The 72,089-nt window shown below is 36.8% G+C and overlaps 1 pseudogene; it reads right to left on the minus strand.

The window, feature by feature from the left end:
- Positions 1-7,620: 7,620 nt before the first annotated feature.
- On the minus strand, positions 7,621-31,297 carry LOC118836954 (annotated as a pseudogene).
- Between the last annotated feature and the right edge of the window lie 40,792 nt (positions 31,298-72,089).

Below are 72,089 nucleotides of genomic sequence, written 5' to 3' on the forward strand. Positions count from 1 at the left end.
CCCCCAAGAAAATTGGTATATATATGTATATATATATATATATATATATGTATATGTATATATATACACACACATATATGGAAAGAAAGAAAAAAGAAAGAGAAAGGAAAGAAAGAAGGAAAGAAAGAAGAAAAAAAATTATAATTTGATCTGCATCCATACTCCATGAGTTCATTCCCTGGAGATGGATGGTATTTTTCACGATGAGTCCTTTGGAATTGTCATGGATCATTTTATTGCTGAGTTGCTGAGAATAGCTAAGTCATTCATAGTTCTTCATCATAAAATATTGCTATTACTATATACAATATTCTTCTTGTTTTACTCACTTCACCATGCATCAATTCATGTAGATCTCTCCAGGTTTTTCTGAGATAATCTTGTTTTTCATTTCTTATAGCACAATAATTATATTCCATCACAATCATATACCACGACTTGCTCAGCTACTCCCCAGTTGATGGGCAACTCCTCAAATCCCAGTTCTTTGTCACCACAAAAAGAACAGCTGTAAATATTCTTGTACATGTAGGATCTTTCCTTTTTGAAAAAAAATTCTTTAAAATACAGCTGTAGTAGTGTTATTGCTGGGTGAAAAAGTATGCATGGTTTTATAGCTGACATACATCCAAATTGCCCTCCAGAATGGTTGAATTAGTTCGCAATTCTAACAAGTGTATTAGTGTCTGTATTTTCCCACACCCCCTCTAACATACGTCATTTTCCTTTTCAGTCATATCAGCTAATCTGATAGGTATGAGATAGTACCTCAGAGTTCTTTAAGTTTGCATTTCTCTAATCAATAGTAATTTATAACATTTTTTATATGACTATAGATAGCTTTGATTCAGGGGTGGGTAACCTGTGACCTTGAGACCACATGTGGCCCTTTAGGTCCTCAAGTTTGGCCCCTTGAATCCAAACTTCACAGGGCCACACTTGAGTACCTAAAGGGCCACATGTGGCCTCAAGGCCACAGGTTCCCCATCCCTGGACTTCATTTGAAAACTGCCTTTTTTATATCTATTGACCATTTATCAATTGAGGAATGGCTCTTTTTTATTATAAATTTAACTCAGTTCTCCATACGTTTAATGGAGTAACTTGCTGTGAATTTTTTTACAGTTATGATTACTGTGTGCTTCCCTCCATTCTATTTTCCCTGTTTATCCTGCTCTGTCTCTCCTTTCACTCTCCATTATTGAAAGTGTTTTGTTTCTGACTTTTACCTCCCCTAATCCTCTGTCTTTTATATAGGTCTCCCCTCTTCTTTTAGTCCCTTTCCCTCTTACTTTACTGTAGGGTAAGATTGATTTCTGTACCCAACTGACTGTGTCTGTTATTCCTTCTTTGAGCCAATTCCAATGAGACTAAGATTAAAGCATTGCTTGCTACCCTTCCCTCATCTTCCCCTCTTCAATGAAAGTTCATTTCTGTCTCTTTACTTCTCTCTTTCCCCGTTTCCCAGTGCATTTCTCTTTCTCACTCCTTAATTTGTTTTTTTTTTTTGGTAATCATTCCATCGTATTACCTATGTCCTCTGTCTATGTATACTCCTTCTAACTGTCCTTATAGTGTTAAAGGTCTTAGTAGTTACAATTGCCATCTTCCTACGTAGGAATGTAAATAGTTTAACTTTGTGGAGTCAATTATAATTTCTCTTTCCTGTTTATCTTTTTATGCTTCTCTTGAGTATTGTACTTGAAAGTAAAATTTTCTATTCTGCTCTGGTCTTTTCTTCAAGAATGTTTGAAAGCCCCCTATTCCATTGAAAACCGATTTTTTTCCCTTGAAGGATGATACTCAGTTTTTCTGGATAAGTGACTGCTTTTTTAAGTTGAGAAAGAGAAATCCTTTATTATTGGGATGGATACCACTGGTATAATGGTTAAAGACTCATTTGATCATGTAACTCCTTTCTTAAAATATTTTTATTATTTAATATTTTTAGTTTTCAACATTGATTTTCACAAGATTTTGAGTTACAGATTTTCTCCCCATTTCTACCCACCCCCCCACTGCAAGATGGCATATATTCTGACTGCCCCTTTCTCCAGTCTGCCCTCCCTTCTGTCACCCAACTCCCCCCCCATGCCTTTTCCCCTTACTTTCTTGTAGGGCAAGATAGATTTCCATACCCCACTGCCTGTATATCTTATTTCCCAGTTGGATGTAAAAATAACTTTTTCATGAGCATTTGTTTCTAGAATGTTGAGTTTCAAATTCTCTCCCTTCTTCCCTCCCCACCCACCCTCCTTGAGAAGGCAAGCAATTTAACATAGGCCACACATATATCATTATGCAAAATACTTCCTTAATAGTCATGTTGTGAAAGACTAACTATATTTCCCTCCATCCTATCCTGTCTCCCTTTATTTGAATTTCTCCCTTGACCCTGTCCCTTTTCAAAAGTGTTTGCTTTTGATTACTTCTTCTCCCTATCTACCTTCCCTTCTATCTTCCCCTGCCCCCATTCCCTGCCACACTACTTTCCTGGAGGGTAAGATACCCAATTGAGTGTGTATGTTATTCCCTCTTTAAGTCAAATCTGATGAGGGCAAGATTCACTCCTTCCATTTCACCTGGCCCCTCTTGCCTTCCAATAGAACTGATTTTTCTTGCCACTTTTATGTGAGATAATTTACCCCATTCTGTCTTTCCCTTTCTCCTTCTCCCAAAATATTCCTCTCTCAACCCTTAATTTAATGATTTTTTTAGATATCATCCCTTCATATTCAACTCACCCTGTGCCCTCTGTCTACACACACACATACACACACACACACACACACACACACACACACACACACACACACACATATATATATCATGTAGGAATGTAAACTTTAGTAAGTCCCTTATGATTCCTCTTTCCTGTTTCCCTTTTCATGCTTCTCTTGATTCTTGTATTTGAAAGTCAAATTTTCTATTCAGCTCTGGTCTTTTCACTGAGAAAGCTTGGAAGTCCTCTATTTTATTGAAAATCCGTATTTTGCCCTGGAGTATTATACTCAGTTTTGCTGGTAGGTGATTCTTGGTTTTAATCCTAGTTCCTTTGACCCCCAGAATGTCATATTCCAAGCCCTTTGATCCCTGAATATAGAAGCTTCTAGATCTTGTATTATTCTGATTGTGTTTCCACAATACTCAAATTGTTTCTTTCTGGCTTCTTGTAATATTTTCTCCTTGAACTGGGAACTCTGGAATTTGGCCACAATATTCCTAGGAGTTTTCTTTTTGGGATCTTTTTCAAGAGGCATTTGGTATATTCTTTCCATTTCTGTTTTACCGTATGGTTCTAGAACATCCAGGAAGTTTTCCTTGATAATTTCTTGAAAGATGATGTCTAGGCTCTTTTTTTGATCATGACTTTCAGGAAGTCCAATGATTTTTAATTTATTTTTCCTGGATCTATTCTCCAGGTCAGTGGTTTTTCCAATGAGATCTTTCACATTGTCTTCCACTGTTTCATTCCTTTGGTTCTGTTTTATAATTTCTTGATTTCTCATCAAGTCACTAGCTTCTACTTGCTCCAATCTAATTTTTAAAGTAGTATTTTCTTCAGTGGTCTTTTGGACCTCTTTTTCCATTTGGCTAATTCTGCCTTTTAAGGCATTCTTCTCCATATTGGCTTTTTGGATCTCTTTTGCCATTTATGTTAGTCTATTTTTTAAGGTTTTATTTTCTTCAGTACTTTTTTGGGTCTCCTTTAGCAAGTCATTGACTTGTTTTTCATAGTTTTCTTGCATCTCTCTCATTTGTCTTCCCAATTTTTCCTCTACTTCTCTTCCTTGGTTTTCCAAATCCTTTTTGAGCTCTTCCATGGCCTGAGACCAATTCATATATTTCTTGGAGGCTTTTGATATAGGCTCTTTGACTTTGTTGAATTCTTCTAGCTGCATGTTTTGATCTTCTTTGTCATGAAAAAAGGATTCTGTAGTCTGATTCTGAGTCCTTTTGCACTGCCTGGTCATGTTCTCAGCCAACCACTTGACCCTTGAGCTTTTTGTCAGATTGTGACTGCCTTTAGCATGGAGAGTATTGCGTCCCAAGCTTTAGGCGCCTTGTGCTGTTGTTTTCAGAGCTATTTTGCCACAAGCTCTGCCACACCAGCACTCCTCCTCCCCTAAGAATTGCCAGCCAGGACCTCAACACAGATCCAAGCAGGGCAAAGCAATAGAACCCTGCCTCTGTGGCAGTAAAGCAATCCCTGTACTCCCCCTCTGATCAGTTGCTGGATTCCTGCCATTGGGTGGGCCTGGGACCAGAAGCAGCCACAGTTGGAGCTCTGGAAGTAGCCACAGGAGCTTCCTGCTGCTGCTCCTACCATCTCTGCAACTCCCAGGGCTAGGACCACACCACACACTTCTCTCACTCAGATCCAGCCATTTTCCCACTGACCTGCTCAGCTCCCTTTGGCATCTGTGGGTTAAGAAGTCTGGTAACTGCCACAGCTCAGTGACTCATGGCCCTAAGGCCTGCTCTGCCTGACTGCCATTCTGTTTGTTCCTGGCACAGCCCGCATTGGGCTGTGCTCTGCTCCCAGCATGGTGCAATAGACCCTTCCCAGTGAACATCCAGGCCATCTTGGCCTTGAGACTTGTTTCCCTTTGTTATTTCATGGGTTCTGTAGCTCTAGAATTTGTTCAGAGACATTTTTACAGGTGTTTGGAGGGATTTGAGGAAGAGCTTGAGTGAGTCCCTGTTTTCCAGCTGCCATCTTGCCTCTGCCCCCTGGATAGCTGATTCTTGGTTGTAATTCCAGCTCTTTTGCCCTTTGGAATATTATATTCCAAGCCTCCTGAACTATTAATGTAGAAGCTATTAAATCTTGTGTTATCCTGACTGTGGCTCCATGATACTTGAATTTTTTTCTGGCCTTTTTGAATATTTTCATCTTGACCTGGGAGTGCTTGAATTTAGCCATGATAATCCTGGAAGTTTTCATTTGGGGATCTCTTTCAGGAGCTATTGAGTGGATTCTTTCCAATTCTATTTTACTTTCTGGTTCTAGAATATCAGGGAAGTTTTCCTTGATAATTTCCTGAAATAGGATGTCTGTGCACCTTTCTTGATTATGAATTTAATATAGTCTAACAATTCTTTTACTACCTCTCTTTAATCTATTTTCCAAGTCAGCTGCTTTTCCAATGAGATATTTCACACTGTCTTCTATATTTTTTCATTCTTTTGATTTTATTGTTTCTTGAGATTTTATGGTGTCATTAGTTTCCACTTGCACAATTTTCATTCTTAAAGAATTATTTTCTTCAGTGAGCTTTTGTGCCTTTTCCCTCCATTTGGCCAATTCTACCTTTTAAGAAGTTGTTCAGTGATTTTTCTGTACATCTTTTTCCATGGGGTCAATTCTGGTTTTTGGAACTACTTGTGTTATTTTTTATTGATATAAGCACATCCAGTCACACACAGAATATACTTCTTTTATGGTAAAGTTTTATACTCTGTAGTTCATTTTAGAATAGAAAAATACCTATGTTTTTGGAATGAATGGATCAAACTAGGCAAAGAAAGTAACAAATGGAGACACCAAGTCTATTTGATTTCTACACTAGACCTGAATGACCCAGGGAAGTACACATTCATATGAAAGCTTTTTAATACTTCTACAGAAAGTGGTCTATAATTGCATTTCAAACACTCACACACATATATACATACACTATCTATTTGCATATATATGTGGGGGAAAGGCAAGGCAATTGGGGTAAAGTGACTTACCCAAGCTCACATAGCTAGTAAGTGTGTCAAGGATCTGAGGCTGCATTTAAACTCAGGTCCTCTTGACTTCAGGGCCTTTGTTTTACTCACTGTGCTACCTAGCTGCCCCTTATACATATATTTTTTCTTTAATTTTAAGCATCCCTTTATTTATCTCAGATACAGTAACAAAGCTTATATGCAATTCCTTTTATAGTGTTTGACAATATGGATGTTCTAGAATGTTTCTGAAAAGTGCAAAACACTGTAATAATACAGTGTAAATATTCTTATTCTACAACAGGGCTGGGAATTCTATTCTTGGCACAGGAATACAGCAGCAGATCACAAAATAGTCACCTTCTTTCTGCCCTCTCCAGGCTAGTCTTGCTAAACTACCCCCTCCCAATACCTCTTTCCATCTGAGGATCTGATTTCCAGCCATCTATTCAACATTTGTTCTCTTTCTTTTGGTTTTGCAGGAATTTGAAACAAACAAAATATGTCCTCCTAGGCTTTCCAGTTTTATTCTCTGGGAAAAATGAATGTCTAGAAACATAATCTATGAGGAAAGATGTACTTGAAGCATGGGTTTTTCAGAGGTCATCTAGCTATATAATGGCGTGAAGTTGATACGTCCTCATGATTGATAAGAACCATGGTGTACTCCTTTGAAGTGGATATTGGGGGAAATAATTTACTGCTCTAAATATAGAAAACATTTTATGTTGATGGGCAGTTTTTCATGTAAATGGCTACATTTGTTAGTGGTTTTGCTAATATTTGGTTCAGTTTTTTGTGTCCCAATTAAAAATCTATCTGAGAACAGTTGGAAGGTAATCATTTAGTATCATTGGCTGACAGAATAGCCTAATTTTCACTTTGTACAAGGGTTCAAATGATGGCTTGAAATGCCACAGTATTCTGGTACTATTTTTTTTTGGTACTACCTTAAAAACTGACATCTGTTTCGTATCTACCTCCCTTACCTTACTTTACATTTACTCTTTTTTCCTCCTTTTCTCTGAAAGGCTCCTAGGAACAATTTTCCAGACATACCATTAGGGAAAATTCTGTATCTAAGTGTGCAGTTTGTAGATTATATACAAGTTTGTTTTCCCCCTCCCACTAAATCCCTGATAATGGAAAATGAAAATGTAAACTACTGACAGCCCAAACTCAAATAATCACCTCCAGAAGCACTCAGACATAAAACTCCTCATAGCTTTAGGAGTTATCCCATTCTTTCAACAAGATCAGAAAAAATGGAATGCAGTCCCTTTGCTATTATATGTATGTATGCTCTAGTTTATGTGTCATAACATCTCCCCATATATTTATAAAGATGTAGCTGCTTACAGGTGTCCATCTCACCTGGTTTGAATTTGCTTACTTCTGACTTGAAAGGAATAGGTACACTAGACAATTTCAATACCTTATAAGGCACTAGTCCCTGATTTTAGGGAGACATTGTTATAAAAACTGTCTGACAGGGAATTGAAACTGTACAGTGTTCAGGTTGCGTTTGGTTGGATTTTTTAAATTTATTTTTTACTTAAGGTGGAAATAATCAAACATGGAAAACAAAAAAACTACATTTTATTAGATTAAGACGTTACCATGGATATTCTCGCCAATGATAATCATCCTCTCTGCCCCCCTCATTCCCAAACAGGGCCTTCTCCTGATATTTAAAATAAATAAACAAGAAAAACTTCATCTTTTTAGGTGCCTTAAGGTTGATGCATGAAATATTTACCTTATTTTTTTTTTTACAAAAGGAATATACAAAACCTACCCCAACCAGTGAGGCCTTCTCATCTGAACCCTTATAATTCGTGATAAAAACTTGATCCATTCATGTATTTTTTTCTCCACTTCTATATGTTGAACCTTGAAATTTCAGATTCTGTTAAGGAGAGTTGTACTGTGTGTCTTCCTGCTGTGTTTTTCCATGTGATTTTCTGGACCTTCACTTTCAAAGGATACTACAAAGAGAACTTCTTCACTGTAAATAGGTGCTGTGAGTAAGGAACTCTGGATCTTCTTATTGTTCTCAAAAGGTTACTTTACCTGTTTCCATGTCATAAAGTCATTAATTGGTCTGGAAATCTCCCAAAATTTCTTGATTTTGGCCATTTGGCCAGTGGTTAGTGTGTATTTAGTGCAGGAAGTAGATGTCCTTGATGAAGAGGTTGAAAACTGAGATGACTATCCCTGCTACTTCTGGTAGTCTGAGACCCCTGGGAAGTCCCTTGCACGGCAGTTCAATAGTTACAGAAGTTTGTGAACGGGTTCCTGTAGTGCTCTAGAACATCAATTTAGCAGTCTTGACTTTGGACCACCATGTTTTGTTTAGTCGTGCTACTGGACTTGGATTTATACCAGAGATAATGGCAATCATGGAGTTAAAATTCTCAATGTTGAAACATTCCCTTGCCACATCAATGAAGAATTCAACCAATCTTGTCCTTTGCTTCTTCTTTACCATCCAGGAAATCTCTGTGGCCACCAGCATGCTCATGTAGTTCAACCAATTATCATAGGCCTCTAAGGTACAGGTCTTGTTGCCATCCCCATGACACTTATGATCATCCAGAAAGTTCATGTGGCTGACTATCTGCATCAGATCCAAAGGGTAAATCTTGCTGACCCTTTCTAGCTCTATGTGGGTGAGCTGCTGGGCCAGAATGAGTGGGGCACAACATACGCTTAAGATATCCTTCTGGGCCACCTGAGGCTTTGACCTCAGAATAGTCCCTTTGTCTATGACAGGCTGGAAGAAATTCTCCATTATCTCCTGGAACTGGTTCCTGGTGGTAAGGAACAGGATGAGGTTCTGGATGAGGTTCTGAGTCATCTGGGTGATGGATGCCTTCACTATTCCTTTCTTGTGTGATTCTATGAATGATCTCTTTTAGTTTTTCATGATCTTTACATCCTGGAAATAATAAGGGAATGCTTTAGTCCATTCCTTCAGGAGCTGGATAATCTTGGCAGTGAAAGACTTTAGCTTGGCTTTTTCTGTCTTAGCCTGCAACTGCTGCTTCTGCTTGGTTTAGATCTGGTCCACTTTGACCAGAAGGTCATGTGGAGGCATGAATATCCAGGAGCTCAGGAAGAAGATGAAGATGTAAGACTTATCAGGATAATAATCCATGGTGGGGACCAGTTTCAAAATCCAGAAATCCAGAGATAAGGTTCCCATCTTGGAAAATGAGCTCTCCACCACTCTGCTTTCCAATGTCTGCCTGCATCTGTCCACTACAACTAGATTCAAACATACTGGAGAAGATTGGTGTCTAGAGCACAGTTTTCCTCATTGTCTTCTGCAGTACATACATAGAAGCCTGTGATCAGGCAGCCAAAAGAAAAAAAACTGAGTGTTGACCAAGGGATAGAGAGGGAATGTTAGGCTATCAGCATTAGGTCTCCCAGCTCCAGCTGGACAGAATCATCCCTTCATTCCATCCCAACACCAGATTCCTTCTTTTTGTTTGTTGTGGTGGTTCTACTGCCTCTCTGCCTGTCTGTCTTCTCTGCTTCCCACTACCTTGGTTCTCCCTATTCTGGTTTTTAAAGAGTTCTTCTCTTCAGGAATTTCATTTAGTCAATTCTGCCTTTTAAGAGTTCCTTCAGTTTCTTTTTGTGCCTCTTTTACCATTTTATGTATTCTCTTTAATAAGGTACTATTTTCTTCAATTTTTTTTGGTGGCTCCTTTACCAACTTGGTGACTCTTTTTTTCCCATTATTTTCTTGTATCTCTCTTATTTCTTTCCCCAATTTTTCCTCTACCTCTCTTATTTGAGTTTTAAAATCCTTTTCAAGATATTTCAGGAACATATATATATATATATACACACATATATGTATATATACATATATGTATATATATACATATATATCTGAGACAAATTCACATTTTTTGAGGCTTTACATATAGCTGTTTTAATATTATCATTTTCTTCTAAGTTTGCATTTGATCTTTATTTCAGGAATATATATATAATATACATAAATATATATATAATATACATAATATTTATGTATATTATATAACATATATATTATATATATGTTATATATATAACATATATATATAATATATATATATATGTTATATATATATATAAATATATATGCATATATATGACTGAGACCAACTCACATTTTTGAGGCTTTACATGTAGCTCTTTTAGTATTATTGTTTTCTTCTAAGTTTGTGTTTGATCTTCTCTATCACTATAGTAACTTTCTGTGGTCACATCCTTTATTTGTTGTTTGCTCATTTTCCCAGTCCAATTTCTTGACTTTTAACTTTATGTTAAATTTGGGCTTTGCTCCTGGCATAGAAGGGGGTGCCATCTCAAGATTCAGGGTTTTATTTGTTCAGCTGTTTTCAGAGCTAGTTCTGGGGTTCTGTAAGTTTTCAGTTCTTCCAAGGTGGTATGACCTAAGGAGAGGTATGTTTATTACTCTCCTAGCCTGTGTTCTAGTCTGTGATTTACTGTAATATCAATTAAGTTGGGACTTTTTTACTGTTGTAGAATGATAAATTAATTAAGTGTCTTTGATTGAGCCTTACTAGGTGCAAAGCCTCAGGCCCACACCCTTATCTACTAGGTGCTAAGCTTTTGTGGGCATGAAGCCCTCAGGGTCCCAAGGGGAGTTGCTAAGACCAGAGCCAATAGTAGGAGCCTAAGTTCTGGTCCCTCAGATGACATTTGATGATGGTTAAAGAGTGTATAAAAAGAGAGAACAGAGCTATTTGTGGGAGCCCTTACTCTTGGAGGAGTGTTGATGTGGAAAATCTAGGAAGCTATAGTTAAGAGCCCTCCAGCTTGTGAACCCAGATATTGATGCCTTCTTGGTAACTATCAATTATATTTGGTCTGTTTATAATGTGTGTTTGTAATTTGTTTGTATTTGCTCTGAAGTTCAGGGTGCTGGCTTTTTCCCCTAAACTAAGTGAATGATATTTATCTGTTGGATTGAAATGAGACTGTTAACCCCTTAACTCTACTTTCCTTAGTAAAGCAGATCAAAAGAACCTGTGCTTGCAGCATTCTTGTTGTTGAGCTTGTGTTGGTCTTTCACCCCCACAACAGCTGCTAGTTGAATTGTTGCAACAGTTACCACAAGTACTCTTTTCCACCATGGAACTGTGAGGAGGGTCACCCCTCCCCTGTGTCCACATGCTCTGGTGTGGTAGTGCTCCTCCTCACCCTGAAACTTTGATCCAGGACTTCAATAGAGATCTGCATATAGACAAGGCAATGGAGTCCTGCATCCAGTGCTAGCAAAGGGACACCTGTAATCTCCTTCTGTCTGAGCTCCTTACTGCCTATGAGCTGAGGGTTCCAGAAGTAGCTGCTTTTCTGCTGGCTTTTCAAGGTGAGGCTTACTGCTATTTTGCTACAGAGTTGCTTGTGCTAGACTGTGCTCCACTCTAACTAAGGTACAGCAGACCTTTTCTCCTGGCCTTCTAAGTTATTATGGGATGGTAATTATTTTACCCTGTTCTTTTGTGGGTTCTATTACTACTAAATTTGTTTTGAGATGTTATTTAAGTTGTTTGGAGGGAAATTTGGAAGAGATCGGGTGAGTCCCTGACTTTTTCTACCATCTTTGCTTCATGCCTAGTCATATTTTTATTTTATGGAATGAAAAATGGCTGTTTTACTCATCTCTTATCTGTCATTGTATCCCCAACACTCATCACAGTGCTTGACACATGCCGTGTATTTAGTGAATGCTTATTCATTTTACTTGACTAATATCCTTTGAAAGGTACAAAATTTGATTTAAGTTGCTTGTGAGACACCTCATGTTGTAAGCTTTTAAATATCTCTTTCTTGGCTTAAGCACATTTAGTTTTAATTATCACTTCCTCAGAGAATATTTCTTTTATATTTTTAGAACTTTGTATAAAATTTACCTTTTATATATGCTGACTGATTCTGATGATCTAAATTAGAGATATATTTGAATTATTTACCTGAAAAATATTACCCCCAATTCTATTCATCATTTTCTTGTCCCAACACTACTAAAACATATGGTGGAAAAGGAGGGACAAGGAAATAAAATTTAGTATCTAGCTACTTTTGATGGACAAAAAAAGATTAAGGATATAAACAACTGAGAGAATTTCTGAGGTAATGCTGTGGCAGCAAATTCTGTCTGACACTTCCATAGTGTATCTCTTCCAATTAAGAAGGCAGCTGTCATATTGCTTGCATTGATGATATTTTCACAAAACAACTGTGGAATGAAATATTTGGTGAGTATAAAGTCAAATTTCCCTGAGATTTTATCAATAGAAAGTGGGGAAAAAGTCCACCTTGATTAACTTGGTTCTTTAAGTTAGCATTGTTCCTATTTAGTTAAGACATGCACTATAGTAAAGAAGAGGAATCAGGAGGAAAAAAAATAAAGAAAAATGAAAATGTTTTATTGGTAGTATTCTGTTCTTAATGTACCGGTAGAGACTAGGGTATTATGGGATAACAAAGAATCATGTTTATGATTTCCTATATTTAGATGAAAAATTGTGAATTTGGTAGAGTGTAACAAAATTTGGAATAATTTACTTATTTATTTGTAGCACTGAAATAAGGGTCTTGTTTACTTTCTTGGAAAAGGCTATATGTATCAAATATACCAGATAAAATATTTATTATTCTAAAGTAATTGATTTAAAACATTACTTTGAGGAAAATGAGAAGAAAATGTGAAAGTTTTATCATGAGGTAAAGTAAGTAGGAGGAAGAGAATAAATAAAGGAGAGGATGAGGAAAGGAGGAAGAAGTGTAAAGGAGGATGTAGTGCTAATGCAATATTCATAGCACTGATGGTGGCTATGAATATGCTGGTGTAGTTCTGAATTGCAAAATATAACAGACTCTTTCTATGGAAGACAGAACCAAAACATTTATTCAAACACCAGAAAGCTGAATCCCAACACATGAAAGCCAAATGCATCATAGCAACAAAGAAGTCAATACACAATAACAATTCAGGGGACACTGCCATTCCCAAACCTTCTCCCAGCAAGGACCTTCCCACAAATAAACACTCACAGCTAGCTGCTTGCTTCCTCCCTCTTTCTCTCTCTCTCTTTCTCCTCTAACTGCTCTGACCAACTTCCTTCCTCTCTGCTCCACCCTTCCTGCTCTCCCCTTCCTGCTCCACCTCTTCCTGTTCCACCTGTTCAGCAAGCTCCCCCCATCATATGTGACTCAGGCTTCCATGTGACTTATGCAGGTCACATGGACCTATTAATGGATGGGAAAGCTCTTCCCATTAAGCAAAAATACATTAACAATACAGGGGGCAGGGAAAAGGAAGTAGTGTAGAAATAGAGGCAAGGAGGAAGGAGGAAAAGGAAAAGTGAAAGTGAGAAGGAAGAAGAGAGTAATGGAGTTAAAGGAAGGAAAAGAGAAAGCCTAAGAAGGAAAGGGGAAAAGAAAGGGGAAATATAAGTGGTAAAAGGGTAAGAAGAGAGAAAATAGATGAAGATATATTAGTTCTGAGACCATAAATTTTGTTGTTATTCAGAATAGTATTGCTCTTAAGGTCATTTTTTTCCCTTTAAAATTTTAATGTTAATCTGTAGAAATGTTCATGAATTTTGTCAGTTTATGTTTTAATATATTTGGATGAAGTTAGATATTATCTCAAATATTGTTGTTGATCTTCTCAAGGTTTCTAAATTTTGGCATTGTTTATAAAGATATATCACCCTTTTTGTAGGTGTGATGGGGATACTAATTTCTTTAATTTCTCTCATATATATTTATGACACAATATGTACAATATGAATATGTTTTTAAAGGACCTAAATATGTCTATGAACAATCTGATGACTAATTTAGAAAACCCAATGGAATCAATGAAAACTGTGGGCACTCTTGTTTATCTCTGTTCTTGGTGGGAACATTTTTAAGATTTCCTAATTACATATAATAATTCTTCTTGTATCCAAATAAATGGATTATGTTGAGGTCATATGCTGAGGGGTTCATATGTTAAGGAAAAATGCTTAGTATTTTTAAAATATTAGTGTGATAATTTATTATTTTTTTCTACATATGTTGATATAATCATATTTCATTATTTATATTAATTAAATGGTTTATTACTTATCTTGTTAACTTCTGAATTTTTAAATTTTCAATAGCTCATTTAAATAATTCAAGATTAAATAAGCTTAACTTATAACATATCAGTTTTTCATCATTATATTTTTCTCACAAATTCTGGTCTTAGATCTGGCAACCACAATTCAGATAACTGATTCAGGGATAGCTCACATCAACAAAAAATAGTCTAATTTTGTCCATTAACATTTATTCAGTTTTATTCTCTATGATGTTATCTGTTGCCTACTATGTCCAGTACCTACCAATTCAATCAATCAATCAATATTTATCAAATGCCAGTATATACCAGGCACTGTGCTGTGTATTGCAGATCCAAAAAGAGGAAAAAGACAGCCCCTTTCCTCAATAAGTTCACAGGCTAATGGGGTCGACAACTAACAAGCAAATATATGCAAACTGTATACAGGATAAGTAGGAAATAATTAACATAAAGAGAGCGCTAAAGTAAACAAGGATTTGGAAAGGCTTCTGTAGAAGATGAAATTGTAGTTTGGAGGAAGTAAATGAAGTCAGGGAAGTCAGTACACAAAGAGGAGGGGGATCGTTCCAGACCAGAGAGTAGAGAGACAGAATATCTTCTTCTTGGAACAGCAAGGAGCCCTGTGTCACTTGATTGAGTAGGACACATTTGGGAGTAAGTTGAAGACTGGAATGGTAGGATAGTTTAGGTTATGAAGGACTTTATACACCAAGCAGAGGACTTTGTTTTTGATTATGATAAATCTGTCTTTTATGAAAATCATGTTTGTGGCTAAGTGAAAAATGGACTGGAGTGGAGAGAAACTTGTGGCAGTCAGACTCACTGGGAAGTGATTGCAATTATCCAGGCATAAGCTGATGAGGGCCTATGCTGCTAATGCAATAGGAAGATCTTTCCCATTCGTTAATAGGCGTATGTGACTTGCTTTGACCCTTGGTCACATGGAGCCTGAGTCACTTGGAAGCCTGAGTCCCATGAGCCTGAGTCACATGGAGCCTGCTGGGAAGAGCTTGCTGAATGGGTGGAGCAGGGGTGGATGGAGCAAGAAGTGAGACAGTGAGGCAGAGCTGGGAGAGTGAAGAGGCAGAGAGAGGCAGAGCAGCTAGCATGAGTGAGAGAGGGAAGCATTTGCCTAAGAGAACTTGTTCGTGGGGAGTCCTGACAGAGGGAAGACTTGGTGATGGCAGGGCTCCCTGCATTGGTAATGTGTACAGACTTTCTTGTTACAATGGTGGATTTGGCTTTCTGGCATCTAAATAAATATCTTGGTTTCACTTTCGAGGAAGACAGTCTATTATATTTTGCAATTCAAACATGGAAATACGCTTGCATATTCATAGCAGCTGCTGTAGGTATTGCATTGGTGATATAGGTCCTGTAATAGAATGGTGGCAGTGTCAGAGGAAAACGGAGGGAGCAAAACTGAGAGAAGTTGCAAAGGTGAAATTAGCAAGCCTTGGCAAAGGATTGGATGTAGGGTACAATGAGAGAAAGCAAAGAGTTAAAGATTTTTTCAAAGCGTGAGCTTAAGGTACTGAGAGCATGGTGGTGATTTCTGTCATAGGGAAGGCAGACTAGGGGGAAAAAGTTTAACAGAGAAAGATAATGAGTTCAATGTTGGACATATAGAGTTTAAGATGTATACTGGACATTTAGTTTGATGTCTGAAAGTAGTTGGGGGATACAAGACTGGAGGTCAGCAGAAAGGTTGGGGCAAGATAGGTAGATTTAAGAATCATCAGCATAGAGATGGTAATTAAATCCTTTGGAGCTAATGTGGTCACCAAGTGAGGTAGCATATAGAGGGAAAAGAAAAGAGGGTCCAGGACAAGAACATTGTTTTTCTTTTTAAAACAGTATTCATGATATAAAATATATGAAAAATAAATGAATGAAAAAAAAACATTTATCAAGTTCATATGAGCAAAGTATCGTGCTAAATGCTGGGGATACAAATATGGCAGTCCAAACTGTCAAAGAACTGTCATTTTTTTATCATTTTATTATTTATTTAATATTTTAGTTTTCAACATTGATTTCCACAAGATTTTGAGTTACAAGTTTTCTTCCCATTTCTACCCTCCTCCCACTCCAATATGGCATATATTCTGATTGCCCCATTCCCCAGTCAGCCCTCCCTTCTGTCACCCCACTCCTCCCCATCCCCTTTCCCCTTACTCTCTTGTAGGCTAGGATAGATTTCTATGCCCCATTCCCTATATATCTGATTTCTCAGTTGCATGCAAAAACAACTTTTTCTTTTGAGCATCTGATTTTAAAACTTTGAGTTCCAAATTCTCTCCCCTCTTCCCTTCCCACCCACCCTCCCTAAGAAAGCAAGCAATTCAACATAGGCTGCACATGTATCATTATGTAAAACACTTCCACAATACTCATGTTGTGAAAGACTAACTCTATTTTCCTTCATCCTATCCTGTCCCCCTTTATTCAATTTTCTCCCTTGACCTTTTCCCTTTTCAAAAGTGTTTGCTTTTGATTACCACCTCCCCCTATCTGCCCTCCCTTCTATCATCCCCATCTTTTTTTATCTCCTTCCTCCTTCTTTTCTGTGGGGTAAGATACCCAATTGAGTGTGTATGTTATTCCCTCCTCAAGTCAAATCCGATGAGAGCGAGATTCACTCATTCCGTTTCACCTGCCCCCTCTTCCCTTCCAATAGAACTGCTTTTTCTTGCCACTTTTTTGTGAGATAATTTACCCCTTTCTGTCTCTCTTTTTCTCCCTCTCTCAATATATTCCTCTCTCATGCCTTAAGTTCATTTTATTCTTTTTTTAGATATCATCCCTTCATATTCAACTCACCTGGTGCCCTCTGTCTATATATATGTATATTCCCTTCACCCTAATACTGAGAAAGTCTCATGAATTACACACATTATCTTTCCATGTAGGAATGTAAACAACTTTAGTTAGTCCCTTAAGATTTCTCTTTCTTATTTACCTTTCATGTTTCTCTTGATTCTTGTGTTTGAAAGTCAAATTATCTATTCAGCTCTGATCTTTTCCCTGAGAAAGCTTGAAAGTCCTCTATTTTATTGAAAATCCATATTTTGCCTTGGAGCATGATACTCAGTTTTGCTGGGTAGGTGATTCTTGGTTTCAATTCAAGCTTCTTTGACCCCCAGAATGTCATATTCCAAGCCCTTTGATCCCTTAATGTAGAAGCTGCTAGATCTGGTATTATCCTGATTGTGTTTCCACAGTACTCAAAATGTTTCTTTCTACCTGCTGGCTATATTTTCTCCTTGATCTGGGAGCTCTGGAATTTGGCCACAATATTCCTAGGAGTTTTCTTTTTGGGATCTTTTTCAAGAGGCATTTGGTGAATTCTTTCCATTTCTGTTTTACCATATGGTTCTAGAATATCCAGGAAGTTTTCCTTGATAATTTCTTGAAAGATGATGTGTAGGCTCTTTTTTTGATCATGGCTTTCAGGTAGTCCAATAATTTTTAAACTATCTCTCCTGGATCTATTCTCCAGGTCAGTGGTTTTTCCAATGAGATCTTTCACATTTTCTTCCACTGTTTCATTTCTTTGGTTCTGTTTTATAATTTCTTGATTTCTCATAAAGTCACTAGCTCCCACTTGCTCCAATCTAATTTTTAAGGTGGTATTTTCTTCAGTGGTATTTTGGACCTTGTTTTCCATTTTGCTAATTCTGCCCTGCAAGGCATTCTTCTCATTGGCTTTTTGGAGCTCTTTTGCCATTTGGCTTATTTTTTGGTTTTATTTTCTTCAGTATTTTTTTGGGTCTCCTTTAGGAAGTCATTGACTTGTTTTTCATGGTTTTCTTGCATCTCTCTCATTTCTGTTCCCAGTTTTTCCACTGCTTCTCTTCCTTGGTTTGCAAAATCCTTTTTGAGTTCTTCCATGGCCTGAAACCAATTCATATATGTCTTGGAGGCTTTTGATGTATGCACTTTGACTTTGTTGACTTCTTCTAGCTGTATGTTTTGGTCTTTGTCATGAAAAAAAAGATTCTGGAGTCTGAGTCTGAGTCCTTTTGCACTGCCTGGCCACGTCCCCAGCCAACTACTAGACCTTTGAGCTTTTTGTCAGGGTATGATTGCTTGTAGAGTAGAGAGTGTTTGTCTCAAGCTTTAGGGGCTGTGCTGCTGTTTTCAGCACTACTTCTACTCCACTGTCACTGCAGGTTCTGCCACAGCAGCCATCCTCCTGCCACAAGAACTACCAACCAGGATTGTGACCTAGATACAAGCAGGGCAAAGTAAGCCCTGCACTCCTGCTCTGGTCTGCATCTTGATTCCTCCCACTATGTGAGCCAGGGACTCAGGAAGCAGCTGACACTGGAGCTCTGGAAGCAGCCGCAGGAGCTTGCTACTGCTGCTGTCACCACCACTGCACCACCTCTGCCACCCCCAGGGCTGGGGCCTGATGACTCTGTAACCCAATCTAGCAGTTTTTCCACTAACCTGCTCATTGGTCTTTGGCATTTGTTGGTTGAGAAGTCTAGTTACCACCACAGCTCAATGATTCTTGGCCCTAAGACCTGATTCAGGTAGACTCCCAGTGTGGTCTGTCCTGGTGTGGTCTGTCTCAGTGTGGCCCATGCTGAGCTGTGCTCTCCTCCCAGCACCATGCAATAGACCCTTCCCAGCAACCATCCAGGCTATCCTGGGCTGGAGACCTGCTTCCCTCTGCTATTTCGTAGGTTCCACAGCTCTAGAATTTGTTCAGAGCCATTTTTTACAGGTGTTTGGAAGGATTTGGGGAGAGCTTATGCAAGTGGCTACTTTCCAGCTGCCATCTTGGCTCCGCCCCTCAAAGAGCTCACATTCCAACAAAATAGATAACACATATGGAACGTTTCAGCTGCAAGTCAGATGAAAAATCCCTATCACTCTTAGGTTGTAGTTGGTAAAGTGTATGTTAATGCCTCTTTAATGTTTAATCTATAAGTCTGAACTGTTTTTGTTTCTTCTGAACCATATTTTTCCATATAATTCTTCCCATCTTTTACTTATTCCCACTTTTTTCAATTAGGACTTCAAGTATTAGTGCTTACTGATTTAGTTTTGAGGGGCCTTTTCACATTCTTAATAAAAATTCTCTCTCACTTTTCTCATTAACTTGTTTTGATTTGTAAGATAGAATATTTTAATGATGGACTTTTTGCCAGTATGTATAATTAGTACTTCAATACTAGACGAACAGGGGGGGCAGAGCCAAGATGGCAGCGGGTAAGCAGGGACTAGAGTGAGCTCCGTACCGAGTCCCTCCAAAAACCTATAAAAAATGGCTCTGGACCAATTCTAGAATGGCAGAACCCACAGAACAGCAGAAAGAAGCAGGGCTCCAGCCCAGGACAGCCTGGATGATCTCTGGGTGAGGTCTATTCCACACAGAGCTGGGAGCTGGGAACGGAGTGGAGCAGAGCCCAGCCTGAGCAGCGTGGAACAACCAAACTTGGAGTCAGGCGGATGGGGCCCCTAGTGCCCTGAATATGTGACCTGCAGCAGTTACCAGACCCCTCGACCCACAAACACCAAAGACTGCTGAGAAGGTTAGTGGGAAAAGCTGCGGGAGTGGAAGGAGTTTTCAGTTCGGCTTCCAGCCCCGGGGGCAGCAGAGGTGGGGCAGCTACAGCTGTTGTTACTTGTGGCTCCAGGCCCACCTGGTAGGAGGAATTAAGTGGCGGATCAGAACAGGAGTGCACGGCCTGCTGAAGATCTAAGCCCATTTCGGGTTGGGGGTTGGGGAAGGAGCAGTGCTGGTGGGGCAGAGCTGGCACCTCCCCCCCAAACGTGGCACATAGAACTCGTTAGTCTAAAAGCAGTCATACCCCACTGAAGAACTCAAGGGTCAAGTTAGTTGGTTGGGAATATGGCCAAGCAGCGAAAGCACACCCAGATTCAGTCTCAGACTTTGGATTGTTTCTTTGGTGACAAAGAAGATCAAAACATACAGCCTAAAGAAGACAACAAAGTCATAGAGCCTACAAGAAAAGCCTCCAAGAAAAACATGAACTGGCCCCAGGCCATAGAAGAACTCAAAAAGGAGTTGGAAAAGCAAGTTAGAGAAGTAGAGGAAAAATTGGGAAGAGAAATGAGAAGGATGCGAGAAAACCATGAAAAACAAGTCAATGACTTGCTAAAGGAGACCCAAAAAAATATGGAAAAATACACTGAAGAAAACAACACCTTAAAAAACAGACTAACTCAAATGGCAAAAGAGCTCCAAAAAGCCAATAAGGAGAAGAATGCCTTGAAAGGCAGAATTACCCAAATGGAAAAGGAGGTCCAAAAGACCACTGAAGAAAATACTACTTTAAAAATTAGATTGAAACAAGTGGAAGCTAGTGACTTTATGAGAAATCAGGTTATTATAAAACAGAACCAAAGGAATGAAAAAATGGAAGACAATGTGAAATATCTCCTTGGAAAAACCACTGACCTGGAAAACAGATCCAGGAGAGAGAATTTAAAATTTATTGGACTACCTGAAAGCCATGATCAAAAAAAGAGCCTAGATATCATCTTTCAAGCAATTATCAAGGAGAACTGCCCTGATATTCTAGAGCCACAGGGCAAAATAGAAATTGAAAGAATCCATCGATCCCCTCCTCAAATAAATCCCAAAAAGAAATCTCCTAGGAATATTGTCGCCAAATTCCAGAGCTCCCAGATCAAGGAGAAAATCCTGCAAGCAGCCAGAAAGAAACAATTTGAGTATTGTGGAAACCCAATCAGAATAACCCAAGATCTGGCAGCTTCTACATTAAGAGATCGAAGGGCTTAGAATGCGATATTCCGGAGGTCAATGGAGCTAGGATTAAAACCTAGAATCACCTACCCAGCAAAACTGAGTATCATGTTCCAAGGCAAAATATGGATTTTCAATAAAATAGAGGACTTTCAAGCTTTTCAGTGAAAAGACCAGAACTGAATAGAAAATTTGACTTTCAAACACAAGAATCAAGAGAAGCATGAAAAGGTAATCAAGAAAAAGAACAAGGAAAAGAAATTTCAAGGGACTTACTAAAGTTGAACTGTTTTGTTTACATTCCTACATGGAAAGATGATGTGTATGATTCATGAGACCTCAGTATTAGGGTAGCTGAAGGGAATATGCATATATATATGTTAATGTATATATATAAGTGAATGTGTATGTATACATATATCTATGTATATATGTATGTATGTGTATGTATGTATACATATGTGTGTGTTTATATATATATATATATATATATATATATATATATATGTAAAAGAGAGAGAGCAGACACAGGGTGAGTTGAAGATGAAGGGAAGATATCTGAAAGAAATAAAATGAAATTAAGGGATGAGAGAGCAACATACTGAGAGAGGGAGATAGGGAGAGATAGAATGGGGTGGATTATCTCGCATAAAGGTGGCAAGAGGAAGCAGTTCTGTGGGAGGAGGGGAGAGGGCAGGTGAGGGGGGAATGAGTGAACCTTGCTCTCATCGGATTTGGCCTGAGGAGGGAATACCATACATACTCAGTTGGGTGTCTTACCCCACAGGAAAGAAGAGGGAGGAAGATAAAAAAAATAAAAGCGGGGGGGGGATGATGGAGGGGAGGGCAGATGGGGGTGGAGGTAATCAAAACAAACACTTTGAAAGTGGGACAGGGTCAAGGGAGAAAATTCAATAAAGGGGAATGGGTTGGGAGGGAGCAAAATGTAGTTAGCCTTTCACAGCATGAGTATTGTGGAAGGGTTATACATAATGATACATGTGTGGCCTAGGTTGAATTGCTCAACTTCTTAGGGAGGGTGGGTGGGAAGGGAAGAGGGGAGAGAATTTGGAACTCAAAGTTTTAAAAACAGATGTTCAAAAACAAAAAAAAAAGTTTTTACATGCAACTAGAAAATAAGATACACAGGCAATGGGGCGTAGAAATTTATCTTGCCCTACAAGAAAGGAAGGGAAAAGGAGATGGGAGGGGAGTGGGGTGACAGAAGGGAGGGCTGACTGGGGAACAGGGCAACCAGAATATACAGCCATCTTGGAGTAGGGGAGAGGGTAGAAATGGGGAGAAAATTTGTAATTCAAACTGTTGTGAAAATCAATGCTGAAAACCAAATATGTTAAATAAATAAATTTAAATACTAGACAAACAAATGCCCCATGGGATAGCATTTCATATAGCTTTTGGGCATTTGTTAAAATCAATTCTGCCAAAACTTTCTTTGGTTCTCTAAAGAGTATCCTTGAAATGCCTTGTCACTTAGAGTGAATTACTTTCTTTCATTTTGATGGGGAACCTGTGTCCTTGAGGCCACATGTGGTCCTCTAGGTCCTTGGGTGTGGCCTTTTGACTGAGTCCAAGTTTTATAGAATAAATCCTTTTATTAATGCGATTTGTTCTGTGAAGTTTGTATTCAGTCAAAGGGCTGCACTTGAGGACCTTTAGGGCCACAGGTGGCCTTGAGGTTGCAGGTTTCCCATCCCTGATGTAGACCAAGAATGTCAGGATTAATATTAGTCTGTTCTCTAAGAACATGTTCACTTATTTTTCATTCCATAACAATTTCACATTTAGAGTACCTACATTCAAATTAAAATTTGTTGACAGTAAAAAACATATTGTGATTTGCAGCACTCTAAAGCCCGCTTTTTGCCATTCTGCCACCATCACTGCAGAAGTTGACAGGAACTACATAGGGGTAATAACTGACATGGGCACATGCAGGCACATGTGCGCACATGCACACACACACACACACACACACACACACACACACGCACACACAAATTATCAGTTAGTTATTACTTTGCTCTAGATTTTTCCCCTGGCTCCTGATCTGGTGCTTAGTATTACTTGACAGTTAACCTTACTTACAGCACCAATACTCCCTTGTAAGTGATTCATTCTGGCCTTGCTCAATTGTTAGCTGCTAACTCTTTGGCATAGGGAAACCCTCTCTCTTCTGAATCCTCAACTTTTTAGTTGAATATATCATGCTTTTAGAACTATGGGCACTCTACCCGTCTGTCACCCTAAGGTCATAAACAGTCACAAACAATACACATATACTTCTTTCATTAATTCACCCTACTACCTAACCCACATCCCACAATGGAGAGATGACAATCTAGTTCAGAACTGTACAACTTGGCAGTAGGTAAGGGCCAAAATTGAAATCGGCTAAATTGTTTGGGCTGTGGATAGGTTTTTAGTGCCCCACTTTCCAAGGAAAGGTATAATTAATGATTAAAGTATTTTGCAAATAAATCACATTTAACAAAAAGGAAATTTCAATTAATATCAATTAATTACACTTATTACTTAAAATTTTTATTTATCATGAAATCACACTAATGTTGAAAAATTACTTTTCTAAACAGTACAGGTTTTAATATATTTTCCAGGTTTTCTTACTGTTTACATTTAGTTAAGGGGATGTATTACAATTCTTGTCAGCAATCAGTTTATCATACTGCAGAATCTTTTTTGAAATTGATTTGTCTAGAAATCTGAAAACTAACCTTAGTAGCTGCCTCATTTTCTGATTTTATTTCTTGAAAAACCATTGTTTCCCACTGTGATTTTTCCAATATTTGGGACTATTTAATTTTTCCGTTGGTGTCCAGTTTGCTTAATTCACCATGTTTTGATTCAAAATGACGATGAATATTGTGTTCCTTTGGAATGGCTATTACTTCTCAGCAAACAAGCCACGATATTTTGTTTCTCATGTAGGTAAACAAGTATCTATTTGACCACTACAGATTAGACACTCTATGTTCTGGTTCAATCTTCCATTTTATTTTAATTACCCATTTTACAAAGTCACCCCAAAAGTTATAATGTGAGCAACTGCTCACATACAAAGAAATACTGAACTGAATGCCTGACCTTGGAGAGAGTGCCAGATACTCATGTAACTTGGAGGGTGGCCATGCAGCGGGAGATGGGAAGAAGCCCTCCAGTTGTTACCACTCATCACATAGTGAGCATCAGCTGTGTTGGGGTTTGGCTGCACTTACTTTGTCCCTGCTCAATGCCAGTAATGATCGAAAACACAGTGAAAAGATATGACTGTATCTCCTCTCAGATTAGAGACAGGCTGATGGGTACGATGGGTAATATGACAAACAGGAGAGAATACACAGGGGCAACCCACACGTGAAGTTACGTGACAGGTACAGTGGCTAGTGGAAGGCAGGTTGAGTGGAAGGCAGATTAAGTGGGGCAAGGAAAAAGCACTTGCTACATCTTTACTTTCTTTGACATCCTCTACATTTTCTATGGGCTGCCCAAAGTCCTTTGGTTGGTCTTAAGCAGCCCATGGTCTGTATGTTGTGCAGGCCTGATCTAGTTTATTCTAGATTCTAAAGAGAAACATTTCATATTTATATCATGCTTTAAGATTTATAAATTAATTTTCTAACTTCAGTGCTTCTAGGGAGCTAGCATTAGCAATTACATATATATATATATATATATATATATATATATATATATATACACACACACAGGTGTGTATATATACATATACATATATGTACACATATACCTATACATGCATAAAGCTGCTATTTATTTCTTTGAAGTATAAGAAAAAAGTCATTTTCAATGTAAATAAAATGGGCAGTTATTTTAAAATTCAACAGTTATTAGAAAATGTTTAGAGCAAAAGTAAGCATTTCCATGTTCTCCCCATTCAGGTTGAAGTTGTGTTAAAAGTATAAACTTTTGTTTGAAAAATGTATTTTCACAAAGATTTATAATTCCTCCCAGAAGATTTTTGATCTTCTTATCCCTTATACTCCATTGTCCCAGTAGATCCTCAGGGTATTAACTAAGCAGTGAACACTGAAATTGTGTATATCTTAGTTTCAAAGTTTTCTCCTTGCTATATACATAATATCTCTAACAGGAAATATAGGATGCTTTTGAAATTACAAGTGAAAGAATTCTTGCCAGGGCATGTATACATTTGCATATCTGCTCATTTTGAATCATCATTTCATATTTTATATTCCTGTTTTTCAAAATACTCAACATGTATTTATCCATAATACATTAATAGAATACTACTCAATTTACTTATGAAGAAAGGGATTTACTTTCTCATAGAAAAGCATGCTGTGATTCAAGACACCTAAATAAATTCAAAGACTTTTGTAAATCTGCTTTAAATATGCTAAGCCTTTCTTAACATTACATTAATCATGAAAAGATATATAAATTAATTCTCCATGGATATTTTGGATAGAAACTGGAATAAGCAGATCTATAGATAAAATAATTTATGACCAAATGAGATATAGAGAGGATTACATGATGTAAAATGAATAATTTTGATTACATTAAATTAAAAAAGTTTTGCAGAAACAAAATCAATGCAGCCAAGTTTAGAAGGAAATCAGAAAAGAGGAAAAATATTTACAGCAAGTGTCTCTGACAAAGGCCTCATTTCTCAAACATATAGAGAATTGTATAAGTTCGATGGTCTAAGCACATACGTTGTTCCCCAATTGAGAAATTGTCAAATGATACAAACAGGCAGTTATCAGAAGAAGAAATCAAAAGCTACCTATAGCTATAGGAAAAAGTGCTCTAAATCACTGCTGATTAGATAAATGCAAATTAAAAAATGTTGAAGTACCACCTCACACTAGATTGACTGATATGACAGGAAAGGCAAATGACAAATGCTGGAGGGGATGGAGTGAAATTGGGATGTTAATGCACTGTTGGTGGGGTTATGAACTGATCCAGCCATTGTGGAACTGTTTAATGGATTAAGAAATTGTGCATACCCTTTGACCCAGCAATATCACTACCTTATCTTTATCCCAAAGACAAAGAAAGAAAAATGACCTATATGTACAAAAATATTTGCAGGAACTCTTTGTGATGGAAAAGATGGAAATTTAGGTGATTGTCATCAATTGGGGAATGGCTGAACAAGATGTAAAATATGCTTGTGATGGAATACTGTTGTGCTATAAGAAATGATGATCAAGATACTTTCAGAAAATCCTGGAAAGATTTAGATGAAACAATTTAAAATGAAGCGAGTAAAAATAGGAGAACACTGTACAAAGTAACAGCAGTATTAGAAGTATGATCAACTGAGAATGACAGCTATTTTCAGCAAACAGTAATCCAAGACACTTCCGAAGGACTTGTGATAAAAAATGTTATCAACCCCCAGAGAAAGAACCGATACTGTCTGAATGCATATTGAAGCATACTTTCCTCTTTTTTTGCTTATTTTTTGTCTGTGTTTTCTTTCACAGCTTGGTTATATGGAAATATATTTTGCATTATCTGATAGTATAATCAAAGGCAAATTGCTTGCCATTTCAAGGAGGGTGGAGGTGAGAGAAGGAGGAAAAGAATTTGGAACTCAAAATTTATGTTAAAATTGCTTTTACATGTAATCGAGAAAAATAACACATGAAAATAAAAATATACAAGAAACTGAAACAGGACTTTTAACAGAATTACTTCTGAACTAGTAAGAACTGTTAGGAACAATATTGATGTTAAACTGAGAATAAAATTATCAGAGCTTACATTCTTTTTCAACAACAAAGCCTAAGCACCTATTTGCTCATCAATAAGTACTCAATCTTTATAAGGAGGCACATTTTTAAACCTATGGTGAAATTCAAAAAAAGTTTGTAGGTGACTTTCTAGATGATATAACTCTATTAACTCAATTCAAATGAAATTACTTTCCTATTTTGCATGAAGCAAATCTTATTTATGGCAAAGTAGAAGAAGAAAAAAAGAGAAAGATGAATAGATTATCCTCAGCCTACATGTTTACAGTAAATCTTCATTTTGTAGCTAAATTCAAGCCAAGCAATTGCTAATGTGGTCTTTATTAGGAAAATTATATAAGAAAGTGAGGATGATAAAGTTAGTCCTAAATTCTTGTTTCAAATGGCTGGCATCTATAACTAAGGAAGAATGGCACAGTTTAGGTAAAATATAGACTGATCGATACTTAAAAATTGAGTATGAAGAGGGAGAGGAAACATAAGAACAAGGGGGGAAGAAGCTGATGGAGGAAGAAAGAAACACAAACACACAGAAACAGAGACAGAGTTAAGATAAGACTTAGAGAGACAGAGATACAGACAGAGACAGAGGGGAATGAGAAGGATAAGAATAAGAAGGAGGAGGAAGATGGAGGAGATATAGGAAAAGGTGGACAGGGGTTGGAAAAGGAGTAGTAGGAGTAGAGCAAGAAGAACAAGAAGAGAGGAGGGAGGAAGGAGGAAAAAGGAAGGAAGAAAGAGGAAAAACAAAGGAAGGGGGAGAGAAAAGGAGAGAAGAAGCATAGACAATCATTGAAACTCAAGATAGTGTCCTATAATCCTTGACCTTGCGGGTTCTAGAAACCTGATTTTAATGTTCACCCTTTGATGAGCTATGCAAAATTGATACAGAACCCAGACTCATAAGTGTTTGATTTCCTAAGCCAGAATGACTTTACCAGTTTATTATAATTATCAAATTATTAATGTATTATTATTTTTTAAGGACAGTTAGGTGGAGCAGTGGATAGAACAGTGGGCCTGGAGCCAGGAAGGCTTATCTTCCTAAGTTAAAACTGGCCTTGAACACTTAATAGCTGTATGACCCTTGACAAGTCACTTAACACTGTTTGCCTCAATTTCCTTATGTTTAAAATGAGCTGGAAAAGGAAATGGGAAATCACTCCAATATCTTTGCCAAGAAAACTCCGAATGGGCTCAAAAGAGTCAGATATGAATGAAGAACAAAATTATTATTTCAAATTTAGCATTGCATAGGGAATAGAGAGTTGGCCACAAAATCTTAATGACCTGGGTTTAGGTTTTGCCTCTGGGTATGTGATTCTGGTCAAATCTACTTCCAGCATTCTAAGAAACTCTTAAATCTATAAATGGCAGAGAATGTACTAATCTGTATTGGGAGAATTTCCTCACTTGTAATTCCTAGGACCTCGTAAATCACAAGTCTAATCCCTATTTCTTATCATGTAAAACAAGAAATTTTTCTCTTGAGATAACTAATACTGATCATTTGCTCAGAGAACTCATTCTTAATAAGTTTGTCCGCTTAAGAGAACAAGTTAAAACCCAGAACGTAGTTTGCTGATCAGTAAATTAAATTAAAGACACTTGTATGTTTTAAGAGGTATTTCAATGAAGCTGCGATATTTTGATTGTCTTCTTGCAGTCAAGAAATTTTGAGGAACTTATTCTATTGATTATCATTTCTGTCTGTGCCTCTATTTCATACCCAATGTCTCCATATCTACTGAACCTTTGCCTGCTATATAAACCTGCTAGTCTCGCTAATCCTTAAAATCCTTCACTTCACCCTGCCCTCACCTTAAACTATAATCCTATATCACCCCTTTTCATTGCCAAACTCCTAGAAAAAAAAATCATTTGTGCTTATTTTGTCATCTGCTTCCTCTATTCAATCTCTTGCAGTCTGGCTTCTGATTCCATCACTCAACTGAAGCTATTCTAGCCAAGGTTATCAAGGATCTCAACTACTAAATGTTAGTCCTCCTTCTCAATCCAAATTTTCTATAGCTTTCTATACATTTGATCACCTTGCTCCTTTTGGAATCTCTTCTCCCTCAACTTTCATGACACTGGATCTCCCTATCTATCTGACTACTTCTTCTCAGCTTCCTTTGCTGAATCATCATATGTCTCCTGACTTTTAGCATAGATATTACCTAAACTTCTATTCTATTACAATTTCTCTTAAAAATCTTATCAGTTTATGTGGGTTAAATTGTAATCTCTTTACAGATCATTCCTAAACTATATGATGAAACATCCCATCATTCATGCAGCTAGCCACCTAGTTTAGATCCTCTTTATTTCTCACATAATTGAAATCTCTGCTTCTGATCACTCCCTCTTCCAACTCACCCTCCAGACAGTTTCCAAATCCATCTTTCTAAGGATATCACTCCCCTTTCTAAAATCTCCGTTAGCTCTTTGTTGTCTGTAACATAAAATATAAACTTTCAAACTTGGTACTCAAAACCCTCTACAATCTAGTTGCTGTTTTCCTTTCTAGTATTGTTTCATAGGAGTATACAGTTGTTCAGAGAAGACTAATACCTCTGATAGGAGGGCTGCTGAACCCTTTCCTGGACTACTTTCTACTTTTGGTGTCCACCTGACCCACCTAACTCTCACCTGTGGCTCCAAGAAGCTGTAATATGCTTAGTGGCTACACCACAGCAAACCATTTGGGCAGATAAGCTAAACCAGGTTGAGGGTAGCCAATGGGCCTCAAACCCATCAGTGAATTAGGAAGTGTCTTCCCCAAGCATATGAAGACTTCCCCACCTGTGGAATGGGCACAAGATAACAATTTGTGCCAACCACCCTGAAGGCGGCTGAACCAAGTTCTACAGAGTACTTAGAGTTTGGTTAGAAATGCATGATGTGAACATTTAGAGACAACTCTACTCGCAATGTTTATATGGACAATTTGTGCCTAACCAGGGGCAGAGCCTTCTGAGCGCATATTGATCTGAACAGCCATAGTCAGACAGCATTTTACCTTGACATTGACATAGTGATATCATTTTAGTTCTCTGAGCAAGAAGGAAAACAACCAACCAGACCAGCCTTTGTTTCACATAATTTCTGTTCATGTATTCAGCTATTCCCTGACGTTAACAGTCTACCTGTTACCTCTGTACAGTCACATAAGTTGGCTTCTTGTACCAAGTATGAATTCTGTCCTGATTTCACTCTCTCATTGCCTTTGTCAAAGCTGGAATAAGAATGAGATGATGTCGTATTTGGCTAAGGTTAGGACTTTTTATTTACCTTTTCAGTCCTATTGGCCGATATAATAGGTAGGAGGTAGTACCTCAGAAATATTTTAATTTGCATTTCTCCAGTCATTAATAAGTTAGAGTTTTTTTTTTCATGTGGCTATAGATATCTTTGATTACTTCATCTGAAAACTGATTATATTTTTTAATCATTTATCAATTGGGGAATGGCTCTTATTTTTATAAGTTTGAATCAGTTCTCTATATGTTTGAGAAATGAGGTCTTTATCAGAGAAACTTGCTTCAAAAAATTTTTCACAGTTACTATTGCTAACTGTACTTTCCTCCATCCAATTCCTCCTCCATTTATTCTATTTTCTCCCTCCTTTCACCTTGTCCCTCTTCAAAAGTGTTTTGGTTCTGACTATCCCTTCCCCCAATCTGCCCTCCCTGTTATCACCCCTTCCCCTTCTCTTACCCTTTTCCCCTCCTACTTTCCTGGAGGGCAAGATAGATTTCTATATGCAACTGAGTGCTATGTTGTTCCCTCTTTGAGCCAATTCTGATGAGAGTAAGCTTCACTCACTCCCCCTCCACCTCTTCCACTCTTCCGTAAAAGCTTTTTCTTGCCTCTTTTATGAGATAATTTACCCCATTCTGCCTCTCTCTTTCTCTTGTTCCCAGTAAATCCCTCTCTCTCCCCCTTAATTTTATTTTTTACATATTATCTGTTCACATACAACTCATACCTGTGCCCTCTGTCTATATATACTCCTCCGAAGTACCCTAATCATGAGAAAGGTCTTATGAGTTACAGATATCATATTCCCATATAGGAGTAAAAACAGTTTAAAATTATTAAGTTCCTTCTTATTTCCCCTTCCTGTTTACCTTTTTATGCCTCTCTTAAATCTTGTATTTGAAAGTCATATTTTATCTTATTGAATATCCATTTTTTCCCTTGAAGGATTATACTCAGTTTTGCTGGATAGGTGATTCTTGATCATAATCCTAGCTCCTTTGCCCTCCAGAATAACATATTCCCGGCCCTTTGATCCTTTAATGTAGAAGCTGCTAAATCTTGTGGTATCCTGACTGTGGCTTTACTATACTTGAACTGCTTCTTTTTGGCTGCTTGCAACATTTTCTCCTTTCTCCTTTCTCTCTTATTTTCTCAGCCTATTAGCTGACTTTTAACTCTTTGATAAAGTACGGCTCTGCGAGGACACACTCTCCTAAGCTTCATGGGTTTTGTACAGCTGTTTTCAGGGGTACTTCTATGGATCTATAGGTTTTCGGTTCTTCCAAGGTGATATGAGCTAAGGAGAGGTTTGTTTGCTTCTCTCCTGGCTTCTGGTCTGTGAGCAACCACAAGCACTCTTTTCTGCTCTGGAGCTGTGAGGTGGGACCCACCCCCTACTGAGGCCACAAGCTCTGTTTTGCTAGTGCTCCTCCTCTTGCAGGGACTGCCACACAGGACTGTGACCCAGACCCGAGTATGGGCAAAGCAACAGAATCCTGCATCAGTGCTAGCAAAAAGTCTCCTAGAATCTCCTTCTGACCAGTTAGTTGACCCTTTTACTGTTTGTGGGCTGAGAACCACTGCTGCTGCTGATTCAGTTACTCCCAAAGCTTGCTCCTGGTTTGCTGTGGCCATGGCTGTGCTGCCACAGCCTGCACTAGACTTTGCTCTACTGTCATCCAGGTGCAACAGACCTTTCCTGCCAAACTTTTAAGTTGTATTTGGTGTCTGTGGGCAGGGAGATCTGGAAACCACCACTGATGCCAGTGATTCACTTGCCCTGAGGCCTGTTCTTAGTTTGCTCGGGTCCAGTCTACTCTGGCTCAGTCTATGGTGGACTTCACTCCTCTCTCACCCTGGAGCAACAGACCTTTCCTGCTGACCTTGCAAGTTGTGTTAGGCTAGATATTTGTTTCACTCTGTCTTTTTGTGACTTCTGCTGCTCTAGAACTTGCTTAGAGTCATTTTTAAAGGTATTTGGAGGTGTTTGGGGGGGAGCTCAGGTGAATCCCTGCCTTACTCTGCCATCTTCACTCTGCCTTTTTCAGATTAGGACTTTTCTAAGAAAGAAAGTATAGTGCCTAATGGCTTGGTGAAACTATTATGAATTGGAACCAGTGACATATTGATAAAAGTGAGTTCTTTAACAGGCTCCTTGAGGGGGAGTAGCTCCTCTGCGTCTCAGGCTCAGGTTCTTTCTTGTGGGACAGAGGAAAGGGTGATGGCCTCATCAAGAGAGAATTAAACTCTGGTTGTGCAAAGGAGTGGTGATATTCTTTTCTTGTCAACAGTGGTCACCTTTCAGGGCCGGAATCCTCCCAGTGTTCCTCCCAAGGAAAGGAAGGAGAAAGGAAATAAAAAGTTATAAAAATGTGCCTACTAAGTGACACTTACTATAATAAGTAGTTTGAAAATTTTTATAAATTTTATTTCACTTGAGCTTCACACCAACAAACATGCAAGATATTTGCTATTATTATCATCATTTTTTAGTTGAGGAAAATGAAGCAAATAGCAGTTAAGGTACTTTTCAGGGTCACACATCTAGTAAGTGTCTGAAGCTGGATTTGAATTCAGATCTTCCAGACTTCAGACCCAGCACTGTATGCAGGAGAGGATCTAGTCTGAGGAATATGGTTGAGCTGCCCTAAAAGGGCCAACTCCCTTAAAGAAGGAAATTAACTGACTACATTTGGATTTAGTGGCAGCTGAATGGGACAGTGGTTAGAACACTTGACTTGGAGACAAAAACCATGAGTTCAAATCCAGGCTCAGACACTTACTAGCTCTGTTAAACTGGACAAATCACTTAATTGCCTTCTGCCTCACTTTACTCATTTGCAAAATAGGCATAAAATTAGTACTTTTTCCAGGGTTATTTTGAATTTAATATAAGATAATATTTGTAAAGAGCTGGAAAACTTTGAAGCACTACATAAATGCTACTTATTATTACAATTTTCTAACATAACAACTTTCAGTATGCAATATGATGAAGTGGAAATGGCATTATACAATTTTCTAAATTTAATCTAGCTAACTTTTTTTCTTCTGATTCAAGTCAGTGTCTCACACAATCTATTGTGCCTACGGTATAGGGATAGACTAACTCAGTATTTTGTCCATTCGACTGAATATCATAAAATGGAGAATAGTCATTTATTTATTAAAAACATTTTTCTTCTCTAAACTATCATGCTAATCTCTTTTTATTAATTTATTTAATAGATACTAAAACTTAAATACAGAATAATAAAGGAAAAGAAAAACATCGCCATGTGCACAGCAGAACATAAGAGAGGATTTAAAATAGACAGCAATAAATTTCCATTTCAAGAAAGTCTATATAATAAATAGTACCCCTTGTGTTCAGAGCTATCCATCTTTTCTGTTTCCTTGTGAGTTTTCTTTTGTTCTCTGCTGTGCACTTTTTCCTTTTTTTCTTTCTTCCCCCCTTCCTCCCCCACCTCCCCCACAAAACTACAACTAAGCTTGGACACACATACATATGCGCTATATGTACGTATACATTTATATGTGTGTGTATACATACATATACATATAAATACATATTCATACACACACACACACATATATATGCATATATACACACACACACATATATGCACATATATACATACACTCCAGGCCAATCTCTTTTGCTTGACTTTGTCTCATTGAGGAAGCCCCATATTATTCCATCACTGACAGCAATTAACAAAATCAAGAGTACTTGGAGTGCTTTGCCATCTATGTTGAAGCCTTTATTCCATTTGTTTTTGAGACTGTTGTAATCATTTTTTACCAAGTATGTTTTCCTGTTTATGTCTTGCTTCTTAATGTATTGCTATAAATATAAAGAATCAAAGAATTTGTGCTTACATCTCTCAAGGAATCTCGTGTGATTGCAACATATGCTTCAGGAATATATTGCTGGGGGGAGCCCTTTTAAGTCTTTGTTTCTCTATATTGACTCTAATCATTTTAGTCAACTAACAATAAAAGATATTGATCTTACACTCACTGAACCTTTTAGTTACTTCCTATGACAATGTGGTGTGTTGAGGATAACTATTTATACAAACTCTTTTGTTCCCTTCTCTTGTCACATTTTTATCAAGGATATCATTCACGTATGAATAGATGATTCTCATAAAGGTTTTATAGAGATGAGAATGTAGGCTTAGTAGTGGTGGATATCATTTTCATCACCAATTACTTCTAATACAGAATTTTTATTTTTTTTCTAATCCTCTTCCTTTTTTTGATACCTTCAAATCTGAAAATGCTTTCAAATTTTTATCACCTCTACAGATATATATTTTTTGGGGGGTGATAATGAAAATAGACATTTGATCTGTTTTTTTCTTCCTGCATTTATTTGTGTTGGTGTCATTTCTTTACACAACTCAATGAATATTTAGTCCAAATGTACCTCTTTGGCTATCTTTAACTGAAATCTCACCTTTTTAATGGAAGACTTCCCCAAACCTTCTTAATTCTAATGCCTGTCCTCTATTATTTCTTATTTATCTTGTAGATTGTTTGTTTATTTGGTACATTTTGTTACATGTTGTCTTCTCCATTAGATTCTAATTTCCCTGAGGGCAGGAATGTTGTTTTTCCTCATTTTCTATCTCGAACACTTAGCACAGTGCCTGCCACGTGACAAATGTGCAGTAAATGTTTATTGTTTGATTGATTCCCTGCCATCAATGATGAAAAGTTTATTGTAGAAAGGCAGTCAGTTCTGTTCCATTATTTCCCAGTTATTATCACCAGCTGTCATCTACAAATGCACCCAACATGATCTGGCTTCTATGTGCACAACTCTTAGAGTTGGAAGAGACTTCAGAAGTCATATTTCCTCATTTATTCTAGAGCAAGAATCCCTTCTATAATACCTTAAAAAGTGATCAACTAGCCTTTTCTTGGAGGATTATGTGTTTCCTGTCATTTTCCATAGACTTGCTTTCCACTTTTATTATTTTACCCCTTTTATGAGGTAATGTTCTCATAGCCTTCCACCATCTTCCAATATAATGTTTGTATACTAATCTACCATTGCCTTGGGTTACTGTGTCTCCACGTGGCAAGTTGGGTGTTTATAGGCTGAGGCAGTTTTGTAGCCTGGTTTAATATCTTGCATTAGTGACTGTTTTATGTTAATTGAACTTCTGTATAAAAATGTAATAATGAATGTGTTTTTACACACACATGCATATATACATTATATATACACACACATATTATATATATAATATGTATATGTACACACATACATATGTATATATAATTTTTAAAATAACTCATTTAATATCTTCACTTGAAACTATTATTATTGCAGATGTCTCTTTTCATTTTCTCTGTCCTACTTTGCTGTGAATTTTAACCTCTGCACTGACTAGTCAATGATCTAATGGATAAGCAACATATTCAGCAATGACTCCATAGTAGAAATCAATCTTTTATGTTCCATGCTTGTCAAGTCAGCAATTTATACTATCTTAAAAAAATCCTGGTGGTAAGATGTGAGACTTATGAACAACATCCCAACAAGTTTTGAACTCATTTTAAAGTCCCAAACCATATTTCCAGAATATTTTGTACTGTCTTCCTTTTTACCCCCTTTGAATTAAAGATCACTGATTATCTCCACACCCTCCTCCCCTTATTCTCTCTCTCTTTCTCTGACTTTTAAGGGCTCTCTTAACTGTACTGAATTTGAAGGTTTTATGTTAAATTGTCTACTTTCCTATATAGCTTCTATTGTCTCACTTATATGAACACTTGCCTAAATCTTGGTGGCAATATTATGACCATAGAAAAATAAAGTTATAGCATTCATTTTTTTTCATTTTGATGGTATTTGACATATTGTACATAGCTGTTTGTAACTTCTTGAAATTCTTCCCAATTTTAATCCTTTGAGCTTTCTTAACAAAATCACACAGCTGCCAAAAGCATACTAAGCAACCCCAAGAAATTCCTTTTAGACAAGTTATAAGGTAATGTAGCAGAAAATAAGGAAATAAAGCATAAAATTTAGATAACCTAAAAGCTTTCAGAAAATTCACAAGTGTGTTAGAGAAATCCCCATTCTTAGTACAGCATTTGCAAACTGGTGTCCTAGCACATGCTTGAGAAAATTATAAACATTGCAAAATACTCTTTGAAAAAGGGAAAGTTCTAGAAAATGAGGCAAAGTTTCAAGGGTTGATGGTGATAGAGAGAAATGGAGAGGTCATGCAACTTAGGCAATAAAGTGTTTTTTATGAAAAGCAGCTGATAGTGATGATATGATTAAGATTACAACTTCTAAATACCAATTAATCTAATTTATTCAGATCAACTTAGAAGGTTTATATGAATTAGGGAAATTTCTGAATTAAGTATTTTTAAGGCGATTCACTTGTATTACTTTGAACTTGAAATACATAAAACAACATGAAATAGTATGCTAATTATTCTCAATAAATGTGGCATAATTAAATTCCTTATGGGATATGCTTTAATGAATAGATAAGAATGGTTTATATTAATTATGTCAATCATTCATATGTGAAGGGTACTTTTGAAGTGCTTGAAATCATTTACTCCCCCAAATATTTAACTTTCTCCTCATAATCTTGTTTAAACCTTTAAATTGCTTACCAGACAATTTTTTTTCACCATAGATAAGGTAAAAATAGAAACTAATCTCCAGATCCTGTAAGAATAGTAAAAAAAGTCTGAGGTAGTGGGTTCCAAATCAATATAATTCTACTATAACATATTTTTAAAATTTCCATTATCTTCCAACATTGAGCTTTTTCTCCATAGTCATCCTTTGGCTGCTTATATGACCGTATTGATAATTTAGTTGGTTTAGTCCATTTTTTAAACTTATGTGACTTTTCATAAAACTTCAGTTCTATTAGTTTATTTTTCTTCCTTAGTAGCATTTTGTTTATTTCTACTTTCCCCTCTTCTAGAACATGAGGTCAATTTTCTTTATTTCTTGTAATATCGTATCAAGATTCTTTTTTTTATTTTTACTTTCAAGTAGTCCAACAATTCTTATATTGTCTCTTCTTAATCTGTTCACTATACCAGTTGTTTTTCTAATGGGATGTTTCACATTATCTTCTCTTTTTTCATTCTTGATTTATTTTATTATTTCTTGGTTTCTTATAATGTCATGTAATGGTAACCAGGGTGGGACTTTTTTTTTTTTTTTTACTGTTTTCTCTTTTGGAATGCTGAGGTAATCAAGTACCTTTGATGAGTCTTGCCTTTCAAATGTAATGACATACACAGTGGACTTTTCCTTCTCTTTGTTTTGGAGTGCTTCTCAGCACTAAGGAATCTTTGAATCAGGAGTCTTTGATAACCTGCTTATGTCAAAGGAAAGCCTTGTTCACATGGATCTGAGTAGCTTTGAGTCACATGGTTATAATACCCTTTGACCCTGAGACTTGTATATCAGATCAGAGGTTTGTGTTTTGGCTTTGGGGGGCACACTCATTGAAAGATTGTTGGTGACAAGATTCTGGGTAGCCTTTGAAGCAGCCCCACCCCACCCCCAGTTTTGAAAACCCAGATGTTGGTGCTTCTCTGGTGACTATGTATTGTGATTTGGTGAGACAGAAATATGCTGATCTGTTTATATTGTCTCTGTGATTTCTGTTTGTATTTGCTCTGAAATTCAGGGTGTTGGCTTTTCCCCCTGATCTAAGTGAATGGTACATGTATGGTTAATTAAAGTGAGATTGTTAACCCCTTAAAGTTGCTTTCCTTAGAAAAGCAGATCAAAGAACCTGTGTTGGCAGCCCTTCTATGTGCTGGTGTTGTTAGTCTTACACAGCCACAGTAACAACAAGCAGCATTGTTGTTACATGTTATTACCTTCCACTTGCTCAATTCTAGTTTTCAAGGAATTATTTTCTTTTTTAGGTTCTTGCATCTCTTTTTATAGTTGGTTGACTTTCCTTTTCATAATTTTCTTGGATTGCTTTTAATTTTTTTCCCCCTCAATCTCTCTTATTTGATTTTTTAAGTTCTTCTTAAGTTCTTCCAAGTTCTTCCAAGAACTCTTTTAAGGCTTATGACCATTTGACATTTCTCTTTGAAAAAGAAGCTGTTTTTTAAGCTTCACAATATTCCTCTGAATATGAACTCATATCATCTGTGTCTCTATTGCAGCTGTCTATGGTTGGATTCTTTCTCTTTTGCTCACTCATTTTTCCTTTTCTTTTGTTTTATTTTTAGCAGATTATTATTGTAGTAAAGTTCTAGTCCTAATGTGTAGGGAGTGATGCCCCAGGCCTCAGGTTCTTCTGGTTCTTATTTTCTGAGCTCTGTCCAGAAACCCAACCTCAGACAATCTTTTTGACCCCTAGGCCATGGCTACAGCACCCAACCATGCTATTCTGCAAATGCACTTGCTCTCCTCCATGACTGCAAACTTTATTTCTCCCTCTGCCCTGGAACAAAAACCAGGGACTCTGCTCTCTGCCAGGTACTCATAGCCAATGGGGTCCCTGCCTCTGCTACAACACTCGGAGGGTGAGTGCTTGCTCTTTCTCGGCCAGTACAATCTTGGTCAGCACAATCGGGCCTGGCATCCAGCAACAACAGAGGGTTTTTCAATCTTCCTATGCACAGCTGTCTGGCCCCCACACTATCTGTGAAGTTAAAGTTCTTGAGACCAATGCTACTTCCCTGGTTGTACTTCACTCAGGCCAAACCTTCACCCCTGGAGATCCAGTCTTTCCTGATGTCTTCTCTAATTGTCTTAGGAGGACCACTGCTTTACTCCAACTTTTATTTATTTCTGCCACTCTATATTCACTTTGAGGTGATGTTCTGACATTTTTGTGGAGGAAATTTGGAGAGTCTGGAGTTTTATGACATACTCTTCCATCTTCACCTCAAACGTATATTCTTGCACCTCTGTTTGCCAGCTACTAGACTTGTTTGCTGCTATCCCATTTCCATCACTATTTGGTTTTCTCTCATCTGATACTGTGTGTCAATGTCCCTGCAACTTCTATCCACTGGTATTGTTGCTGCCTGTCATCCAACCGCTCTACAGCCCTGTCTTTAGTGTAGTTTTTTACTCCTAAACTGGGAACAAAATGTGGAAGCTCCCTCCTTTTTCTGATTGCCAGATTCTTTAGTACAATGAAATGAGTGTTGATTTTGAAATCAGAGAGCCAGTTCTTGAATATCAGTTCTGCTAATTACTACTTCTGGAACTATGGGAAAGTCACCTTTCTGAGCCTTGTTTTCCTCATTGTAACATTACATTTTGGACTAGATAGTTTCTAAGGTCCCTTTCTGGTCTAAATCTATGATCAATTATTCCCTGGGCGATCTTTTTCTCTCTCACAGCAATCCTTGGTCAGTACTTTAACCATGGAGGTTTGGATCACTGCATTTTAGAAAAGTAGTTGTTCTTTTCTCCCTTTTATATCTTCCCCACCAGTTTCATATTTGCTACAGCTTTCCTACATGTACCTACTTACTCTGTCTTTCCAGTATTTGAAAAGGGCTATGGAGATAGAAAGAAAAAGGCCTGAAAGGTATACATTTGTTTGGTACATCTGTACAATAAATGAGTACGGACTATGATTGGAGAGGTGGTGGGATTTATTTATGGTTTAGTGGAGGGAGGTGGTCAAAGGAAATAATAACCTAAGGACTATGCATACTATTAATTTTTAAAATAATCAACATACAACCTGAGTTCTTGAAAGGCTCAAGAGCATTTAAAAAATTACTGTGTATCTTATATTTTTTCTCTTACCATAATCATCCATTAACAGACAATTAAAAATACTCAATCAAAGAATAAGGCACTTTCTGAGGGGGGAAAATCTCCCACAAACCATTTGACTCGTGAAAGTTTTGAAGAGATGTGATAACAGCGTTTTATGGCTTTGGTTATCATTTAGAAAGCCCAAAGTTTCCAAGTGCTGCTGAGTCAACCATAATATTAACTTGCTGTGGTACCTGACCCTGTGGTACCAGATAAGAACTATCACAGTATAATGTAGCTGCCAGCTAAATGATTCCTAGTATATCTAATCACAGGCATAATTGTATAGACATTAAGCTTAAAATAATAAACATTTGAAGGCTTACTAGAGAATGGTTTTAATTATATTGGCATTCTTAACTCAATCAACTAAATAGAAGGGATTCTGTTAAAATGCTAACATTTAAAGGAAAGCAAATGAGCACTACTTTAATTAATAAGGATTGGCCACTTATATTAATTTGTCATTGATTACCTGCAGCACCCACTAGGGTTGCTAAACTGTAGTTAAGGGTCTGGCATAATTTTCATAGTAACCCATCATCCCCCCAAAATTGAGGGCAATTAGAAGTCCAAGCCCAAAAAACAAACTGTAGTGTCTTCATGGACATGTAGTCTTAAGTGTTTTACCAAGAAAAACTGTATCTATCACAGCTACCAACAATTTTTGTCCTGTTAGTATTTTGGGGGGGGGGGTGGGATTATATAACTGTGATTACCCTAGTATAATGAACTAGGCTTCAACATCAGTAATATTATCAATTATAATTTATTAATAATTTAAGAATTGGGTCAGATGTATAGTGCAGTGGGAGGAGCAAATAATCTGTAGTCAAAGAACCTTAATTCAAATTCTTGCTTAGCTTCTAGTTGTTTAACCTGGGAGAAGTAGCTTTACCATTTCAGCCTCTGATTTCTCTTGAGGATTTGGGGATAAACAAACATTAACTTCCCTTTCAGCTCCAAATCTACGATCCTATGATTACCAGAATCCATTGTTTAGTTCATTCTCTTGTAAATAGCTGATACTAAATAAATGTTTGTTGAATTTTTGAAGCTAGAATTCTCCCCACATATGCATCATTTATTCTTGAGCTAGTGGGGGAATGTACCAAACACTCAGTACAGAGGCTATAGCAATTTATATTAGCCAGGAATATAGGAACACTGTATGTTTTTTGCCCTAAAGGGGAATGGTCAAGTATGACATCAGCAGCAGGCCAAAAAATCTTCATTTAATCTTTACTTGAAATGGAAAATATTTAGCATATTACCCATTCTGCTAATTTCTAGATACCCTCTTTTAGTTCTACTTGTTGAAGGTACATTGTATTTATCTCTGTCCAGAAAGCTATCCTTTGTAATTGGGTGGGGGGGGGCGGAGGAGACATGCACACACACACACACACACACACACACACAGAGAAAGAGAGAGACAGAGACAGAGAAAGAAACAGTTCAGCACAATGCACAACTAAGGACTACAAAATGTTCAACAATTAAAATACGTGTGTGTGTGTGTGTGTGTGCATACACACAAACACATATATACATATATAGTTATATAGAGTTTTATATGGTTATATATACATACATACATATAGTTATAGTTATATAGTTATATTTATACCTTACAGACTCATGTGTGTAAAGTAAGGAAGATAATTTCAGTTTTCTTGTCTCTTCTCTGGGTCCATTCTTTGTCATTTTAATTATACACTGTTCATTTTTTAATAGTTCTTTTTATTGCTCTTTAACATTTATATTATTGTAGTCATCTGGTATACTGTTGAATGGCTACTCACTTCATTATCAGTTTGTAAAAGTTTTCATATATTTCTCTGAATTCCTCAAAATCATAATTTCTTATAGAGCAGTAAAATCCACTAATATTCATGTCCTACATTTCCCAAAATGGCAAATCACTGCCCTATTGAATAATAGTTCCCTAGTCTCTCCAGTGCCTGAAGAGGAAGACTGAGAAACAGAGATCTCAACTTCTTTCATTTTTTTAATGTCACTCATATTAAAATCATAATTCAAGGATCCTGAATCTGCTCATGTAGTGTGTGTGTGTGTGTGTGTGTGTGTGTTTATTTGTGAGAAATAAAGGGATGAATTAAAGGATTAAAGGGTGGTAAAAGAAGGGTTCTCAGTGACCCCTCTTCAACATTCTGTTTTTTTTCTAACTGATGCTTTTCCCCTTATAGTTCTTTGTCAGCTACCTACTTTGAACTGATTTCCAGCATCTTCAACTTTTTCCTGCTTTGATCTGTCAATATCCCCACTATCTCTTCTCTTTATTGTTTTTTAGCTCAACTTTTTATTTTAACAAAATCAGAATATGCATAGCACATGCAGTGCTGGTGTCTAAACTAATATAATAAGCAATTACTAAAACTATGGTGACTGGAATTTCAATCTTTTTATTCAGCAAGTTTAAATCCATTCTTGCATATGATTTTTGAATCCTCATTTATGAACTGAGATATTGTTGGGAAGTTTCAAAGAATGATTTTTAAAGGAAATAAATTAAAATGCCAGAAAACAAGTCTAAAACCCTTTCACCTTTCACCCACTCTTTCATAAGCCTCTTTATGTTGCCTTAATTAGGTTTTATGGAAATTTAACCTATACACATATATAATTATAGGCATTACATTTAGCTATATAACGTGTTTAATAATATCAAAATTGTTGGATGTCTACTTTTTTACAGTGATTTACCACTAGAGAAGTGCTGCTAGAAAGATTTTACTATATATGTGAACTTTCCATATTTAACCTGCTTTGGGTATATGTCTATCAGTGGGATCTCTAGGTCACAGGAGAGTCATTCTAGATACTTTCTTATCATACTATGCTTCTCATATTATTTCATATTGACTTCGAGAATGTTTGAAACAATTTATATCTCCACCAAATGATATTTCTTTCTTTCTTTCTATAATACTACCAAAATCGACAATTCCCATATTTTATAATTTTTAACATTTTGCTAGGTATGAAATAGGGAGACTATTTTAGGTATGTCTTTGTCCCCTATACCCCTTAAATGTGCCATTGCCATGTTAGTCTATAACTAGTTTCTGCCATACTGTTTCCAGGTTTCTCAGCAGTTTTGTCAAATGATGAGTTTTTGTCTCCAAAGCTTCACTCTTTGGGTTTATCAAACACTAAATTACTATGGTCACTTACTACTGTGTCTTGTGTACCTAATCTCTTCCACTGGTCAACTACTTTATTTCAGCCGGTACCAGATTGTTTTAATGGTTACTGCTTTTTAATAGTTTGAGAATTCCTTCACATTTTAAAAATTGATTCCCTTGATATTCTTGAAACTTTTTTCTTATAAATAAATTTTGTTATTATTTTTCTAGGTCTATAAAATAATTTTTGATACTTCAATTGGTGTGTCACTGAATAAGTCAATTCCTTTAGTTGGAATTGTCATGTTTTATTATTTTAACTCAGTCTACCCATGAGTAATTGTTATTTTTTTTCCAATTGTGTAAGTCTGACTTGATTTGTGTGAAAAGTATTTTGTAATCATGTCCCTGGGTTTGTTTTGATGGGAAGACTCCCAGGTATTTTATATTGTCTATAGTTAAATTTCTCTATCTCTTACCACTGGACTTTGTTGGTAAAAGATAGAAATGCTGATAACATGTGGGGTTACTTTATATCCTGCAACATTGCTAAAGTTATTAATTATTTCAATTGATTTTAGTTGATTCTGTAGGAATCTTTAAGTATACCATCATCTTATATATAGAGGGGTAATTTTGTGTCCTCCTTACCTATTCTAAATCCTTCAATTTCTTTTTTTGCCTTATTATTATAGCTAGCATTTCTATGTTGAATAATGTGGTAGTAATGGGCGTCTTTGCTTCACCCCTAATTCTATTGGGAAGAAAGGGGACATTTTATAACAAGAGAAAATGAAGATGAATTACTGGCTGAAAAATTTCAAGACATTTATTCCTTGTCCTTTTATAATAATTTTTATCATCAAAGATGGGTATTTCAAAGTTCTAGCAAACATGAGACTTATGACAACTTTCCTGGTATTTTTATTGTTTTCCAGTATATATTTCAATGCTTACCAAGCTGAAAATAAATTCTGATGTGTTGTACTGTTTATGGTTCTGTTATTTAGATAAAGTATCCCCAGAATTGGAGCTTAAATATAAATATAGGTAAACAAAGAGATATAGAGAGGTAGCTACAGATAGCTCTGGAGGTAGCTAGGTGGCTCAGTGGATAGAATACTGGGCCTGGAGTCCCATTTATCTCTCTCATCTATCCACCTATCTGTTATCTATCTCTAATCTATCACTTAATATATGTCTAACTATGTAACTAACCCTGATCTATCTTTGCTGTAGCCAGGTAGGATTTCTTTAAAAACTGACAAATTATATATTTGTTTCTCTTCCCCTTTTCCTGCATTGAAAAAGAAAATTAAAAACAAAGCCATTGCAACAAAAACAGCAAAATAAAAAAAAAATCCCACCTTGGCATGTCAAAAAGTATGTTCTTAATCTGCACACTGAGTCCACAACCTCTCCATCAGAAGGTATGTAGCATGCTTCATCATAAGACCTTTTGAATTATGCTTGGTAATTGTGATCAGATTTTTTAAATCTTTCAAAGTTGTTTGATCTCATTTTTAAAGACTTCCTGAAAGGGGGATTGCAGAATTTAATATAAGGAACTTCATCACCTTCACCAGCATACAACACTACTTACCATCAGTAAAGGATTGCTTGTGTAAAACTAAATACTCCACCCCACCCTTAGTGCTATTCCTGTTTTGTCATTATTGAGTACTGCTGGGAGCTGATCACCATTCTCTATGTTTCTTCCCTTTCGAATACATGTTGACCAATCCTAAATCATTTTTGAATGATTTTTATTCCAGGTAGAAAAAAATCTCCTTTTTAGTCTTTCATCATTGGCTTTATTTCTCAATACTTTAATAATTTCTGTGACTCATTAAGTTTGTGGATGACTGTTTCATCATCTTGGACACTTCTGAAAATGTTAACCGATGGGCTTCAGGCTGACCCTTACTATGATGGCTTATTATGTCCTCCCAGGTTGAAAATGATCCATTAATAAACACATTTGAGGGACACCTTTTTTGCCAGTTTCATATCACCTAATGACTTTGTTATCTATACCATATCTTTCTAATTATTGATGTTGTAGATTATAGGTCAGGATCATAGAGCTAGAGAAGAGTCAATGTAGAGTATGTTTAATTTTTTTCTTTTCTATCTGCCATGTCCCTTTATCTAATGACAAAGTAAGAGATGTGATATCCTGGGGGCAGGGTGGAGAGGGAACTTTTTCATATAACCGTCTGGCTTCTGTAAAGAATACCTACTCATTAAAGCCATGGGTTAGAAATTAAGTTTACAATTCTGCTCCCCAAAATTGTCTAGATATTGAGATTAATCTTAAATATTTGATTCCCAGATTCTTCCATTTAATCTTTTTATGTAAATATAGTTTAAGTTTATAGGATAATTTATTTAGAGCTCAAATTTATTTAAAATAAAGAATTACTGCTTGATCTAGAGGTCAACTTTGAAGATGTTTATTTTAATTATGTTCCACAGTCACTGGTACTGGCATCACACACCGAGTCACAGATTTAGACCTGGATGGGCCCTTGGAGGCCATCTACTTCAGTCTCCTCATTTTACTGCAATGTTTTATGGATGAGAGAACTGATACCTAGAAATACTAAGTGACTTGGCCTAGGTCACTCTTGTCACAACTTCAATCTGTCTTTCTGTTGTTTTCTAGCTCAGTAAGAATAGCAATTCAGACACCTGAGTACTGTAAAGTAGTACGCCCTATTTCTGCTGCTGTAACACATTCATTCAAAGCACTTCAGATGCATCCTGATAATATAGACATACAATGCTAACAGCTACTTTTCTTACATAAATAAAATACAGTTCTTGAAATGTTGAAAATGTGGGTAATATATCCAGCATTGCATACATATGCTAAATCCTATTTATGCAGCAATACCAGATTGAATAGTTACCTCTGAATGGCTTAACCATAAGTTCCAACCAATCTGTTTAATTAATGCTTCTCTTTTAAAGCAACTCCCTGCCCTTGGCAATAAGAATTATGGATTGCTATAGTCTTTTATCTGGCCTATGGGACATCCCCAACACAGTTTTCTTAGCTTCTTTCAGGGATTTAGTGGTCAAAAATAGAAGTATCAGATACCTTTCCAATAGTAAACAAAGCTAACGTCCCAATCCCTTTTCCCCAGATTCCCCTAACAAATAAGGTGTTGAAACTGTGACGTCTTACTTCTTTCAATATGTATGTGATTCAAGCAATGTTCAGCACTGACTCACAAAAATAACTTGCTATCTCCTGCAGTACTTCCTATACTATCTCATTTTGGTCCATGTTCAGAAGCTAGATATACAATTTGTGAGTTGAAAAGGAGTTCTAAAACTCAGAAGTCACAACCAGTGAGGATCAGGGTGGTGGAATAGATGACAGATGGTCAAAGAATTATGTCTTTGAAGGCCTTATGTTTGATAAGAGCTGTAACTAGTGTCAGGAGACTACAGGTTGTCTCTAGGCTATCAACATTAGATAGCACTTGCATTGATTCATCTGCATCTAAATAAAAGTGCTCAGTAGAGATATTGGGCTGAGTTGAACTCCTCTTTTCCTTTCCTCTCCTTCCACTCCCATCCTTACCAGTCATAGCTTCATACCAGTGCCCAAGGATTGGTTTTCCTTCTAGAAGAGGGAGGAAAATAAGTGAGATAAGAAAAGAGCTTGCCCCTGCCAGCCATCTGTTAACTTCCTATTTTGATTAGTTTTGCTATCTAGGTCCTAACTATACCTGTCTCCTCAATGAAGGGCCACTCCATTCCACTTTCCTGAGTTGTAGTTCTTGCCCAGAGCACAAAAATTCCTAGTTATAACTTTGTGAAAAATTCTAATAATGAAGGAGAAAATAAGAAAAAATAGTGAATGATATACAGTTCTTGGTAGAGTCCAGTAGCAATGACTCATCTATTATATAATCACAAAATCCTAAAAGCCAAAGGGACCACAAAGGTTATCATGATTGGTCATTATCTGATATATGAATTCACTTTATAATAGGTAGTAACCTAACCAATAATGAGTCAAATTGAAAGCAAAATATCACTGTCTTCTGTGTCTAAATGACTTCCAATTTAGGAAAGGTGGGGGAGGGCAAGCATAGGCTGATAGAAACTCCATTTAATTCAATAAATAATTCAAGTACTTTGCCCTAGGAAGGTATATAGATAGTAGCTATCCTTGTAGGAAAGGAGCTAGAGCAAGAACTGTAGGTCAGGACCATCCTGCCCCGGTATATATTTGTCATATTTGTCTTGGGTTATTGTTTCATGATAAATAGTTTAGATAGGACAATAGAAACCACATTGTTTTATAGAATTTTTATATTCTACGTTCTCTCCCATGCAGGAATTCCATGATCAGCAGGATACAGAATGTAAGGTTAAAAGTTATTAATCATTCTGTATAATGATCCATCAGAGAGATTCTCCAGCTTTCAGTGCTAATCAAGTTTAACTGAGTTCACCAAGTTATTAATGATAAAAAAATCAAATGAAAAATTGACAGTTTTTGGATTTGGTGGATTTGTATTTCCCAAAGTACAGGTCTGACCACATCATCCCCCTGCTCAATAAACTCTAGCATCTCCCTATTGCCTCTAGTATCAAATGTAAAATCCTCTATTTGGATTAAAAAGCCCTTCATAGTCTAGTCTCTTCCTACATTTTCAGTCTTGTATATTCATCACCAACACATATTCTTCAACCCACTGACACTGGTTTCCTGTCTGTTCAGTGAATAAGACACTCCATCTTTCAGCTTTGGACATTTTCTCCTGCTGTCCCCCGTCCTGAAATATTCTCCTTCTCTTTCTTTGCCTACTAGCTTCCCTGAATTCCTTCAAGTTGAATTAAAATTCCTTCTTCTACAGGAAGCTTTTCCCCACCCCTCTTAATTCCAATGCTTTTTTCTCTTTTAATTATATCCTTTTCATCTTATATATAGCCTGCTTGTACATATTGGTTTGCTTGCTGTTCCTCTCATTAGACTGTGAGCTCTTTGAGGGCAGGGACTGTCTTTTGCTTCTTTTCATATCCCTAACACTTAGCACAATGCCTGGCACATTATGTATGTACTTAATAAATATTTATTGACTTGTTGACTAACTAAAATAGATACTATCTCAATAGAAAACAATTATATTGAAATAATTATCAATATATTTAAAATAAAAAACAGACTTTATGTTAAGAGTTCCTACTGTATCTTAATGCCATCCATTCCTTGTCAATGATTTTCTATAAGCCTTCTATAGTCTTTGTTAAATATCAACAGGACCCTATAACTGCTTGCTTCTCAGTGCAGGCCCAGCATGCCACTGAGAGCCCTCTTTAGCATCTGTAGAACCAAGAAAAAAAGGAAGAAAAGAAGGGAAATAGCAAAATCACAACTGAGCTTCACTAAAGGCCTTCAGGGTTGATTCAAGATACTTTCAGGGAACTCTACCTCTCAGCAGGTGAGGATGCTGTACAACATCAGAGTCAAAATAAAGAGGCAGAGTGATCTGTGATGTGTATAAAAGAAAACAAACCCTGGGAAACCCTTTACACTCTATGCAAGCATAATCTGCCCCAAGATAAGCCTATGGCTGTTCCTTTGTATCAACAGTTATAAGTACCTGCTTTCCATACTGATATTTTTAAAGCATCTGACATTGGCCATCTGCTCTGATGGATATTGCTGCCTTTCTTAAAAAATATAGAACAGAAAAATAAGGGTAACCTTTGCAGAATATGGTTATTACTGGTGTTTATAATAAAATAATAACAGTTAAAATACTCTTGTATCCACTAGAAATCTTGATAGGCTTAGGTTTTTTTGTCTAAAGGGAGCAGATTTAAGGGCCCAAAGTCTCTAGAAATTTTGTCCTTGGAAGTATAATTCTGAAACATATGAATGGCTCAGGATAATGCCAATTAGAGAAAAAAATAAACTCTCTTACTGTGGATAAAGGAGATGGTATCTCCATCTGCACCAAGAAAAGTCACTGTCTCCTAGGTTGATCCCAGAGCTGTCTTTGCCTTCATGCCTCAAATATATACAAGAAAATACACAGGACAAGGTCCAGCAAATGTTTTTATAAGAAACAAAACTAGGTCTTTAATACAACAAAGGAGCATGCTTAGAAACACATGCCAGGCACACCCAGTTCAAGTAAGGGAGGAAGAGAGACAAGGACCATCATTTTTTTTTCTAATTTTAGAACTCCAGCCACCAGAAAGAGTGCCCACAAAAAATGAAAAAAACAATCAAATGAAAACATAGTCTTATACCTCTCTTTGTATTCATTGAAGTTTGAATTTTTAAGTCTCCCTTGGAGGTTTGGATTTGAGATCTTGCTGCTATTGGCTACTGTCTCCCTGTGTATTAGTAAGGCAAGATTCATGAACTCAAAGATGACCATGAACATGGCTGTATAGTTCAGAATTGCAAAGTATAAGACATTCTCTAGGTAGAAAGCAGGGGAAGTATAACAATTTTTTAGACACCAGAGGATTAAATCCTAAAACCAATAACTCCAACCTGGAATAGCAACAATTGTATTCAAAAGCCAATAAGCCACCTCAATGTAACAACAAAGAAATTATAACACAGTATTATAACAAAGAACCAAGTCATCCTATAACCTTCACCCCTGCTGGTGCCTTCCTATAAACACTCACGAATCCCATCTGTCTACTTGCCTGTGTTCTCTGCCCCCTCAGCTCTCTGGTCTCCACTCTCCACTCTGTACTCTCTCTGTAGCTCTGTCATCTCAGAGTTCTTACTTCTCTTTGGGCTGAATTCTTACATTAATGGCTACCTTATGGGTATATACTATTCTTAGGGCATGAGGGCCTCATGCCCAATCAGCAAAAGGGTATAGGCCTGGGGATTAGCGCTTAGTAAGTAAAGGGTGTAGGCCTACCTCTAATCAAGCCTCCCTTAACTAGCCCATCTGAGGCCTATCGAATGGGCAGGGGAAGGATCTTTAATCACTGATTGGCATCACAAGGGTGTAGACCTGCCTCTAATCAAACCTCCCTTAACTGGCCCCACCTGAAGCCTATTTAATGGGTGGGAAAGATCTTTAATCACTAATTGGTATCACATCCTGCTGTTCTATGTGTCCAAGAGAAAGCACTGCCATTGTCTCCCTCTCTTTGTGCTCTCTTCCTCTTTTTCATGAGCTCTCCTGTTAGCTGAAAAAAAATCAGATCTCTAGTCCTACCCTTGTCAGCTTCCTCTCTTCCTAAGTTGGGAAGAAAGAAAACTCACAGGGTCTTTATTAATTCATCATTTCCTTACCTCCAAAGTCATCTAGTGCAAGTTGCCAGAAGGATTTTTTTACACTAAATTTGAAGTTGTGCCCTGCTTCATTTAATTCTGAGCAATAAACAAATAATGTGGATGTCATGCTATAGCGGATACATTTCAGCAAAATAGGCTGTTTAAGCAAAATTTTGCAAAATAAATATCATTTTAATTGCTTCTCATTGTAAAATTAGACAAACACTCCTACAAAATAAATTGATGTAGTAATAGGTCAACTGTTATACTTGCATTGTTTTCCACCAAATATTGTTCCATTACCTTTCTATTTTAATTCTACATTAAAGCCTTATAGTTTGTTTTTACTTGAAGCAATTTGATCCACATCTCTTCTCACAAGTGTTCCTTTCTCTTTATTTTGAATTCTGACCCAATCCATACCTGGATTACTCAATATACTTTAAATTTAATTTCTTCTATTTTTAATACTTCCTTTACTCATTCCAAATCATAATATTTTTGATTTAGAACAGGAAGGGACATAATTAGCATTACTGGTTACTAATAGCGTCAGAGATCTAAAAATTGAACCAATCCAATCTTCTCATTCTGCAGATGTGGAAACCAAAGCCAATGGAGGTTATGTGACCTGTTTAAGGTCATACAAGTAGTAAAGTCAGAGGCAGGATTTGAACCCACATCATCTAACTCCAAATACAGTACTATTTCCTCAATACCATGACTCTTCTCCATAAGAATGTGGTTCAGAGTTCGTCTGTGATTCTTTTTTATGTTCCTCTGTGATTCTATATATCCTTGAATATTCTTTATTAGGTATTCAGTCTTTCCTGCACCGGAAGAAATTCAAAGGGAAGAAGGCATGGCCAAAAGAAATCTAGAACTCAATTTGGTGGATCTGGATCTGGGACTTACTCAATATAGTGAATTTGTGCTATTCAAGTGAGTATATTCCCAGGGTATGAGAACAAGATTACAGTTGGAGGTAGAAGGAGGTATAGCAGCAACAGAAGCAGGTTGACAATATGTCAGAAAGATAAGTGGAATATAGCATAGTGGATCAGGCACAAGCTACATAGGGTCAGTTTTCAGCACTCACATTGCATAGTCCAGATAAGGGAAGGGATTCGGATTCTCTCTCCCCTCCACAACACCTGTGTTTTAAACATCATTATCTATAGTGCCTCATCCCCAGAAATGTTAATTTATGAAGGATACATGGTATAGTTGAAGGAGGAATGCATCTGTAATCAGTCCAAACTTTAGTACTAAACTACCCAAGTTAAGTAGAGTAAACCATGCTATATCTCTGGCTCCACATACGGAAAATAGAGTTTAGAATAGATAATCTCCAATGTGCCTTCTTTATCCCAAAATACAATCCTTTCAACTTTTTCTTTCACATTACTTTCTTTTCTAAGACCTTTTCGGGTTGTCCTCACAGACTTTGACTAACTATGTTCTCTTTTTATTCTTTTAAAAATGGTCAGATAAGGGGAGAAATAACAAAGATACCCAGAAAAGAGGTATAACAAAGATGGCAGAGTAAGGCAGGAACTCACTTGAACTCCCTAAAATTCCCTTTCAAACAACTAAAAACATTGTCTCAAAACAAATTCTGAAAGGACAGAACAAAAAAAGGGTGAGGCAAAACCATTTTCTAACCCAAGACAATTTAGAAAGTTGGTAGGAAAGGTCTATCTCAGTAGGTTAAAAGGGGAATGCAGTCCAGTGCATGTGGTCATAATGGCAAGCAAAATGGGACTTTTCACTTTTCTTTGTTTGAATGGGGCAGGTATAGTGAGATCTTTTGCCTTGGAATGTTTCTCAGCACTAAGACAATCGAGAGTCATTGAATTGTGGATGATGTGGTGCTGGTGTTTGCAGCTTTCCCACACTGATTTCTCACACTTTAAATGGTGAGCCTCAAGTGCCCAAAGGCCCTGAGACAGGTACATAAGATCTGAGGTGGGGATTTGACTTTTAGGGGTACACTCACTGAAAGAATGTGGGTGATGAGACTCTGGGCAAGCCATTGAACCCACCCTCCCTCCTGGCTTTGATAACCCAGATAGATGGTACTTCTCTGGTAACTATAAATTGTAATTCAAATCAGACAAGATCTGTCTGTTGATGTTTGTAATTTCTGTTTGTTCCCTGAAGTTCAGGGGGCTGATCTTTTCCACCTGAACTAAGTGAATGATATATGTGTGTTTGATTAAACTGAGATTATTAACCCCTTAAAGTTGCTTTCCTTAGAAAAGCAGATCAAGGTCATCGTGGTGGTGATGGGGCTCAGTCCATATCGCTGCTCGCGCCCTCCTCGGCCCTCTGCTCTCCAGGATGGGGACTCTATGAGACCCCCTCAGCACCCGCTGCGCCTTCTGCTGCCACATTGGGGACTGCGATGGGGTGTTCGACTCCATGCTGGGCTACCGGAAGTCACTACCGGGACGTCACTACCGGGATGCATGCTCCTTCTGCCGCCGCTCGTTCCCATCGGATCAGCTGCTGGACATCCACCTCCCGGAGCGCCGCAGCACCATGCCGTCTTCAACCACTCCGGCGGAGGCCGCGCGCGAGCGCCGCCCCATCCCCTTCTACTACCAGTGCCCTGTCTGGCGCTGCAGGGACAAGTTAATGAGCCCCGAGTAGCAGACGGACCATCTGATCCGCATCCACCACTACCCGGGCCATTTCTGGTTAGATTCGCTCCCGGACCACCAGAGTTCCGGCCAGCAGGGCTCGGCATCCTCGGCTTCGGCCTCCGCGGGGTCCGCCTCAGAGGCTTCTGCTAAGGAATCGGCCTCGGCTTCCGTGGCCTCTGCTGCCTCTGCATTGGCTTCTCTAGCCTCGGCTTGCCAGGTCTATACGTAGGGAGGAGGAGCAGCCATAGAGGAGATCATCCAGGAGCCGGAGGAGGCCATGGACTAGACCGTGGAGGAGACCGAAGAGGAGGAGGAGCCCGTGGACGACGCCGAGGAAGAGGCTGAGGAGGAACCCATGGGGGGAGGACGAGAAGGACGAAGATCCTCCCGAGTCGGAGGCTGGCAGTGATCCCAAGACTCCTGACGAGGACATCTGCAGCCTCAGAGGCCCTACAATCGGCTTTGGCCCAGGTGGGGCTCTGGGTGTGGCTGGAGGATATGACGATAATGCGGAGGAGGAGGAGGAAAGTTCCGAGGACCACTGAGCACCTACTGGGCTGGACTGCCACCAGGGGCCATGAAGCAGGACCCCTCCCCCCAACCCAGAAGCATGTTTTCTGGGCTTTAGAGCAGTCCCCAAGGTGCACCACCACACAGCGATCGGCCTGGGTGTGCTGCTTCCTTGGTGAGCCCCTGATCAAATCAGGGGCCGGCTAAGCACCTCTTGGACCAGGCTGAATCCAGCCCAGGCCTTTTCCCCTCTCCCTCTTTGCTCACTCCTCCAGCTGGAGGACCCTTCGTCTGTCTATGTGTTTGTCTTGTTGTCTGTGAAGCACAGGCCCCTGGTGTGCCCACCAGGAATCCTAGGAGGACACTCAAGTCTATCCCCTGGAACAGCCATGCCTGCTCTGGGCCATCTTGAGGTACCTTCTAGGGTCTGCCCCCTTACCCTGTGAACCTAAATAAAATCTGTGTAAGCAAAAACAAAAAAAAAAACCCAAAAAAACCAGCAGATCAAAGACCTGTGTTAGCAGCCTTATTGTTGTTGTTCTTGTGTTAGTCTTCCAACCCCACAACAGTTGCTAGCCTCATTGTTGCTACAGTGGTGTCTAAGGAAGCTCACATCAGGCCATGCCACAACAAACCAGGAGCCAATCCATGGGCCCCAGGACAGGCTAGCAGTGAATCCCCCAAGGACCCTGGCTCCCGGAATGAGGCTACATGGTCCCAGCACAGCTCAACATCTCTGAAGCCCACAGTGAAACACAGCTGAGAGGCCTGGTGGACCCCATGTGACCCAAGCACGGCCCATTATCTGGGCCCCATAGCCCGAAACACAGCCCAATGGAGAGGTTTCATGGACCCTGGTCCACAGTACAAACCAGCAGTGAGGCCTCATGGCCCCCATAGCAGTGCAGCAATTCGGCTCTTGTGTAGTCCAGCAGCAAGGCCCCACACCCATGTGCAGGAAGCTTAACATAATGCCTCCTCCAACACAGGAACAGAGACCAACTTTAACACAAATGTCAAGAAGGATGGTGGGAAAATGAGCATAAAAAAGGACCTGATCATACAAATTTACTGTGGTGACAGGGAAGATGACACAAGATGACAACAAGGGCAAAACACCTATATGCAAAGCCTCAAAGAAAAAAAAAATATGTGAACTTGTCTCAGACACCAAAAAAAGAACTCCTAGAACAAATTAAAAAGGGTTTTACAAATCCAAAAGGAGAGGTAGGAGAAAAATGGGAAAAAAATGAGAGTGATGCAAATGAATCATAAAAAAAGTCCACAGCTTGGTAAAGGAAGCACAAAAATTCAACTACATACACGCAAATTCAGTAAAGAAAATAACTGAATAAAAAGTAGAATTGGACAAACGGAAAAGGAGGTACAAAAGGTCACTGAAGAAAAAACTACTTTAAAAAGTATAATTGGACAAGTAGAGGCTAATGACTCCGTGAGACATCAAGAAAGAATAAAACAAAATCAAAAGAACGAAAAAAAATAATAGAAGAAAATGTGAAATGTCTCATTGGAAAACAACTGACTTAGAAAATTGAGGTGAGATAATTTAAGAATTATTGGACTACCTGAAAACCATGATCAAACAAAGAGCCTGGGAATTAATATTTCAAGAAAGTATCAAGGAAAACTGACCTGATATCCTAGAACTAAAGAGTAAAATTGAAATGAGAAGAATCCATTTATGCCCTCCTGAAGGAAATCAACAAATGAAAATTCTCCACAATATTATAGCCAAATTCCAGAGCTCCCAGATCAAGGAGGAAATATTGCAAGAAGCCATAAAAAACAATTCAAATATCATGGAGCTACAGTCAGGATTACAAAGGATTTAGCAATTTTTATGTAAAATGATCACAGGGCTTCTGAAGACAAAGGAGCTAGGATTAGAACCAAGAATCACCTCCTAGTGAAACTGTGTGTAATATTTCAAGGAAAAAATGGATTTTCAAGCATTCCTGAAGAAAAGACCAGATCTGAACAGAAAATTTGATGTTTAAACACAAGACTCAAGATGTATTGTTAATGTGATGGGAAGATCTTTCCCATCCATTAATAGGCCCATGTGACCTGCCCAGGTCACATGGAAGCCTAAGACACATGAGCCTGTGGTGGGAGGAGCTTGCTGAACAGGTGAAGCAGGAAGAGATGGAGCAGGAAGTTGGAGAGAATCAGAGCTGGGAGAGAGATGGTGGGAGTTGCAGTTTGGAGAGAGAGGAGGTAGGTAGAGAACAGAGCAGATAGCATAAGTGAGAGAGGGAGTGATTTTGCTTAAGGGAGCTTGCTTTGTGGGAATGCCTGATGGAGGGAAGGCTTGGGGATTGTGGTGTCTTCTGCATTGATAATGTGCATAGATTTCTTTCTTGCTATGATAGATTGGACTTTCTGGTGTTTGAATAAGTGTTTCGGTTCTGTTTTCCATGAATAGAGTCTTGTATTTTGTGATTCAGAACTACGTAGGCATATTCATAACAGCTGCAGCTGCTGTGGGTATCGCATTGGCACTACACAAGACAAGCATAAAAAGGTAAACATGAAAGAGAAAACTTAAGGGATTCAATAGTAAAACTGTTTACATTTCTTTAAGGGAAGATGACATGTGGAACTCTTATAAACTTTATCACTATTAGGGCACTTAGACAGAGTATACATAGCCAGATAATATGGGTATAAAATGACTATGATAGGATGATATGCAGAAAATAAGGGATGAGAAAGAGGATTGCATTTGGAGAAGAGACAAGATAAAGTGGAATAAATTATCTCACATAAAGAGATGCAAAAGAGCTATTATAGTGGAGGGAAATGGATGAGGTGGTAGAAAATTCTCAGACCTTACTTTCACCAGAATTGGCTGAAAGAGGGAATGACATACATGGTCACTTGGGTATAGAAATCTGTCATGTCCTCTAGGGAAGTAGGAGGGTAGGGGTACAAAAGAAAGGAAGTGACTGATAGAAGGAAGGGCAAGTTGGGGGAAGTGGTGGTCAGAAGCAAAACATGTGAGAAGGGACAGGGTAAAAGTAGAGAAAGAAAGGATAAACAAGGGAAAATATGATGGAGTGAAATAAAATTACTATTCATAAAAGTGAATGTGAATGGAATGGACTCACCTATAAAATGGAAGTAGATTACAGAGAGGACTTAAAAACAAAATCCTACAATATGTTCCTTACAAAAAACACATTCTAAACAGAGACACACAGAGTAAAGATAAGGGGCTGGAGTAGAATCTATTATGCTTCAGCTCAAGTGAAAAAAGAAGGGATATGAATAATGATCTCAGACACAGCAAAAACAAAAATAGATCTAATAAAAGACATAAGGAAGGAAACTATGTCTTGCCAAAAGATTCCATAAATAGTGAAGTAGAGCAGGAGTAGAGTATGTTTGGGAAAGTATATGTCTATATACGCATGTGTATATGTATATGTGTATATATATATATATATACATATATGTATATATATATATATACACATATATAGATACATATCTGTATGTGTGCATATATATAAAGAAACATATCTAAATTATATTGGAGCCTTCTGGGGGGAGGGGGAGGGGAAAAATATCAACATTAAAAAGGGCAGAGCAGAGAACAAAAGAAAACACAAGGAAGCAAAGAAAAGATGGACAATTTTCAACACAAGGTGAGTTATTTATCATAAAGGCTTTCTTGAAATGAAAATTTATTGTTGCATGTTTTGAATCCTCTCCTATGTTCTGCTATGCGCATGGCATGCTTTTTTCTTTCTTGCTTTATATGTAAGTTTCAATATTTAAGTTTATGATATGTTTTTGTTGCTTTTCTCTATTTTGTATCTATTTTGTATTTGCATTCTGGTAAAATAAAATTAAAAATCTTCTCTTAAAAAAAAGGAAGTGATATCAATACTAAACATATATGCACCAAATGGTATAGCATCCAAATTTCTACCGAAGAAGTTAAATAGGTTACAAGAGGAAATGGTAAAACTATACTAGCAAATGACCTCAACTTTTCCTTCTGAGACCTAGGTAAATCTAACTAAAAATAAAGAAGTTAAGGAGGTAAATAGAATTTGAGCAAAGTTAACTATGATAAACCTCTGGAGACATTTGAATGGAAATAGAAGAAAATATACCTTTTTCTCAGTGGTGTATAGCACCTATATAAAAACTAACCGTGTATTTAGACATAAAAAGTTCACAAAAAGCAGCAAAGCAGATCCTTTTCAGACCATAATGCAATAAAAATTACATTAAAAGGCAGTAGAAAGATGGATTTAAAGTAAATTGGAAATTAAATAATCTAATCCTAATGAATGAGTAGCTCAAAGATGAATCATGGAAACAATCAATAACTTCATTAAAGAGAATGACAACAATGGGACAACATACAAAAAATTATGGGATGAAACCAAAGCAATACTTAGGGGAAATTTCGTATCTAGTAATGTGTAAATTGTTAAAATAGACAAAGAGCAGATTAATTAATTGGGCATGCAACAACAACAATAATGACAAATCCTAGAAGAAGATAAACTCAAAATCCTTAATCAAACACCAAATCAAAAATCCAAAAATCAAAAGAGATTAATAAAATTGAAAATAATAATAATACCATTAAACTAATTAAAGTAAGAGTTGATTTTATGAAAGAAAAAAATAACTAAAGTAATTTCATTTAAAAAAAGAAAAAAACAAATTATCAGAATCAAAAATGAAAAGGATGCCACTTCTGGCAGCCAAAATTGTGGAGTAAGCAGTAAATCACTGTAACTCTTCCATATTCACCTTCAAACAATGATAAAATATCACCCCAAAAAAATCCTGGAATAGCAGAACCAGCAAAAAAAAATGTGGTGAAACAATCTTTTAGCCCAAGAAACTTGGAAGATTGCCAAGAAAAGTAGGTCTCACTCAGGTAAAAGGGAAGCACAGTTTAGGATACCATCACAGCCAGTCAGCAGCAAGCTCCATGGCAGTAAGCCAGCATGAGATTTTGAGCTCCAGTGTGATGGAGCAGGCAAATGACAATATCAGGGCCATGCCTGTGACTCAGCATAGGCAAGGGAAAGGCAGACTCCAGCTCTGAGAAGCACCTTGCGTGCTTCAGCTCAGCCCCAGGAAAACAGGCATCCTATAGTAGCCCGAACACCATGTGCTTCAGCACAACTCTGGGCAGCCAGGTAGAGGCCAACCCTATGGATGCCTAAGTAAACAGGCAGCAAAAAACACTGGACCCAAGCCACACTTCAGTGTAGTCCTGGGCAAACAGGCAGCCTCCAGACAGCAGACCATTACATGCTTCAGTCTAGCCCCTGGGAAATACAGAAACAGTCCACTGGCCTCAGCACATGCCAGACACCACCACTAGGACCCCAGTTCAGTGCCAGGAAAGCTGCCAGAACCCTTTGGCCTACAACAGTGCAAGGACTCCCCAATAAACCCCATCAGTGCAGCACCAGGCAAGAGGTCTCCTGTGGGACTCAGGGAAACATTACAGTAGCATCAGGTAAACAGCCAGGTCTTGCAGCTACTGGCATAAGAAGTCCAAAACAGTGCCCCTTCCACCCTGGGAGCAGAGCTTAAATTTAAAAGAAAGGGAAAAAGGCCAAAAAAGATGAGCAAAAAATAGCTATAACAAAAAATAATCAAGGAAGACCAAGACACAAACTCAGAAGAGGACAACAATGTCAAAATACCTATGGGCAAAACCCAAAGAAAAAGGGGAAGTGGTCTCGAACCCAGAAATAACTCATGGAAGAGCTAAAAAATTAGCTTAACTATCATATAAGTGGGGTAGAAGAAAAATTGGGAAAAGAAATGAGAGCGATGAAAGAGAATTATGAAAAAAAATAAGTCAACAGCTCAGAAAAAAAAAAAAAAAACAACTACTTAAAAAGCTGAATTGGCCAAATGGAAAAAGAGATCCAAAAATCCTCTGAAGAAAACAACTTTCTAAAAACTGGCCAAATGGAAAAGGCAACAAAAGCTAACTGGGGAAAACAACTCCTTAAAAGTTAGAATTGACAAGTGGAAGCTAATGAAGAATCAATCAAATTCAAAACAATTTAAAAATACAAGAAAATATAAAATGCCTAATTGTTAAAAAAAAAAAAAACTGACCTGGAATATAGATCTAGGAGAGACAATGTCAGAATCATTGGACTACTTGAAAGCCATAATCGAAAGTATGAGTATGATCTGGACAGCATCTTTCAAGAAATTATCAAGGAAAACTGCCCTGATGTCCTGGAAACTGAGGGAAAATAGGTGTTGGAAGAATCCATTGATTACCTCAGGAAAGAGATCCTAAAATAAAACTTCCGAGGAACATTATAGACAAATTACAGAAATATCAGGTGAAGAAAGAAATACCGCAAGTGCCCAGAAAGAAACAATTCAGATGTTGGGGTATCACAATCTGGATTACACAGAACTTAGCAGCTACCACATTAAAGGATTAGAAGTCATGGAACATGATATTTTGGGAGGTAAAATTGGACTTTCAAATACAAGACTCAGGAGAAGCATAAAAGGGTGAACAGGAAAGAGGAAATAGGAAAGGGAACTCATAAGGGACTTAATAAGTTTCATCTGTTTATATTCCTACTTGAGAAGATGATACCTGTAACTTATAAGACCTTTCTCATTATTAGGGCAGTTAGAATGAGTATATATATAGACAGGGGACACAGTTATGAGTTAAATATAAAGGATGATATTTGAAAAATAAAATTAATGGATGTGAGAGGAATGTAGCAGGAGAAATAGAAAGGGAGAGGTAGAATGGGGGTAAATTATCTCACATATAAGAGGAAAGAAAAAGCTTTTATAGTAGAGTGGAAGAGGGAAAAGGAGAGAGGGCATGAGTGAACTTTACTCTCATCAGAATTGGCTTAAAGAAGGAATAACATACACAATCAATTGGGTATACAAACATATCTTACCCTATAAGAAAGTATGATGGGAAGGGGATAAGTGAAGAGGGTGCTAATAGAAAGGAGAGCAGATTAGAGGATGAGTTAGTCAGAAGCCAAATACTTTTTAGGAGGGACAGAGAGAAGGGAGAGAGAGAATAGAATAAATGGGAGGGCTTAGGATAGGGATATACCATTAGCAATAGTAATTGTGAAAAAAAATGTAGGAACTTTCTCTGATAAAGGCCTCATTTCTCAAACATATAGAGAACTAATTCAAATTTATAAAATTAAGAACCATTCCCCAATTGATAAATGATTAAAAGACATGATCAGTTTTCAGATGAAGTAATCAAATCTACCTGTGGCCATATGAAAAACTACTCTAAATCACTATTGATTGGAGAAATGGAAATGGAAACAATTCTGAGGTACTACTTCCTGCCTATTAGATTGGCTAATAGGACAGAAAAGGTAAATGGCAAATATTGGAGGGGATATAGGATAAATGAGACTTTAATTCACTGTTGGTGGAGCTGTGAACTGATTCAACCATTCTGTAGAGGAATTTGGAACTATGCCTAAAGATTTATAAACTCTTTGCCCTAGCAATACCACTACTAGGTCTGTACCCCAAAAGAGACACAAAACAAAAAGGAAAAAGACCTATATGTACAAAAAATTTATAGCAGTTCTTTTCTAGTGGCAAAGAATTAGTTGAGGGGAAAACTATTAATTAGGGAATGGCTGAATATGCTGTGGTATGTGGATTATGATGGAATACTATTGTACTATAAGAAATGATGAGCAGGATGCTCTCAGAAAAACCTGGAAAGACTCGCATGTGCTGATTCACAGTGAAACGTACTGTTTACAAATTTGCAATATTATAAGATGATCAGCTCTCAATGACTTAGCTATTCTCAGCAATACAATGGTGCAAGACAATTCTAAAGTACTTGGGATAAAATATGATATCCATCCACAGAGAAAGAACTGATGGTATCTGAATACAGATTGAAGCATGTTTTTTTTTCTTTATTTTTCTCGAGTTTTTTTGTCCGTTTTCTTTCACAATATGACTATTATGGATATGTTTTACATGACTATACATGTAAACCTATATCAAATTTCTTGCCTCCTCACTGGAGGCAAGGGAGAGGGGAAGGGAGAGAATTTGGAACTCGAAATTTTAAAAATCAATGTTAAAATTGTTTTTACATGTACCTGGGGAAAATAAAATACTTAATATTGAAAAAAACGATGAAGATCTTTTTCAGGGAAAAACCTGGGACATGAATTTCTGCAAAATGAAATGAATGGAACCAGGAGAACAATGTGCAGCAATGGACATACTATAAAATAATTAGCTGTGAAAGACCTATTAACTGATCAATATAGTGATTCATGACAATTCCAAAGGACTCATAATGAAAAATGGTATCTACCTCCAGAGGTAGAACTATTAGACTGATTGCTATTTAAGTATATATTTAAAACATTTTTTCTTGCTTTTTTTTCTTGGAACATGTCTATGTCAAAATGTATTTTACATGACTTCAGATGTATAGTGGATATTGTTTGTCTTGTCTTGCCTTCTCAATGTGTGGGGGAGAAAGAGAAAAGATAGAGAGAATCTGGTTCTGAAAATTAAAAAAATAACATCTACACCTTCCACATCATGACTTTCCTCATCGGGGTTTGATATATCATAGTTCAGTATAAGAAATTAAATAGAATTTTTTGAGAGTTTTGAGGAATTTTCAGACAACATGCAAAGTCCAGCAGACAATACAGAAAAAAGGATAGAAATACAGAAATTCATAAAATATTTGTATAGTATTTTATAATATCAACATATTTTATCTTTTAATACCATAATAATTCAAACTTCTCTGTAATGAAGGGAGGGCCAAAAATCTTTATGTGGATTTTCCAGATCATGGGGGGAAACATATCCCTATTACCCGTTATACGGCAGGGATAACTTTAATCTAAAAAACGTGAATCTAATATTAAGCCTAAAATGGATCTCATTAGGGTGCTAAACCTTTTAAAATTCTTATTTTTCATGCTTCATATTGTCATAGACCGTTGCTCAGATTTGCAATATCTGACATTACTATAGCATATTATTACTATAGTAATTACAAAGTAAATACAAAGATAATTTGCTCAACTTATTCATCAACTCAGAAACCTTCCAATGCTTTCTTAGTACATCAGACTCCAGTGTCGATGATGGACATTCAGGTTTGCTCTGTTTTATATGCTATACATGGATGGTTTCCAGTTCCATGAAATGCCTATTATTATACCTCTTTGACAAATTAGATAGGATATATAATGCTTATTTGGTTGTTTACTTTTTTCTTTTGGAATACTTGAATTAATTCACTCATTCAACAATTTTTTTACATAGCTTCTACAGTATGTGAGTCAGTTTATGAGGACCCTGGACACAAAAAAGATAAACAATACAAGGTGCCTATCTGCATTGAACTTAAAATTTAGTAAAAATTCACAGAATTTTTAGTAATTCACAATCTCCTCTGTGCCTTTGCCCTTCATGTTGAGTACTAAATTACTATTTTTTCTTTGCCTAAAAATCCCTTTACTCCCCACACACAGCTCTCTCTCTCTCTCTCTCTCTCTCTCTCTCTCTCTCTCTCTCTCTCTCTCTTTCTCTCTCTCTCTAGGAGATAGGTTTTAGATATGTATGATATTTGACAGTTACTTCAAGATCACCACAGTGATGTTTTGACAGCTGCAAATAGTGGTACCTGTCAAAAATACTATGGTTCAAATATGCTGTTGTCATAAGCATGCTTTAAAATTGTATAAGCATGAAGGTTCTGATTTTGAAAAATTAATTACATAGCTTATTAATTCCTGAAATTCAAAATTCTATATGGTGTATTCAGTACAAGGAATGCCTTTTTTGAAGAAACTTTTATTTTTTCAAAAAGGAAAAAAAATGCCATTTGAATAAGCATTGGCAGCCAGATGTGTATACTGTGATTCTGGTGTGGTAAATCAAGAAATATAAAAACCTGAGACTCCTGAAGATTAAATGAGCCTATTTAACATGCTTTCTTTTCCACATAGGGTGGATCTTTACCTTTTTATATATGTCTCGAATATTTACATTATTCTTTCCCATATTGTATACACTCACTGGATTTCTCAGTTTGAAAGTCTACAAACACGTGAGTGACCACATTATGATTTCCTAACCAAAATTCAGGATGTTACAGTACCTTAAAGGACTATATTTCTATTGACATTAATATATATCAGTTTTACAGTAGAACCCCATTAAAATGTCCATGACAGAGAAGAAAGGTAACACCCATACTAGAACCTTTTCTTGACAGATTGAGGTAGACATATCACTTGAGGAGACAGAAGATATGTTTTGAATGATAATATGGCCAAATCTAAAACACAAATATATGCTCTGAACTAGAGTTTATTTGATATTCAATTAATTGATAACAGTTAAAATTGGCTAAGTACCTTTTATAATAAATCATATGTTTGGTGTTTGCTCACTCTATTCCTTATTCCTGCAGACTTAATTTTTTTATGCCATTCAAGATGATAGATGAGAAAGAAGCAGTACATTCCAGCTTCCTCTACAGCTACTCCAAGAAAGATCTAATAAAAATAACAGACCCATTAGAGATTGGGAAGTCCAAGGAGAAACCACACCCCAGTGCCTCTTTCTAACACAAGATGACAAATTCAACCCACAGGCAAATAACCAGGGAAGAAAACATAGAAAAAGAACTGAGGAGTGGAATAAGAGAATAGGGCACAGCCAGCCATCAAGAAGAGAATGAAGCTACAGAACTGTCTTTCTGACTCAAGAAAAATAAAGCAAGATCTCTCATTCAAGTGCAGGTGCCACTCTAATCCTAAAGAAGGGATTTGAAACCCAACCTTAAACTCAATCTCAACTAGGCAGAGCAGGAATAATTAAATGGAGAAGCCACAAAATCTTCCAACTAGTGGAGTGGGGGAGTAGTCAGCAATTATCTACTAAACATCTATCAGGGTAAGCCTTCTGCTGTGTTGCCTAGACCAAAACCAGGTTCTGGGGCCTGGAAAGGGCAGGAGGGCAGCAGTCAAATTAAAACCTTTATCAGACTATATAATATTGAATAAAAGTTTGTAGCTCCATGTTCTAAATCTCTGCGATCTTTGGAAAACACAGTACCTGATGCTCAACAGGACATAGTAACAGGACACCAAATAAGTCTGGCCAGAAGTGCCTGAGGGTATGACAGTCCTGCTAGAAGTTTGAAGGGTCTGGCACTGACCCAAAGTCCCAGTGTCAGATTTAAGAATGAAATAATATGAAAACAAATGAGATATAAAGCTCTTATAGAACAGTCATGCCCCAGAGATTACTCAAATGATTATTAATAACTATAAAACATCTACCAATAAAGTCTCAAAAATACTTGGTTTCAAGATCATTAAGAATGTCTTGAAAAAAGTGAGCAAAACTTTAAAAAGGAGTTATTTCATATTATACTAGAAGAAAAAAAATAGCAGGGGGCAAATGAGAATATGAAAGAAAGACATAGAAAGAGAATTAGCAGCTTAGTAAAAATGGAAGAAAACCTTTCACAAATCACTCCATGGCAACTGGAATGAACCAAATGGAAGATAATGATTCCACAAAGGAAAAAGAAATGTTAAAGAAATGTAAAAACAATTTGGAAAAAAAAAGATTAAAGCTAAGATAAGTTAAAATGCTTTATACTTGACAACTAGGTGACACAGTGAATAGAAGACATGAATTCAAATCTAGCCTCAGACATGTACAAGTTGTGTAACCTTGGTAAAGTCACTTAACCTCTGTCCTCATCTGTTTCCTCAGCTGTAAAATAGAAATCATGATGGCACCTACCTCCCAGTATTAGTTTGAGAAAAAGTAATATTTGTAAAGCATGTTTCATCTTTGAAACATGATATTAGAGCTAATTGTTTTTATCTCCAATACAACTGATCTAGGAAACAGATCAAGGGGAGATGAAATAAGAATAACCTTATAGTGATAACCAAAAGAGCCAGAATATTGCATGTATTTCAAGAAATCCTGAAATAAAAGTTTCCAGATATTAGAACAATAAGACAAAGTGACAATCAAAAATGATCCATCAATTATCTACTGACAAAATAAAAAAAATGAAAACTCCCAGGCAAATTGTATCCAGAATTTAGAGCCTCCACCTCAGAGGAAAAATTTGACAAACAGAATGAGGCCAAATGATGAGTCACAGTAAGGATCACATAGTGCTTAGCAATTATATTCTAAAGGACTGAATGGTATTGAATCCTCTCTGCTAAGAGGTAAATATTTGTTGTTGCTCTGGAATCATGAATGGTGATTGCATTGATCAGAAGTCTTTTTAACTTGCAGAGGTATCTCCACAGTATTGCTATAGTAAATATTGTTCTCCTAGCTCTGCTCATTGTGTTCTTCATACATTTATACATCTTTAAAATTGTTCATCTATGTTTTAAGTTTTTCTCCTGGTTCTGTTTGTTTTAATCTCTATCAATTTATAAACATCTTTTGATGTCTTTTTGAAATTATCTTTCCTTATTTCTTAAATGATAATAATTCCTTCTTACATCCACATGCCGCAGTGTTCAGGTATTACCCAAATGATGTGTTTTACCTTTGTTTCTAGTTTTTACTAACACAAAAAGACCAGTTATAAATATTTTTGTAAAATAGAACCATTTTCTCTTTCTCTGATCTTATTAGGATATATTCCTGGTAGTACTATGGCTGGGGCAATGATCATGCATTGTTCAGTAACTTTTTATGTCTGAGTCCGAATTGTTTTCCAGAATTGTTGAATAGATTCAAAACTCCAAGAGAAGTACCTCAATGCTCCTTTTTTCCTGCAGTTTCTTCAACTACTTTCATTTTCTTTATTGGCACTTTTTCCCAATCTCATCGATCTTATGTAGAACCTCAGTTGCTTATGTTTAATATGATTATACATGTATAACCTATATCAGATCACTTGCTGTCTTGAGGAGAGGTGAGGGAGAAAAATTGGAATTCAAAATTTTATGAAAAAGAATGTTGAAAACTATCTTTACATGTAATGGGAGAAAACAAAATACTATTAAGTGCAAAACAAAAAAATCCTCAGTTGTCTTAATTTGATTTCTCTAATTAGTAGTGATTCAGTGAATTTTTTTTGTATGGCTATATACAGGCTGGCTTCTTCCTTTACAAACTGCCTGTTCATAATATTGGACTGTTTACCAATTAGAAAATCCCTCTTATAAATTTTAATCAGTTCTTTATGTATCTTGTAAACGAGACCTTTATCAGAAAAAAATATGCTTCAGAGATTTTTTCCAACTTAATTTTTTTTGCTTTTGATTTCAGCTTTTTGCATTTCTTTGTGGGAAAGCTTCTTAAATTTTATGTAATCAAAATATCCATTTTATCTGCTGTTATGCTTTCTATCACTTGTCATCATGAACTTTTTTTCTTTCCATAGATCTGATAACCACTTTCACCCTTTATCTCTATTTTTTTATGACTGGGGTGGTAGGAAGGGGCAGAATGCTAAACTAAAGGACTTTGTTCCTATAAGGTGATAGGGATCCATGGAATATTATTCAATAGAGGTCAGGTGGTGACAAGATCAGATCTGCCCTTTTAGAAGATCAGTTGAACAGCTGATCCTAAGTCAATATTATTGGTAACTATTTTTACCAAATTATATGCTCATAACACTGACAACACAAATGAAATGAATGAATTTTTTTAACTAAAAAATTAATTAAGCTAATAAGGAATAAAGAATTTAAAAAATTTAATTGAAATAAATTTACTTAACCATACATAAATTCTCAAAAGGAAAAAAAAACCTGAGACGAGATAGATTTAGAAGTAGATTGTATAAAACATTCCAAGAATAATTCATCTCAATATACACACTACCTTCAAAAATAGCAAAGAAGGGATCTGACAAAATTCTATGATAAAAATATCATTCATACATAAACCAAAGTCACAGAAAGAAAATTATATACCAATATACCTAAATATCTCTAATAAAATGCTAGGGTAGGTGGTGTAGTGGGTAGAGTACTCTGCTTGGAGTGAAGAAAGACCTTAATTTGAATCCTTCCTTAAATACTTGCTAACTCCCTTGACCCATCTCTAATAAAATGCTAGGGTAGGTGGTGTAGTGGATAGAGCACTGGACTTGGAGTGACGAAAGACCTTAATTTCAATCCTTCCTTAAATACGTGCTAGCTACCTTGACCCTGGGCTAATCCCTTGACTCTTTTAATATTTAGTTTCCTCAAATGTAAAATAGGGATAAAAATAGTACCTACCTACCCAGGTTTTTGTTAAGATCAGAAGAGATAGTATTTATATAGTGTTTTGCAAACCTTGAAGCACTATATAAATAGAAACTATTATTATTATACAAAAATGTCAAATAAGCTATTAGCAAGGAGGCTATATTAAAATATAAAAAAATTGCAAGCTATTATCAGGTCATATTTATACCAGAATTATAGGCTGGATTGGGAATAATATATTGGGAAATATTGGGAAAACTATAAACACTATTGCCCATATTAATGAGAAAACATCATGTGATTATATTACTAGACACAGAAAAAAATGTTTTTGACAAAATACCACATCCATGTATTTTGAAGGAAAAAATATACCAGAAACCACATAAATAAATGGACCTTAATTTAAAATGGTGAATGATATATATCTAACACTAAGTACCATCATTATATGCAATGGGGATAAACTAGAATCCTTTGCCAAAGATCAGGAATACAGCAAGGATGCCCATTATCATCAACATCCTTCTAGAAATGCTAGTTATAGCGATAATATATACACAGAAACATGCAAGAAATTTAAAGAATAGCGTACAGCTAGGTGGCACAGTGAATAGAGCACCAACCCCAGAGTCAGGAGGACCTGACTTCAAATCTGGCCTAAGATACTTGACGCTTACTAGCTGTATGACCTTTGGCAAGTCACTTAACCTGAATTGCCTTTCCTTACCCCCTCAAAAAAAAAGAAGGATGGGCAAAGGAAAATTGTGTATATATATATATATATATATATATATATGTGTGTGTGTGTGTATATATATATATATACACATATATATATATACACACACATATACATGTATATATATACATATGCATATGTATATATATTTGCAGATGATATAATAACATAATTAAGAGATTCCGAGAAAGTCAACAAGAATTAAATGAAACAAATTAATAAAAGAATGAATCGTTTATTAAGTGCTTATTATGTACAAAGCACTGTGCTAAGTCCTGGTGATATAAATAGAACCATTCAACGGTCCCTGCTCTCAAGGAACTCACATTTTACCAGGGAGAGAAAATATAAAACAGGTTACAGCTACAAATTAAATGAAAAATCCTACAGTCCTTAGGGTAAAGTGGTAAATTAGATATTAATCTCTTCATTAATCATTGTTCCATTGATAGAATGATATGTTTCTTATTCTGAAACATTTGATAATGCCATGGACTTTTGTGGCACTATTAATAACTTAAGCAAAATTTCAGGAGATGAAATAAATCCACACAAGTAATCATTTTTGTATATTTTTTATTTGGTATTTTCTTTTCCACTCATATCCAACTTTGTGACTTTTTTGGGTTCTCTCAGCAAAGGCACTGGAGTGATTTGCCATTCCTTCTCCAGCTCATTTTACAGATGAAGAACTCAGGCAAATAGGGTTAAATGACTTGCCCATGTCACACAGCTAATCTGTGTCTGAGGCCAGATTTGAATTAAGTCACCTAACTGCCCTATTTATATTTGCTACTGACAATGATTACCACAAATTACTAAGTTAGTCCTCTAAGCATATTCATCTAAATTCTAAAAGAACAAAGGATCAAAATTCCCATGGGAAGTAATGAAAAAAATTCAGAAGGAAATGGGTCTAGGAATACAAAATAGTTATCATCAAAATTATTTAGTATTAAGAAATTGAGAAAAGTCAACTCATGAAACTGATTAGATATGTAACATGTTGAAGCAAATGTACCTAGCAGCTTTGTCCTCCACAAAAGTAAGTACTCATGATTTGACAAAAAAAAATGCTGGGAAAAATATATAATAATTTGCCAAAAATTAGATTTACACTCAAAATAAGTTGTTAGTGGATAAATGACTATTATATAAATCATCACATCATGAACAAATTATAGTAACAAAAAAATCATACCTTGCATATTTATGGCTGGGGAAAATTTCATGACAAGGAATGGAGAGGATTATAGAATACAAAATGGATAATTATGATTATGTAAAATTTAAAAGGCTTTGTGCAACAAATACAATGCAGCTAAGTTTAGAAGGGAAATTGTTAACTGGGGAGAAAATTCTCTGCAGGAAATTTTTCTGATAAAAGCTACTTTTCCAAAACATATAGGGAATTGAATCAAATGATAAAGGATCAGAGGATATCAAATTGTAGTTCAAAAAAGGAAAAAATAATCCATGCTATCCCAACCATACAAGATGTTAATATCACTAATAATTAGAGAAACATCAGTTAAAGCAATTATGAATTTCCAATTCACATTTATAAGATTGGCTAAATTGACCAAAAAACATCTTGGTGGACCAGTGGGAAAACAGGGGAATTGATGCACTCTTAGTAGAGTTGTGAATTGACACAAATATTCTGGAAATGAATTTGGGACTACAGCTGCAGAGTTACTAAAATTTCCATACCCTTTAATTCATTGATACCATTACATTATCTGTATTTCAGAGAGAACAAAAAAAAGAAAAGGTCATATGTGCAAACATATTTATAGCAGCTCTTTTTCATTAGTGTGCAAAGAACTGGAAACAAAAGGGGTGTACAATAAATATAAAATTGCCACACAAATTGAAGTATCTGAACGTAAGGGAATACCACTGTACTGTAAGAAAAGATGAGAGAAATAATTTCAGAGAAACCATGGAAAACATTTCAATGATTCAGAGTGAAGTGAACAGAAGCAGGAGATCAATTTACAGTATAGCAATAAAAATTTAAACAGTTTTGAAAGGCCAAAAATCTTTTATCAATACAATGAGTCATGATTACAGGGCATCAGTGATGAAGACTATTCTTCTAAGACTGCGTGGCGATAGGAATAAATATTCAGAATGAGATATACATTTTTGAACATGGCTAATATGGAAATATGCTTTATTTATTTTTCAAGGCCCCATGTGTTGTGGGGCTGTCCCCTCACCTCTAGTATGAGTGTGCCCTTCTGTGGCATACATTGCTAGAAAAGTTCTAGCTTCTTTTTTCTTTTCTCCAAGGGGGAGTAGAAGGTGATTGAAAAAAATTGCTGAATAATTGAAAAAAAATTACAAAAAGGCAAAATCTTCATTTTCACTTATTGAATCCCTACCTACCTTGTTGTAAGGTTAATGGGAATAAGATCTTCCACATCCATCAATAGGCCTCACGTGGAGCCCATTAAAGGAAGCTTGCTTGCTTGCTTACACACCTTTTGCTAATTTATAATTAGGCACTGAGTCAGGAGGGTTGTGATGCCTTCTGGTTCTGAGCATATTAACTAAAAGAATATGTATTCTGAGAGGTGAGCTTTTTTGCTTTGGGGGCCAACTTACAAGAAGGATCTTGTGGTTCCCTGGTTGAGACTCTGAGTAGCCATATGTTCAGAGCTCCCTGACTGCTCAGAGGTAAAGACTCTCTTGATCCAGTGGTGAATGTAAAATATACATAGCAGTTTTGTTTTGATTTAAGCATCAGAGCCCTGTCTGTTGGTCTTTATTTTTCTCCTCTGTGTTTTCTCTGTTCATATTTTATATAATTAAAGAGGATTGTTGACCCCTGAAACAGCTGTCTTTCCTAGTAAAGCAGATAAAAAAACCTGCACTAGCAGCCATCCTGGGTATGCCAGTGTGGTTGCTATTACACTTGTAAAGTCTAACTCAAATTCCATATCTTTAAAGAAACCCTCTTTGATTTTTCTAGCTAATAAGAAATTCCCGTCCTCCCCAAAACATCACATAATTCCTTTTTTGGGGGGTGGGGAAGGATGGGAAAGTGTATATATTGGTTTTCACTTATATAATAGTAAATATAATCATTACATCTCCATAATAATCTATAAACTCAATGTAAACTCAAATTTAATACCCCGCATCTAGTGTAATTCTCTGTAAATGTAAATGCTTAATAAGTGTTTTTTTTAATTTTAAAGTAGTGATGGACATGGATGAAGCTATAAAAGTTAATGATTCTGCAAATGTTGACTACTGTAACAGACAAAATTAAGTAATCCTACCAAATTTCATTTTCTTTGGTATTATTGAATAACCACACACATGCACACACACACGCACACACACACACACACACACACACACTAAATCAGTATTATAAAATTGTAAAAGAGAGTGAGCCACTATCTCATTTAAAGTGGTTAACCAAATAAATGAATGGATGGGTGGGTAGATGAATAAATGAATAAATAAACAAATAAGCAAATAAATAATCTCTTTAATTACATTGTGAAATAAAATGTATGTTTCAGATTTCTATCATAGGTAATTCAGTCATGGAAAAAAATGCTAAAAGAAGAAAAAAAAGTTTGGTTAAATGTGATGGCTGGACATGAATTTCGTAGATCTGTTCTAATAACAGGAAACTAGAAAAGTGGTATTTTACCTTTATGGGAGAAATCTATCCTCTCGTTGTATAAATCAAATTAAACTTATTCTTTCTGAGGCAGTTTTTCTTGCTTGGGGGAAATTGGGAAATGGTATAAATGAAACAATATTCTAACGGCCAGCAAGGGGTGGTGCTAAAACTGTTCACCCACATAAAAAAAAAAACTGAATTGTTACTTTAATAATGTCAAACAGGACAACTGCCTTTTCATTTTCAAAGGACAAGTATGGGGAAGCTTGAGGTATGTAGGTCCAAGCCAGATAGATAGATTTTAAATTTCCTGAGTGCCATTTTTTTCTTCCTATTTCCAGTGCCTGGAACATAGCAGGCACTTAC

The sequence above is a fragment of the Trichosurus vulpecula genome, chromosome 2 (genome assembly GCF_011100635.1).
Source record: "Trichosurus vulpecula isolate mTriVul1 chromosome 2, mTriVul1.pri, whole genome shotgun sequence".
Lineage (NCBI taxonomy): Eukaryota > Metazoa > Chordata > Mammalia > Diprotodontia > Phalangeridae > Trichosurus > Trichosurus vulpecula.